Source organism: Miscanthus floridulus, chromosome 6 (assembly GCF_019320115.1).
Source record: "Miscanthus floridulus cultivar M001 chromosome 6, ASM1932011v1, whole genome shotgun sequence".
Taxonomy (NCBI): domain Eukaryota; kingdom Viridiplantae; phylum Streptophyta; class Magnoliopsida; order Poales; family Poaceae; genus Miscanthus; species Miscanthus floridulus.
In genome coordinates, this window is record NC_089585.1 from 87,544,212 (window position 1) to 87,616,300 (window position 72,089).

Genomic DNA, 72,089 nt, shown 5'->3' on the forward strand with positions numbered 1-72,089 from the left:
TCGATGTTCTCGTAATGAGAATGGACGATCGTGAACTATCAATGAACGCCAAAGCGAAGCTCGCCCCTTGCCATATCATGTGCCCAGTCCATGATCCAGGTGTCATGAACCGCGAGCGAGCTTGTCTCCTGCTCTAGGGCTAGCTCAAGCTCATCGCAAACTAGCTAGACAGTGATGCGTAGGTTGTCATGTTCATCACTCTCCTTCTAGAGGGTGTCCTTCACCTCGCTGAGCTCCTTCTCCAGGCCATGGCTCTTCACCACCTCTGCCCCGAGGTTGTCATCGAGACCTGCCCAAGTCATGTACCGACCATGTCAAAAGGCTTACCATGGATTCTAGGGAGAAAGACAAGGGAAACCAGAGACTTATAGTCCATGTCCACCCAAAGCTTGCGTACCTCATCGCGCTGCCGGGTCACCTTGGACTCCAGACGCCAGACCTATTCTTAGCACTAACCGACCTCCATGGCGAGCCCGGTGGACACACCCTCGGCTACAACCTTTAGGCCCCTCTCCCTCTAAAGCTCATCCTCGAGGTGGTCAATCCACTGCTGAGTGTTGGTGTGTTCCTGGCAAGCCAGGTCAACCCCCATGCGGAGCTCCTCTATGGCACGAAGCAAATCATCCCACTCCTTCCATAGCCACTCGACCTCCATGCCATCCATGTGTGCCCTCTTGATCAGGGCTGTGAGCTTCTCCTTGGCCTCATGGGCATCATTGTGAGTGTCCTTCTCCCTAACTCAGAGGTTAGCCACCTCCCGGGCATCAAGGGCAAGCTTAGCCACCTCCTAATGGGCGGCAGCAAGCTGTGCTGCCAGCCCCTCACTCTACCGTGTCTCCTCAGCAAGGAACTGGGACTTCTCTCGACTACAGGCCATAAGGATCTATGAAGAAGACAAGACTTAGAGACGCGAAAAGAGAACATGAGGGTTGGAAGCACGGTCATATCATACCTGGCCAACAGGGGCGACAATGTTATGCATAGAGCTTAGCATGGTGGTCAGGGCATGAACTACGTCCCTAACCTCCATGTGGATGCTCCCCCATTCCCTCTCCTCTGCTGCTTCATTGAGGGCAGCCACCCAAACCAGAGACCGAGACATCCTCGTGCCAACCTAAAGCAGCGTCGACCTCTCTTGCAGTGACAGCCCGTCTAGAGCGGCCCCTCTAGCGATAGAGGGAGCGGGTGATGCGGACATAGAGGCTTGCCCTATCACCACATCCATGAAGGATGCCTTGGGTGCACCCCCTTCTGTCTGCCCCGACGTGGACATGGCCACCTGTATGAACAATGGCTCTGGCCGTGCCACCTCTGCCTATGACGTCGAGGACACAACTGGCCACGCTGCGCCTGCCATGGGCTCCCCGAACGCGCCCTTCTCTACCTGCTCTCCCATGGACACAACCATCAGCTGCGCCTCTTCGATCGACGCCATGGCCGCCCCAACACCACTCGCATTAACCACTAGCGCGGTGCCAGCCAGCTCCTAGCGTGTTTGCCAGAGGAGGATCTTTTTTGGAGCGAGCCATAGGAGAGTTCCTCATCCTCTGACACTACAAGGGACATGACGGTCAGTTCACAACAAAAATCCATCAAGACAAAAGGATGAAAAAAATCTTTACTCACCCTGACGCCATCATGCGAGGACATTTTGGGGTCGGCTTGCCCGACCCCGGCTACTCCTTGTCAGCACGTTGCCGCTTTGAGCCCTCCCTCGGCTTGGAGGGCTTGGACGAGTCAAAACGGCCACCTCCCGCTGACTCTGGAGGCACCACCGAGGGCTCGAACGAAGTGGGGTGACCTGTTTTAGCTGGCTCTGGGGCCATCATCGAAGGCCTAGACAAGGCAAGGCAGCCTGATTCCACCAGATCCAAGGCCACCGTCAAAGGTCCAGATAGGGCAGGGTGTTTTGATTCCATTGGCTCTAGGGGCACTTCCTCCCCCTCCTGCCCCGTGGCATGCCGTAGGAAGGGCCCCTCCTATGGTGAGGGTGGGTCCTCATCCCCAACGGCTAGATCATCCCATGGGATGGGTAACATGGAGCCATCATCCTCCTCCTCCTCCTCCTCTTCTTCTTCCTCCTCTTCTTCCAACGAACCTTGACGCTGCTTCCCTCGCTATAGCTTCGCTCGCTGCTTCAACCGCTGTTTCTTCTCCATATCGTCCTTCTCCTTCTTTCTTTGTTCATCCATGGCATGATTCGCCGCCCTCACAGCTACATGCTCTGGCAGCGATGCGACGGAGTCCTGGAAGACTAACCCTGCTGGCAGCTCGATGAAGCCTATGTTCGGCCGTATCCTAGGATCGGGAACACAGCGTCGGCCTCCCCCGTGGCCTCCTTGATGCACTATGCGACCTCGCTATCATGGAGCAGCCCCTGGGCTAGCGTTGTCTCGACAAGCTATGCTCTAGGCATTATCCCATATAGTAGGAGGACGCGCGCCATCAGGGGCGCCACCCTCCTTGCATGATACCCCTGATGACGCTGGCCCCACGGAGGCCGTGGGTCTTCCAGAACACAATGGCCTCGAAGAGGTCACACATCCTCTTCTTCTCCTTGACGGGTGGCCCCCATAGCCATGACGGTGAAACCTCTTCGATCAGATGCCCGGAGAAGACAGGCAAGGGAGCGACAGGGTCATCCTTCAGGTAGAACCAATGCAAGTGCCTCCCATTGTTGGATCTAGAGAGCTGGTAGGGCATGTACTCGGCCGCCCACTGCCCCTAGAGGTGGATGCCCACGCATCCCATCGGCACCGGGGTCTCCTGCCCTCTCTCCTTCTTCTTGATCAAGGAGATGGAGAAGAAATATCTCCACAGCTCGAAGTGGGGCTCGATCCTAGGTACCCCTCGCACATCACGATAAAAGGCCACGATGTGCTAGATCCCATTGGGGTTCAAGTGCTGCAGCTCGATCTAATAGTGGTGCAGCAGACCTTGGAAGAATGGGTGGGGAGGAACCACAAGTCCACGCTCGTGGAAGGGCACGAAGGAGATGACGTAGCCATTGGGTGGCATCGGCGCATCCTCACAGCCAGGCACGAGCCACTCCGCCGCATCTATTCTCCCACAGAGAGGACCATGCTTCATGAGTCCCTCCATGCGTGCATCAGTAACATAGGAGTGGTACCACGAATCCATGAAGGATGGAGGCAGCTGCGGAAAAGCAAAGATGACGGCGGAGAAGCAGAATCCATAGATCTAGGGCTCCGGCGGCGGATTAGCAAGCATGGCAGATCCAAATGGCGGTGGCGGAGAAACGGAAAAGGTAAGCCTGTGGTTTTAGTGTGCAGAAACATGAAGGGGGAGACCACTATTTATAGGACGGAACAGGGCGAGAAGGCAAACCATCCGCCTAGATTCACGCACCCGCTACGCCGCATCACATCACCTCCCTCCAAAGATCATGCGCATGCTATCTCTGGCCACGCCCTCAAATAACACGCCAAATGACGGTTCGCCCGATCAATGGGCCAAGAACCATCATAGGTAAGAAGGGATACGAGCTAAAAACGCTCCTATGGCCCATTTAGGCCTAGGAGTTTGAAGGCTAGCCCTCCAATAGGTTCACAGCCGCTTTGGGGCTCCCTTAGAGTGAGGGGTGGAAAGAGATGGGCCCACTAACGGCCAGTACCCGAGTGCACAAGCACTGCGGGCATCCTGGCCCACATTCGAGTCTTGGTCGGTTCCCAGTCCACGGTTCAGCCGCTCTGTTTTATCAAAAAAAAAACGCTTGAGGGATGATGATCATAAAGATGAGCCGACCCTCGACTGGACCCCTGCAATGCGTGGGGGCTCGAGAGAAGTTGGACTCACAAGGAGACCGAATGCGCGATCATAGTACGGCGGCAGACCGATCAGATCCTAGGAGACTGGAATCAAGAACAACCTTTCCGACCTTCCGAATCCTACGGTTACATGCCCCAAGAACACCGATCGCGATAAAAGGGAATCACTATCCTACCGGGACACGCCGTGGGCTACAAAAAGAAGGCCAAGGCCCTCAGAGTCCTCCCGTCCAAAAAAGCCTCCAAAGGAGTACTCTACTCCTCCGTAGGCTCAGGGGCTACTGTCGGGTATCGTTATTAGGGATATCCAAAGCAAGGAGGTTAGCGCCCATGCTGACTCCCCCGGATGGCTTGAGAGGTATTAAAAGGTCTCGAGCGACCCCAAGGCCGTGGGCTCCGTCTCACCCAAGGTCGCGGGCTTCGTCTCCCCTAACCCCTCGGGTGCGGGCTCTGTCTCGCCCGACCCCAAGGCCGTGGGCTCCATCTCGTCCGACCCCGAGGACGTGGGCTCCATCTCGCCCAAGGTCGTGGGTCCTGTCTCACCTGACCCCTCGGGTGCAGGCTCCGTCTCGCCCGACCCCAAGGCCACGGGCTCCGTCTCGCCCGACCCCTTGGGTTCGTTCTCCGTCTCACCCAACCTCATGGACATGGGTTCCGTCTCGTCTGACGAGGACCCATACCGCCGCTAACCACTCTAGGTCCGAGCGTATGGCCCTGGGTCAAAACTCTGACACCAGGAAAGAGGCTGGCACGCCTCGATTTAACCCATGGCCATGACGGGCCATACCTGGTGATTCACATCAAGAACAGTGTAGGGCGTGTCGGTACTGTTCTACCTAATCCTCGTACGGACGCTGACAGGCACGTCAGTTCACCACGATGTCCGCCAGGACAGAGTGGAACGCCATGATCGGCAGATGACGCCTGCGCATGGCGCCAGTGACGAACAGGGCCACGATGTGGAGCCGTCCCAGTTGACATCTACAGGATCGGCAGGACCCGCATGAAGGAGAAAAAGGACCCGACAATCCTGGAAGCCTTCTTCTCTCTCTTCTCTCTTTCTCTCTCATTCTTCTCCCTTTCCTCCGCTGTAACCACGCTTTCCCTTCGCCTATAAAAGGGGAAGCAGGGCGCCCCATGAAAGGGGGCTGGACCATGAGATAAAAATACAAGAGCACGACATGAGCACACGGCTGAGCGGCAATCTAGCTCTTAGCACCCGTTCACTCCTTCCACCAGAGACTTGGGATCCTTTCCCTCTCTCGCCTGTTTGTAACCTCTTCTGCAAACCAAGTGCCGGTAACACGAGCAGCAATGAACTGGATGTAGGGACGTTCCACCCGAGCTAGTATAAACCCTTGTGTCCTCCGAGCACACCATCTGAGCCAGACGTGCAAATACAAATTTACTCGTCAGTGGTCCGAAAAGACCGACACGTAGTTTTTGGGAAGCGCCGTCGGGACTACTCGCTAAACGTCTTCTTCCCTCTACATCGGTGTTCACGGATCTCCATCGATGGTCCGCTTCGTCTACTTTTGCGCTATCTCTAGCGCCGATAACCCCACTGTAAGAATGCCTACACTTTCTCTGTTGTTCGTTCTTACGTTCCTTCTGTTACTAGCACTAGAGACTAGAGAGTTTGAGTTTGTCTCAGATCGTATTGCTAGTGTTAAATCGCACGGCTATGACATGCTGTTGTTCTTTTTCTCAATATAGTAATTAATTTATGCGTAACTAAATTGTTATTATTGCCAACACTAATAAGCGACAATTTTTGTGCGGGCTACCACTAGAATCTAAGATGGGCTCGAATTTGATATATGGACTGATTTGAAAATTAAACTACATGTGGATCCTAATAATTCGTCCAAGTTTATGCTTCTAGATCTGAATATAAATAGCATGTATGTGTTGTATGATAGATGGTAGAAACATTGTATGCAGCAAGCAGAGGGTAACCAATCAGCGGAAGCAGCAGCAAGCGACGCGAACGAATCAGAAACAGGGTAGGGTTTGCAATTGCAAGGCAGGGAAGGAGAGCAAATGGGGGCAAATTAAAGGCGAAGTGCTAGGGAGGACCGTGCTGCTGCCTCTGAAGGTCACGTGGACGCAGGAGCAGCCGACCTCGATGCCGGCGCCTAGCGGCGTGATGACCATCTGGACGCCATCCCTAAGTTCTTTTCCTCTTGCTGAATGAATTTGCGAGGGTATTAAGGTCCATTTTAGGTGAACCAGGCGTGCCCAGCTTCAAATTATCTCTTGCTCCGGGCGCCAGGCGTGCTTGCACCAACTTATTTTGATACATGCACACCCACAGTGCCATCCGTAGATGCAATTTATAGCAAAATTGATACGCAAACTTGTTTTTGTAGGAAATGCACGCCCACGGTACACGAATTTTTTATATGGATTTTTCTAGAGCGTCAGTTTGAATCTTAGCTTTTGCTACAAATATATACAGATGGATTATTTTAAAAAATTTAAAACCTTTATTATATATTTTTTTCTTCAAGAACTTGTGCTTTTGCCGAAGAGGTGATAGTTTGCACTGAATAACTCCATTCTCTACTTCACCGGTGAATTGGTGATCTGTTTGTTGACAAGCAATTCATCACTGGATTTGACACATCAGGTGCTCCTAAAAAACGCATATCCCGGGCCACTTTTCAGTGTGAAGTGTGAACTTTGTGCGACAAATGGAAAGCAAAAGGTACTCTGGTAAGTGCTAGGCCACGATACAAACGACCGTGATATCAAACATTATTTAAATATAAATACCATCCTTACAAGAGAATGCAATGTTTAAATAAATTCTTGATTAACGTGTCTAAAATTTGACTAAATAAAAATAAAAATATTAATATATATGGCATCAAATAAGTATAAAAATATATCTCATGACAAATTTTAATTATAGCTGTTGATATTATAAATATTGATATTTTTTATTGATACTTGGAGTACTTAATTTTAGGTCGTATAATTGCGTGCCCACTGCCCACCACGCCACCCCATGCGTGCTATATATATCCCTGCCATGTTGAGACATGGAAATGGAAATCTAGGCGTCGAGTTCTCATTGCATATACGGAGTGCATATCCCTGTCAGGCTATCACGTTTATCTCGAGCCTTTGCTTCCATCACATGAGGGACCCGGTGTGGGTTTGTTTTTTCATTCTAAAATTTCATCATATATGCGTTCTCTGTAGCATAGGTCTATGTACCAAAAGGTAAGTGCATCCCCTTCTAACTTGTTCTTGCTTTGCCACTGATCTCCATCAATTATTATCGGGTCTCATGTGCCACAAATTTTACGAGTGGAGATAATAAAACAAGCATCACGAGGCATGGTCATAATATATACATGATCGCTTTGTTCCAAAAGAAAAATCATATCAGTTCTAGCTTCATTCTAAATTTACCAAAAATATAAAAATATCGTTTATTACGAATCTAATGATACTTCTTTTGATATCACATATGTCGATAAACTTTTATATGAACTTGATCAACCTCAAGATTATTTCACTTAATTATACGTTGAAACAAATTGAGTGTTGGGTTTCTTGTGGTCAAACCTATCTACCAAAGTTTTAGTGCTCGTATTTTCTAAAATTCTTATATTAATGTAGCGGTGATATTTTTGTAGTGGTAGGGGTGAGTGTGCATGCTTGAGTGTCTTCATCTATGCTGAGTTTTGTAAGAAAAGGGCAAAGGGTATATCGACCATCGATCTTACTCATCATATTCGTGTTATCGGCAAAGTCGACAGTGCTAGTAGGTTCCTGCCATGCGTTGCATTGTTGGTTTCTTCCTGCTGGTAGCCGAGTTAGGGCACTCCCAACTTAGAAACCACATGGTTTCTATGTTCATTAATTAGAGTACCAACTAAGCAGAAAAGATGATGTGGCACTGCAATTAAAGAAGATAGAGAGGAAATGGTTTCTTAATAAGAAACCATATCTACATGGGAACCACCACATGAAAAGATGTGATTGGCAGATGAGTGAGAGAGAAGAAATATGATTGGACAAAACATCATTTTTAGAAACTATTAATTGGAAACGTAGTTTTTATATACAATGTCTACACAAATTAATAGAATTGCTATACAATGACCGTGTGTTTTGTTGTCCTTCGGCACACATTTTTCTGTTCCTCCAATAGGCATCGTGCATGTGTCGTTTGCACTGCCATTCGTGTCTCTGTCATGGAGGACCCACTTCTGAGCGTTACTGTCGGGGACCAATACTAGGGTACCCTAAGAGGAGGAGCTAATGATCATCAACATTGAGTCATTCGTGCGATCAAGAGCGCGACTACACCTCTTGCTGGGCTCCGCCTCGTCCAGCCACCGAGGCCGGGGACTCTGCCTCGTCTGACCCCCGAGAGTTGGCTCCGCCTCGGTGGACGGTGCGACCGCGGGCTCTACCTCGCCCGACCCCCAAGGGTTGGCTCCGCCTCGGCTGACTCCCGAGGGTTGGCTCCACCTCATCCGACCCCCGAGGGTTGGCCCCACCTTGCCCGACGTCTGAGGGCTAGGCTTCGCCTCGCCCAACGTCCGAGGGCTGGTTCTGGCTCACCCGACATCTAAGGGCTGGCTCCGTCGCGCCCAACATCTGAAGGCTGGCTCCGCCTCGCCCGATCCCTCAGGCATGGATCTTTACGGAAGCTCACGACAACCACTACGGTCCAGAAGGTTTGACCCAAGGTCAAACTTCTGGCATCGTGCAGGGAGCGGTCACATCTTAACACGACCCATCCTCACGACATGTCATTCAAGGGAACTTGCATCGCCCACAGTAACGGATGCGCGGTCACTGTGTTGCCTACTCCCTGTACGACCGCTGATTAGCATGCTGGTTCGCCGTGCCGCTGAAAGGTCCTTGTATAGTTTTGGTAATTGAGTGACAATCTAGGTGGATTAATTGTGTTTATGTGAGATACATAGGTGATTAGTCCATAGATACATATGTGTGAGCAACATATGCCATGGAGGTGGAAATGGCGCGGAGATGTTGCAAAGCTCACACATGTGATGATGAAGGAGCTTATTGCACATGAGACATGACATTAAGTCATGTGATCAAGGTGGAGAAGATCAAGACAAGACTTGGCTTGATGGACCGGTTGCAAGCATGAAGGGCAAGTTGGAGGCTTTGGAGCGATGGACCACATGGCGGTGAAGCTTAAGCAAGACTTGGCACTGATGGACGAAGGCAATGGTGAAAAGCAAGTAAAGTCAAGATCGATGAACCAATACGGTCACATGATGATATGAAGTGGATCATATCATTTGGTGATTGGTTGGTGCATGTGTTGCATCAACATTGGAGGAGATGGAATGGAATGCGCAAGGCAAAGGTATAACCTAGGGCATTTCATTTCATCGGTCATAGGTGTGTAGAGAAGTTTATGACCGGGTTTAGGATAGATGGTCGTACTATCAAGAGGGGCAAACTTGTTTGCATATCGGTCATCTAGTGCCACTTGTGTGATCTAACTTTGCATCGTCGCTAGGATCGAATGACGTGGCAAGTTGAGTGGCTAATCCTTTGGAAAATGATTGTGAAAATGCTAACACACATACACATGGTGGTGTACACTTGGTGGTGTTGGCACATTTACAAAGGAGATGAAGTTGGAGTTGATGTGGATCAACTCGGCGATGAAACGGAGGCGAGAAGGGTTTAAAACTTCACTGGCAGAGTGTTCGCCCGTAGAGTGAGGACAGTCCAACGGTGCCACCAGCGCCCTATACAGAAAAATAGGGTTTCGCAGAACCGATCGGACGCTGGCCTTGGCAGGACCGGTGTCGATAGAATATCGTTGGTAGTCCACCAAGGGGTATCCCACGATGGTAGATTTGTCGGTGGGGATGCGCGTAATCAGGAACCGGATGGTGACACAAGGCGCAGAGATAGCAATTTAGACAGGTTCGGACCATCTGATCGACATAATACCCTATGTCCTGTGTCTTTGGTGTATTGTATTGAATATGAGATGTATGGATCGTGTATGTCGATATTGTCTAAGGGACCCCTACCTCTCCTTATATACTCTAGAGGGGCAGGGTTATAAGGAAAGTAGCCTATTTGGTACTATACAATATCTTGTGGTGCACGCCGAGCAGCGCCGTTCACGCCTTGATCTTGTGGGTTGGGCCACCTTTGATGGTGCGGCCCATGTCTTGTCTTATGGATACCGGGGGCCATACCCCCACAACTGGCGTGTCCAGTCAGTGGCAGCAATGAGCGCGCGGTCTCGGTCTCATGACCGGACGCTCAGGGTCTGCGTCCGGTCAGTGCTGACGTATGGTGACATAGGCGGTGCTGGAGTTAGGCACGCGGGCACAAACCGATAGTTTTAATTCCGCACTTGTTTTGGTTAGCCGACATGATTAAATTTAGAAATGACTATTCACCCCTCCTCTAATCACCATCTCGACCTTACAAGTGGTATCAGAGCTAGGTCTATCATTTATGGTCTTCACCGACCTGAGAGGATGGTGACTTATGGGCTAGATGTTGATTGTCCACATATTTTTGATGGCACACACTTTGCACGGTGGAAAAATTGGATGATATATAATTTTAAGTTTATTTGCCCTCAAATGTGGTGGATGGTAGATGTAGGCTTTTCTCATGTGTTGGATGAAGATAATCTAACTCAAGCACAAGAGAAATGCCTAGATCTCGACATCCAAGCTACTAACATCATGTATAGATCTTTGCATGATTGCATATTTGGAGAGATCATTGACATGAAGACCGCCCATGAGATTTGGAGTTATCTCAATGAGAAATATAGGATGGTCTCTGATGATGATGATGAGCCCAAGAAGGAGGTGCATGAGTGTATTGAGCATGACCACAATTCGATGATTGTGGAAGATTGCTCCACCTCATGGTCAAGTGATGATGATAATGATCATATCACAAGATCACTTGACAAGATCAATGATGATGCTACTCCATGCACACTTGATGGTGATAATGATGGATCATGCTCAGGGTATGAGAGTGACGTTTCTTCAAGCTCTCCAACTACATCACATTGCTTCATGTCACAAGGTGACACTAAGGAATCTAATGCAAATGTGATTGATCTTGATTCATATGAGGAGCTTCTAGATAGATATGGTTGCATGATCAAAGCTTTAGAAAAAGAGATGGCTAAAACCGAGAAATTGAAAAATGAAAACTCTTTTTCTAAAAAACACATGTGAACAACAAAAGCATCTACTTTATGTTACTACTTGTTCACATAAGGAGCTAAAATTGGGTCATGAGGAACTTAGTGTTGCTCATGATAACTTGGTACAAGACCATGCTTTTCTCACTAAGGAGATTTCCAATGGAAAAACTAAAACTAGTGAGAGCTTATCATATGGGTCAATTGATCAATTACATATTGTTGCTAACCCTTGTGATATAGGCAAGAAGCATGTATCCACCTCTAGTGATGATTTATTAGAAATGTCATGTTCTTCACAATTAGATGCTTGTTCTACTTCTATGTCTTGTGAGACTAACCTTTTGAAGGAGAACAATGAGCTTAAAAATGAAGTGAAGAAATTGAGCAACAAGTTAGAGAGGTGCTACAACTCAAAAGTCAACTTTGAGCACATGTTGAAGACTCAAAGAAACTATGGTGACAAGTGTGGCCTTGGCTTCAAGAAGAAGATGACAAAGGGCGAAATAAAGAGAAAAAGAAAGATGAAGAAGCTACAACAAAGAAAGCTCTCTCATACCATGTGCTACCAGTGTCTTGAAGCGGGACACCTTGCAAATGGTTGCCCTAACATTGAGAAGCTCAAGAAGATAAAAGAAGAAGAGAGGCTTAAGCATGTGAAGTGCTTTAAGTGCCGCACTTGAGGTCACCTTACCTCAATGTGCCCAACCAAGTAATTGGTGAAGCAACTAGAAGAGCCTCAACCAAAGCCACAAGTTGAGCAAGAGAAGACACCTCAAGAGCAAATCAAGATCAACCATGAAGATGGTGGTAATTTGATGATAAAGAAGAAGAAAACTAGAAGAGGTGGAAAAGCAAGAGAAAGAGCAATATGTCCAAGAATGAATCAAGATGCAAAGCAAATGAGCAAGAATAAAGAAGAGAAAATGGAGAAGATTGCTTATATGAGATGCTATAGTTGTGACACATTGGGCCACCTAGCTTCGGGTTGTCCAAACAAGCTTGAGAAGAAGGCTTAAGCAAACAAGGAGAAGCAAGGCTATGAGAAGCACAACATAAGCAAGGAAGAAAAGGCTCAAACAAAGAGAAAGTGCTACTCATGCCGGGAAAGGGGACACATGGCACATTCATGTTCCCTAGGTAACACTCCTAAGCCTATTTCAATTGATGATGATTCTATGCTTAGGAAGGATGACAATGGTACCTCATTGGTTACAATTGCAAAACATCCTGCTATTTATACTAAGGCTATGCCTAAGTATGTTGCTCCTAACTTGAGAGGACCCAAAATTGTTTGGGTACCGTCAAAAAGTGGATGATTGACTGTAGGTACCATCAGCATTGGAGACTTGATTCAATTGATTTCATATTGATCATCATATGTTGAGTCAAGTGTAACACCCTAAAATTTGCATTCTTTCAAAATAGTTAAATTTGATTTACTTGTGCAAATATGTGAGCATTCAAAGGTAGGAAAATAATAAATTTTGTGAAATTAAAATCAAATATAAGGTTAGTAACCTCTTGATGCATACATGCTGCTGCACCTTTATTTTTGTAATGATTAGTTTTGACCAAATTTGAATTGAATTCAAATTCAACTTGAAAAGGGTTTGCTAAAACTCTAGAAAATAAAAAGAAAAAGGTTTTTTTTTCCTCCCATTCCCTTCTTCAATTCTGGCCTGCTGGCCCATTCTCCCGCCGGCCCGCTCGCTTTCCCCCTTCCCCCCTCCTCCCGTTCCTTCTTGGGCCGGCCCAACACGGTTGGGCAACCGCCGCCGCTCCCTCCCTCCTGCTCTGCCGCTGACAGCCCAGGCCCACATGTCAGCGCCGTCCCCAACCTCCCACATCGCGCGGTCATGGCCGCAACCGTCGCCCTCGCCCACTTCGAGTCATGGGAGCGTCTCCCTGTGCCTCGACCTCTACAAAAGGCAGTCCTGACCCCGTCGCCGCCTCCCTGCCGCCTCCCCCGCTCCATTTTCGCATTCACCGAGCACACAGAAGCCACAACCGCCGCACCAAAGGACGCCGAGGTCCGCTGTCTGCCCCTCCGCGTGGTCCGCCGTCCCCGAGCCGCTACCGCCTCTGTTTTTCCCCACGGTGAGACCCCCTTGCTCCCCTCATTCTCCCCATGCCTTCAATTTCGAGTTTCATGGACTCTAGAGCCCTAGCCGTGTGCGCCATGGAGCTCTCGTCGTCGGCCATGGCCACCACCGCTTTGGCTGTGACCTCTGGCCCCGTTCTCGGCCTGGGTGAGGTCGCGTGCACCCCCTCTCTTCCCCGGTGTCTTCGGTTCGTCGAACCATGGCCTATAGGCTGTGATCCGCGTGCGCTGGCGAGTCCTCGTCGCCGGCAATGGCTGTGCCGCCGCGGCCGCCACTATTCTCGGTCGACGTTTCCTTCTCTCTCCCCCTCTCTAATCTGAACCGTCCATCACTTGATCAACGGTCACCGAAGGCCGATACCCCTTCGCGGGTCTTTTTACTAAAGAGACCCCCAAGTTCTGTTTATTTGTACCCGCAGTCCTCGGCCGTTTCAATTATTCCGAATTTGATTTTATTTAAACTCGAAAATAGTTCCTTCTATTTACAGGAATGCCACTTCACTGTTTTGCTCATAAAATCGTTGTTTTAGCTCCGAATCGACCCGTTCAAATTGCGTTAGTTTCGTAATTGCATAATCTACGTGTTAGTACCACTATTAATCATGTTTGCAACTTTAAATTTCATGGTTAGGTTTAATTAAATAAATTACTATAGGAAACCCCGTTTAATTCATAACTTTCGCGTTTTAGCTCCGATTTTCGTGAACTTCGCGTTGATGTGATCGTAGCGAGACATAGATTCTTTTCACAAACATTTTATCTTGTTTACTATACTGCTAGTGTACTATTCTAACTATAGGATTGTTTGCTTTGTATGAATGCCTTTGGAATGTTGTATGTTGCCATGTTGGTCGTGTTCAGACAGTGAGGTGAACGTTAGAGACCAAGAGTTCTTTGACGACCAGCAGGACCAGTAGGAATTTGCTAACCAAGACAAGTATAGCATGGGATCTACCTTGATGCCTATTCACATTTATTAATTACTCATTTGCATGTGTCTAATTTTGATACCCGTAAGGACATCCTAGTGATTGATTATCCTGTTCCTTGTTCTCCTATGGGTTATATGCATATGGGTAGTTTGCTAGCGCTCAATGTAACTATACATGATCTACATTATGAAATAATGGTTCTATGGAATGAAAAGGTAAAATTGACTTTTAAACAACTGAATTATAGGGCAAAGGAGCAAATGACTTTCGATCATGATGCTCTCGGCCCTCCATAAGGACTTATCTGTCGGCAAAAGCTAGGACTGACAGTGCAACCATGAGGGTCACATGGCTCTGACTTTAGCTCAGTAATAGGACCTTTTCTAGCTTGTTAGAGGTTACCTTTATGGTGCAAAAGGGGCTTGCCACGTTGGGTATAGGGCTGCCTCTGTTCCTATGTGTATAGCCGCGATGGATATGTGCCATAGGAAAGGGGGGTTCCTATATCTGCCTGCCGAGGAAACCTAGCAGCCCTAACTTGTTAGAGAAACCTATGAAATGGCTTCATAGTGTATCCCGCCCGCTCACCTTGGCAGTGATATGGGAGTAATTAACTCGGGCATATGGGAATCACGACTCACGGTGAATGCGCACAACCTCTATAGAGGGTTACAAACTGTTATAACAGCCGTGCTCACGGTCACGAGTGGCCTAGAAAACTCACAAAATAATTGGATACTTATTGTTGTTCATTTATGATGTTATACGATGATAATATGATCCCAATGATTCTGATATCTGATTATGTGGGTTTAAACGGGAGCTTAAGCATAACTTGATAATAGTTGATGATAAAACCTTGACCTACTAAAAGTGCTAACTGCAGTAAACCAGTGTCATCCTTTTTGAGCTTTCATAACCTCATGTTAACTTGTTAAGTACGGAAAGTACTTATGCTTGTTTACTTTCAATATTTGGATAAAAATCCTGGATGGGTAACAAATGTCAACGAATATGAGGAGTTCCCAGAGGACTTTTAGGCTTGTGGTCAACCAGTTGACCGTCCCTGTGTTGGAGCTTCCACAAGAGAGCTATCTTTTTATTTTCTGCTGTGTTGTGAAAGACTAAGTTATGGTATTAATCGTGATGTAAGATACACCGTGATGATACTTATGTAATTTGTCGACTTATGTGTGTGACTGATTCCTGGGCACACATGAGCTTTATGCATTCAATTTTATCCTTAAAATTGGGTGTGACATCAAGATATTAAGTTTAGTGCACATCCAAACCCAATGCCATGATTATTGAGTAAAGTTCAAATATGTTACATCATACAAGTGCTATAATTCAAGTTGTTGGTGATTCATTGGATATATTTGATGGTTTGCAAATAATTGAGTTGAAGCTTGCAAGTTGGATGATCATGAGCTAACCAAGGTATATCTCTTGTTGATCATTTCATTTGGGTGCATATGAGTTGATTGAATTGGACAAATATGCAAAGTTGCTTGCTATAAGTTGATTGAATGGATAATTGATTAGTAATCAAGTTTGGATTGATTTGTATTGGATAAATTCATGAGATGACTTTTAGTAAGTGGTTTGAATAGATATATGTCTTATGGAAGTATTCAAACAAGTTAGTTTCAAGTTTAGTTCATATTTGATGAAGTATAGCTCAATTGTTGAAATCTGTCCTATATTGCAAAATCTGAGCTAGCTGTGATCTTAGCCATGTTTGAGTGATCAAAACTTATTGAATTGAGATAAAAATTGGTGTACATGCTATAGACTTTTGGTATAAGATTCTATACAAATTTCATAAGAATTGGATAAGAGATGCTTCGGTTTTGGAGTGGATCTTGTCAGCTATAGTGCAGCAGTTTTCAGCATATAGCAGTGGTGGAAGAATTGAAATCTGGTAGCAATCTAGAAATCAAGTGAAGCTCAAATTTTTAAAGTTGCTAGATAACTTAGTGATGCACACCTCCAATAAATTTCGTGGTATTTAGATTTATACTTTGGGAGATATGCATTTTTCTTTGAAGAGTACGAAATCTGCCAGAAAAGTGACAAATGTTGGATTAATCTAGAGTCACTTTGATTGAAAGGTTCTCAAGTTGGAAACATGTTTATAAGCAATTGAGGAACCTAAGTTTGGTTTTGAGATGATCTAGAAGTATGACAAGCAAAGAGTACAAGGCCATTTGATTGTGGAGTGTACTTTTTACACTTTTGGTACTCAAGATGAAGATCAAGATCAAACTCAAGTTGAAGATGAAGTTTAAGTTCTAGATATGATTGGAGATCATTTGGTAGAAAGAAAAGGACTTAAACAAGTAGAAAGAAAAGGACTTAAAGAAGGAATCAAGGTTACTCATCAAGTTAAGTCCATAACTTGGATCAATCAATCAAGTTATTTCAAGTGAGTGTCAAGAATGGTTCTTGGAGAAAGGTCACTTCTCCCTAGTGTAGCGGCTTGTCGCCTATGTGTAGGTGAACCAAGTGTGGTACTTGGAAGGCTAACATAGAAGCGGTGATCCGAGGAATATTTGAGATGCTTACTTGAAGCAAACAAAAGGGTTGATCAAGAAAAGCAAGCAACACCCAAAAGAGAGCTAGTCATGATATTTCAAGTGGTATTCTCAAATTGATGCTCTCATGCAAGTAAAGATGAAAAGAAGAAGCAAGCCAACCATAACAAGAAAGTGCACTTGATCATAAGTGGTATTTATTTCATATGGGTGAAGAATAGAATTCAAAATGGTATCTATTGGTCTTCACCAAGCTTATAATTGGACTTCACATTGCTACTGAAGTAATAAATTGGAATCTATGTGACTATCCTCTACTCCAACATAGCAAAGGTATCATTGTAATGTGCATGATCATTTCATCCCTTACTAGTATGCGGTTAGTGCATATAGTACATGCTTCATAGGATCATGCATAACAAATGAAATGTTTAATTTCATAGCCTACCACTATTGCTTGAATGATTAATTGATCTAGTGATTAGTATGTGAATTTGTTCATGAGCTAAGTAAACCCAAGTACTTGATTTAATTTGGATTGCCAACAAGTGATGAGTACAACATTGGCAAGATAACCCTTGTAAGAGGTGTGAAGAAGCTTGTCATTGGTTCAAACCAGACTTGGAAGCTTAGACAAATCAATTTAGTTCAAGTCAACATTAGAAGCTCATGATAATGATAAGAATACAAGCACAAGACAACAATGCAAATGGATATCTAGTTTGTTTGCTTCATGGAGTATCTAGACTCAAGTATTTCATCAAATTCACAAGTGATGTCTAGATCAACTCACAAGTGATATCCTATAAGTGGTACTCATGAAGATAGCAAATGTTCAAGAAATGGTTTTATTGATAAATCCAACAAGTGGTTCCATACTAGAAGATTCTTTCAAGTGGTATCACATCTACACATGGTATCAATCATGCAAGACGATGGTTCCATAAGTGATCCTCAACTTTAAGTGATCATCAAATGAAGAATGCATCCCTCACCTACAAGAGCTCAAGTGTATCAAATGGATGTCCCATGCTATCACATAGGGGGAGGTGCCACACAAATTAATATCAAGATCAAAGATTCTATGTGTGGTATCTCAAGAAGCCTTACACTAGATACAAGTGGTACAAGTTACAAGTGGTATCTACAAGTGGTGTCATTCCAATAATCAAGTGATGTCCATAAAAATGAAAGATTCAAGCCTCAACCATCTACCCCAAATGCATACCTTTGCATCATGAGAAGCACACCTTTTATGGAAATTGATGACAAAGGGGGAGAGATTGTACAAAGATATGAAAGCTTTGAGATTGAGATTGTACAAGGAGGAGAGATAAGATATGAAAGCTTTGGGAAAGATTGAGACAAGAAGTAGAGGTTGGGTACGGACATGGACAAAGAGGGAGCAACATCGAAGAAAAGAGATGGATCAAAATTCTTGGATAAGAGAAGCACACAAGTAGGGGGACCAAGCTCATGAACTTTGATTGATTGCATTTGACATGTGAATATTCATGTGCTTGCTTGTATTGCATAAGTTCTTAAATTCAATATGCATGCTTGTGTGATGTATGCTAGTTGTAGAATTTGATTGATGAAATGAAAACTAGCATGCATAGGATGATAGCTAGACACTTGGTATGCTTTTCAAGTAATGCTAGTACCTTGCTTTTAATGTTGATCTCACGAGGTATCTAGTGCTTTTATTTCCATGTGATTATTAGCTAACCATGGTGCTAAGGATGAACTTAAAGGTGCAACTCCGATTGGTATCACACTTTAAAGGTTTACTTTATACACCTTAGCATCATTTGGTAGTAATTACTCTCCCACAATTCCAATCTATGCATATGTGCGAGCTTCAAACCAAACACTCTAGCACATATGTAGGGGGAGCTAATACTACCATTTTGGGTGTGTTACTTGTCCAAAATCATTTACACATGGTAAATTGCTTAGGCAAGCAACATGAATCTAAAAGAACTTAATTTCTATATCTTTGTAGAGTTGTCATCAATTACCAAAAAGGAGGAGATTGAAAGGTCCTTGTATGGTTTTGGTAATTGAGTGACAACCTAGGTGGAATAATTGTGTTTATGTGAGATACATAGGTGATTAGTCCACAGGTACATATGTGTGAGCAACATATGCCATGGAGGTGGAAATGGCGTGGAGATGTTGCAAAGCTCACATATGTGATGATGAAGGAGCTTATTGCATATGAGATATGACATTAAGTCATGTGATCAAGGTGGAGAAGATCAAGACAAGACTTGGCTTGATGGACCGGTTGCAAGCATGAAGGGCAAGTCGGAGGCTTTGGAGCGATGGACCGCATGGCGGTGAAGCTTAAGCAAGACTTGGCACCGATGGACGAAGGCAATGGTGAAAAGCAAGTAAAGTCAAGATCGATGAACCAATACGGTCACATGATGATATGAAGTGGATCATATCATTTGGTGATTGGTTGGTGCATGTGTTGCATGAACATTGGAGGAGATGGAATGGAATGCGCAAGGCAAAGGTATAACCTAGGGCATTTCATTTCATCGGTCATAGGTGTGTAGAGAAGTTTATGACCAGGTTTAGGATAGATGGTCATACTATCAAGAGGGGAAAACTTGTTTGCATATCGGTCATCTAGTGCCACTTGTGTGATCTAACTTTGCATCATCGCTAGGATCGAGTGACGTGGCAAGTTGAGTGGCTAATCCTTTGGAAAATGATTGTGAAAATGCTAACACACATACACATGGTGGTGTACACTTGGTGGTGTTGGCACATTTACAAAGGAGATGAAGTTGGAGTTGATGTGGATCAACTCGGCGATGAAACGGAGGCGAGAAGGGTTTGAAACTTCACCGGTGCCCTATATAGAAAAGATAGGGTTTTACAAAACTGATCGGACGCTGGCCTTGGTAGGACCGGTGTGTCCGATCAGTGGCAGCAATGAGCGTGCGGTCTCGATCTCATGACCAGATGCTCAGGGTCTGCGTCTGGTCAGTGCTAACATATGGTGACATAGGCAGCGCTGGAGTTAGGCGCGCAGGCACAAAACTGCTCGGATGCTGGTCTGTGTCCGGTCATGGTGGACCGGACGCGTCCAGTCACAAAATAGAGGCTCGAGGAGCTCTCTAGAAACAACCAGACTCAGGCACAACAGTGTCCGGTCATTCATTGTGCAGCGTCCGGTCGCAACTTAACCGTTGAGATCGGGTGGCTCCGGTTGAACGCAAAACGACACGTGGATGGCGTAGAGCGACCGGACGCTGGCAGGGTGCGTCCGATCGTCTTGAAATTCACCCAATGAAGGGGTAACGGCTAGTTTAGCCCATGGGGCTATAAATAGAAGGTGGTCTCGGCCATGGCTCGGGTTGAGCACATTGGGTGACTTTGTGTCCATGCTTGAGAGTGCTTGAGAGCCCCCCATCTCACATATGCTTGATAGTGATCATCCGATTGTGTGAGAGAGCGATTCTAGTGCGATTGCATCATGAGGTTGCATCGAGTGGTACTAGGTGATCGAGTTGCAAGCCGGTGGTGCTTGTTACTCTTGGAGGTTGCCACCTCCTAGATGGCTTGGTGGTGGTCTCCGTCGAAGCCCGCAAGAAGCTTGTGCGGTGCTCTAGAGAAGAGTTTTGTGAGGGGCATTGTGCTCGTCCCGTGGGAACTACGAAGAGCAACTCTAGTAAAGCGTGTCATTGAGCTACCCTCACTTTCAGGGTAGGTTCTTGTGGTGCCCGACGTGTGGGCTTGGCGGATGATGCCAATTAGCCGCCGAACCACCAAGTGAGTGGTGGACACAATGGGGACTAGCGTGTTGGCAAGCACATGAACCTCGGGAGAAAAATCACCATGTCAACTTTATTCTTCCCGTTGGTTTGCATCCTCATTACACAAGCTTGTAATTACTTTCATATACATTGTGCTTGTGTAGTTGCTCTTGTAATTAGTTTGCTTGCATAGCTCACTAGTTACCTTCTTGCTTGTGTAGCATAGAAGTAGCTTTCTTGCATGACTAATTTGGTTTGTGTAACCTTGTTAGTCACTTTGCTTAGGTTGTGTAGCTAAGTATTTACGCTCTCTAATTTGGCATTGGTTACCTTGTTATTGAGCATTGCTAGTGAGCTTAGTTGGCTTTATGCTTTTGCTTACTAGCATGTGTAGGAGCTCCCTTGTAGCTTAAAGTACTAGTGGCATAGGTTTGTGTGACCTTGCTCCTAGAATTGATTAGGTGAGCTCTAGCTACCCCGACACCTTTGTTGCTTAATTAGAATCTTTGCAGGGTGCTAGAGAACATAGATAGAGGGGTGTAGTCTTGGCTAGACCAATAGTTTTAATTCCGCACTTGTTTTGGTTAGCCGACGCGATTAAATTTAGAAATGACTATTCACCCCCCTCTAGTCGCCATCTTGACCTTTCAGCCGTCCGTCGGGGCAGAATGGGACGTGACAACCTGCTGACAATGGCAGGACATGGCATCGTCAGCGGGTTGGTGCCTAGCGTGGCCCTATCATGGTCAGCGGACATGCGCCTAGCGTGGAGCTATCCCTGTCACCGCCTGCCATGTCAGCGAGGCCCTCATGGAGGAAAAGGAAGGCCCGGCGACCCTGAAGGACTTCCTTTGCCTCTCGTTTTCCTTTTTTTCTCCCATCTGTAACCCCTGCTCTCCCTTGGCCTATAAAAGGGAAAGCAGGGCACCCCTCTAAGGGCATCAGTTCACCACATTGCACATCACACCGCATCATAGCAGAACCACTAGCATCGAACCTCGAACACATAGCTGAGTAGCGACCAAGCTCTTGGCACCCATTAGATCTTTCCATCAGAGACTTGGGACCTATCCCTCTCTTGCCCATTTGTAAACCCTACTATGAACTTTTCAGTGCTAATAACATGAGCAGCAGCCACGAACTGGACGTATGGACATTCTGCCCGAACCAGTATAAACCTTGTGTTTTTTAGCACACCATCCGGGCTAGATGCGCAATATTACAAATTTACTCGTTGGTGTTTACTCGAAACACTGACAGTTACTATTTCAAATTGAGAGTCGCTCCTCTCCATTTCCTATCATTTCATTTCCCCAATCCACATTGTCTTCTTCTCCCCCCCTAATGCACCTGAGGCGATTTCATGGTGGTGCGTCCTTGCCACCGCCGTTCGTCTTCTTCCCCGACGCTCTCTTCCCCGCTACGGCAATGAAACAACGAACTCGTGCTTCACCATCGCGGACTCCTACTGAAGGTGTGTACTCGATCCCATTTCATGGTGGTGGTGTAGATTTCGTGGATCTATACTGTGTTGAGGGCAGAGGGATGGAGATTTGGGGTGCGGGATTTTGGAACGTAAGTGGGCGATGAGGATCGATGGGGTAGGATTTGGGTGGACCAGCACCGACGATGATGCCGCAGCACCCTCATCCGTGTTGGCGATGCCTGCATGGGCTGTCGGTGCTGTCTCTTCTTCACATCTGTGGGAGATGATTGTGCAAGCAGTGTTGAGACCGGTGGCGCTACTGCTGCATTCGAAGCTAGGGCAGTGGTTTATGTCTAGGGCAGGTGTAGATGGGGTCAGATTTGCTTAGGATTTGCTGCCTTGCTATTGATCTGTCTTTTATGGATTCATGTTGCCGTAAATCTGTCTTTGTTTGCTACCAGCGATAGCGCATCGGTGGCTAGCATGGCTTGCAGCCGCGCTAGCAGATAGGCAACTGGTTCATGTACTTGCTCTGCCACCGATAGGTCATGCTCCATTCGTTGCACCTTATGCTTCTGGATATCTGAAACAACGGCAGTGCTTAACATGGAATAGGAACCTGCTATCTATTTGCTGCATCCACTAATTACTGATTGGTTTGAACTCTTCTCCTTTTTGGCAACTCCAACCCAATTAGATGCAGCAGCAGCAGACTACATCTGCTTGCTGTTTTTGGTAGGATCTATTGGTTTGGTTGCCTATAAATCTCAATTGCTTGATTGCAAATCCCAATTGCTTTGCCTATTAATCCCTATTGTGAATATTTTCAGTGGCCAGCCTAACTAGAGGCTTCATCGCCAGACACCTAACTGAAGACTCATATACATCTTATGCATCCACTTAGCTGCAGACTACTCTGTTTTTCTCTAGCAGTTTCCATATTTTCCTGTGTTGGTCAACAACATTAGATGTTATTAGTTGTATTGTTTCTGTTGATTTAATTACAGTAACTTGTTGCCTTGAATTATCCTATGTATGTGTTGCTTCGGCAAATTCTTCTATGTAGGATTAGTTCTTATAACAGTAGCTAGCAGGATGTTGTTTTAGTGCATCAACTCAGTTTGACAGCCTCTTTGTTGTCCTCTTCACTCTGCTTGACTGAATATATATTGAGTTTCCTAGTGTAGCCTTTTAAGAGGGTGTGCTATTAGCTCTGATTTTTCTGTAGATAAGTGATTTGCTTGGAACAATTGTGTTCTTCTTTATTTTATATTCAGTAGAACAGTGTATTGGGAACATCTCATGTAGCAGTAGTGGTAGGATATAGAAGCTGCATCTTGACGATGAGGTATTTAGATCAGATACAAGGTTTAGACTTTAGGTTTTCAAGTATCACTTTGAATCTTTTCTCGCTACCATGTCTTTGAAGTGCCTGTTTGATTGGATACTCATTTTTGAGTGATATGCATTCATATTTTTTAGAAAACACTAGTTGATTAAACTTTAATATTTTTTATTGTAGCCATGGATATTGATGAGTTGAATTTTGATACTGAATCTGGAAATGGTGACTATGATGATGAGTTTGATATGAACTCTGAAGAAGACAATGACTCTGGTTCATTGAATATTGGTGAGGTAGTAAGTTTACTTGATTTTGTTTGTTTATGCACTTGTGTATTATAATATGATATATCTTGTTGTCTTTTTAGGATGTAAATTCCTCGGATGATGATATTGATCCTGCTGTAGCAGTCGCTTTCAAGCATCTAAAAGGAGCATTTTCTAGAGTATATTCTAAAACTTTTATGACTGAACTGTGCATATTTCTGTATCTCTTTGTACTATTACCTTCACTATGTCATAGTTATAGGAGTATGACATCAGTCTGTCTTTCATTTGCACATATCAACCTTTTCTGTTCTTATTCTCTAGTAGTTAAGTTACTAGAATCAGTCCATGCCACTATGTTTTTTATGAACTAACTATTGATGTTGTTTTTTCAGTTTGTTAAGTCTATTTAGAAGAAAGGGAAATCACGACGTTCTGAAGTCTAGAAGTGTGCTGGAAAGGTAAATTCAATAGCATGTGCTTTTTTGACACCATGTTTAGTGAACTGATGATTATTTTCATAACTAGAAACTTAGTTTTTCATCAATTTTTTAGAATCTTAGAGATGTTAAAGGCACCAGTAAAGGAAAATCAACTGCTGGTGAGAGTTCATCTGCTAAAGCAGGAAGTAGGTGCAATAACAAGTATTTTGGAGAGAAAATAAGAGAATTGGATGAGTGTAAGAAAAAGATCATCAGGGATCATGGATTTGGGATCTTGCTTCAGTATGATGAATGTTCAGTGCCTAGAAACTTTGTCCAATGGATTGCGGATCAAGTCGATGTCAACTGTTGTGATATACTTGTTGGAGGCAAAATAGTTCCTTTTTCTGCAAAATCAGTTCACCTATTCTTAGGGATTCCAATTGGTGGTGAAGACATCAGGCAGCAGAAAGATGAGTCTGCAAAGGCCAATTTTCTTAAAGAAATCAATGAGACTCCTTTTCCCCTCATCAAGACCTTTGGCAAGAAGTTGGTAAGCAACACTTTGTCTGATGATGACATCTTCCGATACTTCATGGTTGTTGCATTATCAACTTTCCTGTGCCCAAACTCAAGTACTCTTTCCAGCCTCAAGTATCTAGGTGCTTTGATTGATGTTTCGACTATGAAAGATTGGGACTGGTCCAAGTTTGTATTTGAATGGATATTTGCTTCAATATCATTATACGGAAAAAAGCAAAGGACAATCGGTGGATGCATATACTTCTTTGCGGTATGTCTTTTTTCCCTTGCTTATTTTCCTATCAATTACTTTTTGTCATCTATATGTAATGTATTTACTGACCACTTTGTAATTTCTTATAGGCTTACTATCTAGACTTCCTGAACTTCGGATCTCGTTACCAGCTTCTCCCAAATTTGCCAAAAATTCTGTGTTGGAGAGGTTCAATGATCAGAAAATATGCTTCATATGATTGTGTCTCTGCTGATAAGTTTAGAAAGCGTCTGGTAAGTCTTGGTTTGAGGTTTTATGAGTGTTGTCATATTTGTTTTGTTCTTGTTTAGATTACGGACTGACTAACTATAATATATTTTGTGTAGGTCAAATCTATTAAGGAAAATTGTTATGCTGAATCTTTGTTACCAGTTGATGCTTGTGCTTCTTTTAGGGTTTCTCTGTATACTGATTGTAGATTATTTGATGAACAAGTAGGTGCCTTGTTCAGTATGTTCATGAGTATTTCATTTAGTTTAATATTTGTGAATAAATTACTGGTTTAGTTCATTGCTATTTTAATATGCAGAATCTGCAATATTTTGTTACCCAGCCTCCATATTGAACTTTGCATGATTCATATGGTACTATTAATTTGACATGATAGGACAATGAAGCTTTGTGTGGCATTTTCCAAGAACATCACACAACACATGGTTTCAGGAGCCCTGACAAACTTGTCATCTTAATGTTCTAGTACATGAAAAAGCGTCATGATCATGTAGTTGATGATGAGTCGCTGCCTGAGAATTCTGCTGCCAAAATCCCTTCTCTAGCCAATGTTAGTGACAAAGATAATGATGCAATGGCTCATGACTATGAAGCCCCAATGCCTACTAGTTCAACTCATACCATTGTGGAAGATATTTTTGATACCACATTGGCTGGTGCTACTACAGTTAATGTGGAAGATGTGGATCCCACAATGGCTATTGCTACTAAAATTAATGATGAAGAAGAATCTGTGACTGAAAAAGTTGATTCAGATAGTGCATACAATATTTTTGGTAGTGACAATTGTTTTGTTTCTCAGCCAACTAAAATTATTCCTTCTAATAATTCATCAGTTCAAGGTACATGAAGTGATCTGTACCTTTGTTTCAGCATTGAGTTAACTTTGTTTGTCTTGTTCATACTCTTATGAATATTTTTAGGTGCAGATTCAGTTGTAGATTCATGTAGAAGGAAGAGGAAGAGGAAAAACTATGCATCACAAACTTTCAGTCCTGATAGTGTAGCTTCTAGGACTCGACATGGACTATCTCAATGTCTTGGAAAATTCCCTCTCAGTTGTAGAAAAGATGATGTTGAGGTCAATGTTCCTACGTCTTATTAATTTTCCTTTAGTTTTGAATTTTCTAAATTGATGGATCATCTCTATTCAAAAAAAATTTGTTGATTATGTTATTGTGTTTAGAATAGTGATTTTAGTTTAAAATTATTTCCCTAAATAATGTATTTTTGAATTTTAGGCAAGTGTGCTGGATGATACTAGAACTAGAGGTACAAATGATAATCCTGTAGTTGTTGAAGAAGCCCCAGTCATAATTTCTAATGCTGCAAGTAAACGTCAGAAGCTTGAACTAAAAGTGAGTTTCTGTGTTTCCCTGTTCCTATTTTTCGTGTGTGTGCACCTTACTGCTATTTATAGATAGTGCTGCAAAATACTTTATAGGCATAGGTTGCAGCATTTTTCTGCTATTTGGTATTGGCTTTTTTTGGGTTTGTGTTGTTTGCTATCTTTAAATGTCTATTCTTCAATGATTAGTATGGTAAAAGTCTCCAATCTAGTGACTTATTTTGATGCTTGTTCTGAGGTTTTCAAGGGAGTAATGATGCTTAAACATGGAATTTGATGCTTGGGTTCGAGGGTGTGCGGTTGGCAGCCGTGGATTTGTGGGGTTATGTTAAGGACCTACTCATTGTATGCATGTGTGAAAACTTATTTTATGGGGGAATTTACACATAGTGCTGTTGGCATCAATATTTCAAAAGATACAATATGCTAATGGCACAAGGGAATTGAGGGCTGACTGCATTTTTTTTGTGGTGAGTTATTAATGGCACAAGGGAATTGAGGGCTGTTTGTAGCATTAGGTCTTTGTCAAAGTTCTTTCTCCTCGGGAAATTGGCATGTGGCTGCTTGTGCTCTTGCATCATGAGTTTGCGACTCTATTGGCCCTTGATGTGCTCCACCTAATACTTACAATACTATCAATTCAGAGCTTTAGGGCCATAGTTTTTTGTTATCTTTTAGCAAATACAAACCAAGCTTCCAGCTGGTTCTAATCTTCCACCTGTTTTCTTTAACTATTATTTGACCAATCTTCCTATTGTTATCTATTCTACAAGAAGAAAGTGTACTTGCTGCTTCTAATTCTTGGATGCCACCTCTTCCTCATGAACCAGTTGGCTTCTATAATGATCGTGGTGCGACAGTGGACATACCTCTTGATTCAACTAAGGTAACAGACTTGCATTGTTTTTGTTATTACCATGATCTTTCATTCCAGTCTACGTTTTGGAGCAGACTCACATTGTTTTTATGTTGTGCTTTTTGCCCGTGCACTTATGAACAGTTGACCCCCTTTTTATTTTGTCCATGCAACTTATTCCATCTGTTTGTCATTGTTCAGGTAGGTGAAAGAACTAGTGGAGTTGCTGGACACTCAACAGATACGGTTGAGAAGGCTCTAGGTTTGTCCTGCTCATGAAAAAATGTTTAACAAATCTATGATACAAACAAGACACATGTTTGAGCATGGTCTCTGTGCAGGAGAAGCGTCTAGTAGAAGGAAACCTATTGGTTCTCTGAACCAGAGTGATCATAGTCTTTGTGCACTGAAGAATGTCCAAACTGCTTCTAGTTCTAATTTGCATGTTTTAGAGCAAAAAACTATTCCCTGCCATTCAAAAGAAACTCAATTGGTTGAAAATGCAGCTCCTACTTTGGATCATATTGGTTAGTACCTATTTTCAGATTTTACATTTATTAGTAGTAAATTGCACATTTTAAATACTGCAATTATGGTTTTGACATGTGCAATATCTATTCTTGTCACATGTAAGTTTCAACTTTCTTTACCAATTTAATATTTAATTAAGTAGGGAAAGCACCTGTTGAGAAACCTTGTATGAAGAGGGCTCCTTACTTTAATAGTCCTAGCATACCATCTTTTAGAATGTTTGATTTTGAGGATGATTTAGGAAATTATGTTGAAGACCCTAAATTGAGGCGTCTTGTCGGTCCAGTATCTGGTACAACTTGTCCTATTAATCGAGTGATATCTATGATCGACGTGCTGTATCTAATGACATGCATCAAAAAGTCAATTCTGTGGTACATGTTTTTGCCATTTCCTATTCTTCCCTTACAAAATCATCATATTGTATGTCTATACATTTTTGTACTTATTTAGTATGTGTTGCTGCAGCAGAAAACAACTTCTACTTCAGATCAGAATCGTGGTGCTAATATATGCCTTGGAGGTGTCCCTGTAAATGTATGTTTGACCTTACGTGCACCTAATTTACTTTTTTTTATATGTTTGCACCTGATTTACTTGCTAATATATGTTTGAAACTTGTTCTGTGCAAAATCGTGGTTCTAATATGTTTGTCTTATTCGTTGTACTAGCACCTGATTTACTTTCACTTTTTGATAGGTTTAATATGAGAGCAGCTTCCACTTCCAATTTTGCCCTACATCAGAGGGTTGGATGTTTGTTGACCGGATGAGGTCTAATCCATTTGGTGGAGGCGGTAATATGGGCAATCAAGAAACTGTTGAGACCGAAAGAAATGACAATGTTGAAACTGTAAGCTTGTTTATTAGATTGGATTAATTTTGTATTGTGACATATCTTGTGTTCTCTTTTCTCTCTTTTCTGTAACTAATATGGTAGTATTTTTTATTAGGACCTTCACCATATGGAGTCTTTACCTTTTATTGATTATTCTGTGACTGCTGAAGATCCAACTGCTCCGGTGTCCTGTAGCTGCAATCAGCCCTTCTGGAGAACACTATGACATTGTGAATTGGCATTTCTAGTTTAATCATTTTGGAACAATTGTCTTGTGAGATAATCTATTGATCTACTTTTGTTGCAGCCATGGTAGTGGAAGGACAATTGTTAGTAGTCGGGGGCTGCTCTCAGCCATGTAATAGCTAGTACAAGTAGTTGTAGTACTGTCCATACTCTAGTCTACCTTAGCGGTACTAGTGTTGTATATATTGAGAATAAAGGCAATAGAAGTATTTATGTGGTCCCCTTCTTTATACCTCTCAGCCATGTGTTGTTTGTGTGCTTGTTTGTTAGGTATTTGGAGAATAGAATGAAATAGTATGAACCCTTTTATGTCAATTTTTACTTTATGATTTTCGAACAACTTTATGTTTTTTTCCTGATTTTGCAGGCACCTACACCTCTTCCATCCCATCGAGGTGGGACTTCTGTTTCTACAAAAAGTATGGGAAGCAATGGTTTATCAGATGACTCTGAGTCCTTTTCAAACCAAGGTCCTTGGTACTCTTCTAGTGCAAAGTTGGTTGTTCATCGTCCTAGGAGGGCAGTGATCCCAAGCAAATATGAGTTGAGCCCTTATATGATGCCTCATTCGAAGATAACAGTGTCCAGACTTGAAACTGACGTATATGAGGTTGTTTTGAAGATGGCAGCAACTGAACATTCCAAGTAAGTTTTAAATGTTTACAACCTCGTTAGCATTTTCACCACTCTTGAGTACACTTGAATCAAGTAATTATGAAATGTTTTCATTTGTTTCAGTCTTGCAGTAATCGATTATGGGCAAGTGGATGTGAAATTAAGTGCACTTGCAAGTTCTCTTAAGCCTCAAGGAAAGGTCCATTACTTTGTTGTGAATGCTTTGTGCAGATTGTTATTCCATAGGAAACACCCTAAGAATTCTTACAAGCATTATTTCTTCTCTAAAGTTGGTGTAAGTGTCATTTATTTCTTTTTTTCTCAATTACATGTGGTAACTATATCAAATAAAATAATATTGACCAATTTGTTTTTGTAGGACTATTTTATTGGAAATCATGGTCCTAATGATAGCAAGGACAAGGGGCTATATGATAATGCAGTGAAATGCTTTAAGGGTGCTGGTCGTGCAAGGTCATTAGCATATAGCCAATATGTGAGTAACACATCCTTTTAATTTTTTTAAGCTTTAGCACATATGTTGTGTGCATTTCAGTTGTGCTAATAATCCCTTCTTTTTCATTTTGTGTTATTTTGTCAACTTTATTTTCCAATTCTCTTCCATGATCGGTGGTATGTGGTTGTTGTGTATATCACTCAAAGATTGATTGTAATCTTGGATTCCTGTACTCTACATTTTGGAGCAGACTCACATTTCCATAAAGCTGTCCGTGATGAATTTGTAAGTAGCAGCAGCACATGGATTCACATCATTTTGTTTGAATGCAATGTGAAATTTTGTTCAAATAAGAAAAAATATATATCTGCACTCTAATTATTTCCTCTACCTGCTTTTAGATACCAAACTTGACCACAATCTGGAGTGAAGTTGTTCAAATTGACTTTGGGTTCCATGGACATGAAGTTATCTATGTAGATGTACCTCAGCAGACTGAGAAGTAGGTAATGTACAGTCTTTCTTTAATTTTTTAAGATCATATTGAAAGGGGACCGTGACGCCTAAGAGGGGGGGGGTGAATTAGGCAACTTAAAAGTCTAACTCTAAACTATGGCCTCTTTTTCTAACCTTAGCAAAACATATACAAAAGATAAACTATCTAAATATGCAACGATGGTTTTGCTAGTGTGTTGCTATCTCTATCACAAAAAAGGAGTTATGCAAACAATGTAAATGCAGAAGCTAAAGAGTGAGGTAGAGATATGCAAACTCCCATCGACGACTCTGGTATTTTTACTGAGGTATCGAGAAGCGCACAAGCTTCCCCTAGTCCTCGTTGGAGCCCCTCGCAAGGAATCCCTCGCAAGGGCCAAGCTTCCGGTTGGGTACATCCGTGGATAGCCCTGGGCCTTCCCCACATGCAAGTAGGTCTCCGGTGCGCCTTTCGGCAAGCCTCTCCTGGAACGCTACCCACCGTCTTCACTAACAAGCTTTCAGCCAAACTGTCGCGGGCCTTGTTCCCTTCAGTACACGGTGGCATCCACACAACAAACACGGTTGGTGTGATCTCGCAAGATTACAAGCCCCTCCGATGTACAACAATAGTGTGGGCAAGCACCGAGTGATAAGAGGTATGCAAACCTCACTAAACACTAGGCCTAAACCTAAAGCAAGCGCATAAATGATGGTCTAATCAACCTAAGCACTTCACAAAGCACCTACGCTAATCACCTAATGAATCACTAAGCATTATGCAAGTGGAGATCACTAAAATGGTGAATCAACACCCTAGGTACGCTTCCTCAGCTCCACTCACCTCAAATGACCGGTTGGGGTCTATTTATAAGCCCCACTAAGAAAGTAGCCATTGGGGGCGAAACCCACTTTTCTGCTACTGACTGAACGCTGATCACGTCCTGACCGGACGCGTCTGGTCACTCACAACGGTCATTTGGTCTTCGGCGTGATCAACTGATCGGACGCTGATGGCGTCCGATCGCAAATGCGCTACCCTAGAACCTTTCTAGACTCGATCGGATGCTGTACTTCAAGCGTTCGGTCGTCCAGTCTGCTGTGTCTGGTCATGCTAAAAGTATTTCCGTGATGATGAACAGTGTCACTGGTGCGTCCGGTCACTGCTTCGCTCAGCGTCCGGTCACTGCTGCCGATGCCTGGTGTTGCCGAGCACTGGTGCGTCCGGTCACTCATAGAGCCACGTCCGGTCACCTCTGTTGGGCTCGTTTCTTCGTGATCTTGCGTCCGGCTTGGTTCCAATCTTTGTGCTTGGACTTTACTTGACCTTGTATGTCTTCTATGCATCTTTACTTGTCTTTCTTGAATTGTTGATCATTGGATCATCACATCGCCTCCGTCCAAGTCACATTTTGCATCCTATTGAACTACAAAACAAACATTTGCAAATTCATTAGTCCAATTTGGTTGTGTTGGTCATCAAACACCAAAATCCAAAGTAAATGGGCCTAGGGTCCATTTTCCTTACACATATCATTTTGTGTGGTGCATATAATATTCTGTCTTGTCTTTCTCATATCTTGTTTCAGCTTTAGCAATGATAGTGGTATCTTTGCGATGAAGAATCTAGAGCTTTGGGAGCTAAATGTCTATTTGATGGACAAGTTTTCTGAAGTTGATATTGGGCATCTTCGAATCAAGTACGTCAATGACATGATTTTTAATGAATACAATAGTTCTGATGATGGTCGATCTAAAGTGATGAAATATGATGCTAAGGTAATACTAGTTGCAATGTCACTTTGTGTACTATTCCATCATGTACTCAATTGATAGTTGTTTCTAATATTTGTTTCTCAGGTCTACGAATAGTACTATAAGAGAGCATGACCTACGTGTTGTGTTTAGATCTTGTGTTTAGGTTCCTGTCATGTAGTGTGTAGGTTCATGCTATGAGTGCATGGTACTTTGTAAAGAAGCAGCTACGTTGATGAGAATAGTTGGTGCTCAAATGGTTGTAAATATTAATCTACAGTCAAGAGGCTAAACTAAAGTGGATGATAATATTTGGTTGGATGGTTTGTTTGGATGCTTGATGCTAACTGTTTTTTTACCATTATTCTAAGTTTATGTCCTTCTGTGTTAGTGTGTCTTTTTTGTCCACTATGTGTCAGTGTAGTAACCTTTGATAATGAAGACAAGGACAAGCTTGAGGGTTGTGGAGGTCCCTCTTGTTCTTGTAAAGATGACGGTCTGATCCGGTTAGTGATCTAACATGCATTACATTTTTTTAGTTTGAGCATGATATACTTTACTGAATGTGCTGTATGTTGTATTGACACATGCTTTGTCCCATTACTTGTTGTAAATATTTGGTTGTTTTCAGTTACCAATGGAGGAAGTTCACCCTCAGAGGTGGAACTCTTATCAGGAGCAGCAACCTGTTTGAGGAAGTTGCTTTTTCCTGAAGTTATATAGTTTGGCATGTGTTCTTCCATTTACTTGTTCTGTGTGACTGTATATTATTTGCAGTGAACTATATATATAGGTCAATATTAGTCTTTCTGACAAGTGATTACAAGTCAATATCATTTGTGATTTGTGCTAGCACATTTTCATATCTGTTTATTTTGATTTGTGCCAACACACAACTCTTTTTTGTCCTTATCCTTTCATAGAAAAAATGTCTCTTGTGATCTATGCTAAAACATGTTGAAATCTATTTTTTTGTGATTGTGCCAACATACACCAAGTTTTTGTCCTTGTCCTTTCATAGAAAAAAATTGTCTCTTGTGATTTGTGCTAACACTTTATGAACTTTGATAATTCTGATTTGTGCCAATGCACATCTCAATTTTGTCCTTGTCCTTACATAGAAAAAAAATTGTTTAATGTGATTTGGGCTAACACATATTGAAGTTTGTTTTTTGTGATTTGTGCTAGCACACACCAATTTTTAGTCCTCTGAGACAAATAAAACATTCGATTACACAATTACAATCACCAACAATGTAATTTGCAGCTACTGGGCACTGCAATTTTAGTTCTCAGCATATGCAATTGTAGTTCTGGGCATAATTTAATTTAAGAATGTAACATCATGTTCATTAAACAAAATACATAAATTAATTGGCCATTGAATTTCGCTATCCTACTGTTGATCATCTTTGATTACCATGTCCTATGTGTTCTGTTGCTTGGTGATCAATGCTACCATTTGATATTTCCTTCCTCTTCTTTCTTTTTGGCTTCATCGGGGTGCCTACAAAACATTATTAGTTCACATAAATAAGAATTTTTGTATTTGGATTTAAATTCTATTTGTATGTACTAAAATTCTATTTGTATGTACTCAAATTTTTTACCTGCACTGTCTATGTCATTTGTTTTCTTCTTTTTCTTTTTTTCTGCTACCACCAGTTTCTTCTTTATTTCTTCTATATGTGTCTTCATTCTGACAGGTTTAGGTGGACTTCTCTTTCTCTGAATTCTTTCTGGATCATCTATTTTAGTCTGTGGATCTCCAGCTTGTGCTGCTATAGTTTCTCCTTCTTCATTTCCTTGCAGATCATTTTGTGTTTCACCTGTTTGCTGAGCAGATAACATTCTATCTAAATTGATTTCCATCTTGTCGAATTCTGCCATAAGGTATTCCATGGCTTCCTCATTTTTTGATCCTTTTGAATTCAATATTGTTGACTTCCTAGATCATTTTGTGCTTCCTCATTTTTTGAGCTTGTTGCAACTGTTTCTTCTTCTTGTCTTTCAATATGTACCTTCATATCCTTTTTTCTCCACCTGTCTAAGAAGTATTTGTCTGAAATTGTGTTGATTTCCTTTTCAATGACTATTTTCAAGATATGAGAGTAGAGTATCCCATCTTTGCTGAATTTTGCACATATGCAGGTGAAAGTGCATTTGCCCCCTATGTGGGTTTTGGTGTATTGATGACATCTAAATTAGGGACTAATGTGATCTAAATGAGATATGTTGCAGCTATTAGTCCTGTGAAAGAATCAAAGAGTTGATAAAGATGAAATGGTATCCCTCAATTCTTGAAGTTGTAAGGGCAGAAGAACTCAAAACGATCTCCAAAGGTTTTAATTTTGATTTTGAGTTTAGGATCTGCCGCACTATAAAGAGGGATGCAAATTTAGTTAGTCTGAGGAAGATAGAGTGCTCAAGCATTTAAATAAAATCAAAAGGAAGACACTCTAGCACTTCACGAACACATAGAATAATTTTTCTGTGTCTGTGGACGTCGGAAGTCCCGACGTATGTTGGAACTCCCGATGGTCGGGAGTCCCGACCTAAGCTGGGAGTCTCGGCACCCTTGCTTCTGACTAGCTGGCTGTCTGTGCTCGTCGGGAGTCCCGACGATCGTCGGGAGTTCCGACCATCGGAAGTCCTGATGTTTGCCGGGAGTTCCGACCGTCGGAAGTACCGATGTTTGCCGGAAGTTCTGACACTGACTTGACCCAAGCCGGGAGTCCCGACATCAGTGGTGCTGACTGTTTGTTCAACTGTGCACATCGGAAGTCCCGACGAACGTCGGGAGTTCTGACCGTCGGAAGTCCCGACGTTTGTCGGGAGTTCCGACACTAACTTGCACCCACGGACTTCTGACCCGTTGTGAATAGTGTTTTCTATTATCGTCAGAAGTCCCAGGATCTGCGTCGGGACTCCTGACGTAGATCTGAATGGTTGAATTTTCACTTAGAGTATAAATACTCCTCTCTTCGCTTCTAACCGTTATGGACTCATTTCATAGTTGACTCACTTCATACTGAACAGCTCCCAAGCAACTAAAGCACCCCTCTCCTTCCTCCTTTGCTCTAATCTTTGATTCCCTTAGGGTTTGAGTAAAAGGAGAGTGGATTAAGTGAGAGCATCACCTTGGAAAGCTTGAGCACTTGATTTCTTCGTCAAGCCGGTTGATTTTGCGTCTATTACTCTTGGGGCTTTGCCCCTAGCCAGCTAGGTGTTGCCCAAGAGCTTCCATCTTGTGGAAGAGCCTTGGGAAGTTTGTATCACCCTTCGATTTCTTAGTGGAAAGCTCAAGTGACCTTTGTGGTCGCTTTGAGAGAGGCAAGGAGGTGGAAAAGACTCCGACCTTGGTGGTCACCTCAACAACGAGGACGTAGGAGCTCCTTTGTGGGGTTGCCGAACCTCGGGATAAATCCTTGTGTCCTGTGTGCCTGTTGTTGTTGTGATTGCTTGAGATTACTTGTATGTGTTAGTCTCTTTGTCTCCAAAATCTCTATTTTAGGGTTTGGACTCGATCTATGGTTTGGAGGCATTACAGCATCAAGGGAGTGACCCAACATCTTCACCAAACTACTAGGAAGTGAGGTTGTAAGATTATTTATCTGCAAAGTTAAATTTGGCACTGCTTTTGTAGTTCACTTAGGCATCGGGACTGCTGACGTTTGCGTTGGAACTTCTGACAACGTCGGGAGTTCTGACCAAAATGTCGGGACTTCCGACAGTGGCTGATAGATTTCAACTTAGCACTTGCAGTAAATTTTTAGATACGCCTATTCACCCCCTCTAGGCATTGTTCGATCCTTTCAGCAGGTAAATTCTTCTTTGCCTTCTGTTAGGTCAGTGTTTACTGTATATCTCCTAAACCTATGAACCTCCTGAATCTAGTTACTTTTTTCCACACCTCAAATGTTTTCCCATCTTCGGTTTCCCTATAGTTCAGCCTTGATGTTGCCTTCAGTTGTAGCTGGAACTTTTTGAATATGTTTCTATTGTATAGCTGTTGTGCCTGTTGCTCTATTCTGTAGCCAAATATAAATTCCTTTAGCCTTTTCTACTTACTATAGCTATCCTCCAGCCTTTCTGCTTGATTTATGGTATCAATAATCTGATTGTACTCTTTCGGAAAGCTAATGATACTATAGGTTGGCCCTACATTGTCTTTGAACCTAGCATTTGTTGCCTCACACCTGGATGTGGTTTGTATGAAAGGGAAGAAGTCATTTTTATAGTAGATTAGGATAAACCTTTTCCTCATTTCCCATATTTTGGAAAAGTAGTTATTCCCTTGAATGTTTCTTTCCTCAATCATTCTCTTCCAAAGTCGTTCAAATTCTTCCACTGTTAGACTATTGTTCACTGTATCTTCGAAGTCTTCATATAGTCCTTCATTTACTACAAACACCTTGACATTCTTATTGTAGCATTTGGTCTTTATGTGGAACAAGCAATTTTTGTGCTTTGTGTTTATGAAGAATTGCTCTATTGCTAATTTCATCGCCATGTCTTGGTCTGTGATGATCGTTTGAGGGTGTTTCTCTCCCATTGCTTCAAGGAAAGTTTGAAATACCCACTTAAAAGTGTCCACTGTCTCATCATGCAGGAAAGCACATCTGAAAAGGCAACTTTGCCCATGTTCTATGAATGCAACAAATGGTGCAAAAGGTAAGTTGTATCGGTTGGTCATATATGTCGTGTCAAAATTTACACATTCTCCAGAATCTGCATAATATTTCATAGAAGAACAGTCTGTCTAGAATAAGTTTCTCACTCTCTTGTCCTCATTTAAATCAAACTTGTAAAAGAAAGACGGATCCTCAGTTTGTTTCTTTCTAAAATAATCTAGTACTTGTGTCATATCTAATAATTTAATTTCTCTGCTCAGCTTTGTCCTATAGTTGCTGATATCTTTCTTTTTCATCGGTAGAGCTGTAAGCCCTCCTCTTAGATACGATAGAATAGAAACCATCTTCCTAGTTGGGATAGTGTTATCGTTTAGAGCCTTGATAAGTCCTTTTTCTATTTCTGTCATATACTTGTGACTAGAAAATAGCTGATCCCTGTCTCTAGGGCATAGCTCGTGATTATGATCCAAATCAAGAGTTTTAATCTTCCATACAACTCCTTCTTTCACAACCATAACACAAGGATAATCTGACTTTTGCTGAACATTTGTTTTCCTTTTCCTTACCAGTTTCTTTCCAACATCCTTGTCTACTTCAGCTTCTTCTTACTCTAAAGACTTTTGTTTCTTTTCTTTTCCTTGACGATTGCATCTCATTATCACTTTGACTACCTCATTATTTCTCTTCTTACTTTGAGTTCTTGTCATATGTGTCATGGCAACTTGAAATCCATCTAGGAACGCATAGAAGTTGAAGAAATGGTGAGCATCATGCCTAGTCTTAAATTCCATCGATAGTTGTGGGGTGTACTTACTGTTGATTGGTGTATTGTTGCCTTCAGATGCTGCAACCTGCTCATTTTTTATGAATTGTCCAATCTCTTCCTCCGTCAGTTCCTGGCTGCCATTTACATGCTCATTATCATCTGTTATAGCTGATATAATATCTGAACTTGTTGGTTCTATTGCTATGATCCTCAAGTCATTTTCTCCTATTGTTGGTTGATCATCTTGATTTTCATGCTGCACCTGTAAATATATTAGCAGCAGTCTTTGTTTCTGAGTAATATCATTTATAATACAAATATTTTTTCCAGTGTGGACTAAAATAGTTGAAGAGATCATTTTTTATATACCTCATCAATATCCATGTTATTGAATACATTAGTTTGCCAATGGTATTGTTGAATTTCAAATCTATCATCATTAGCTATGCTTGTCGTTGCTCCATCATCATCAGCAATGATTGCCATTTCTCCATCCTATTTTTGCAAAGATAAGTTTTACTTTGATGCTAGTACATATTTGTATTGCTTATAAATGTAATCAAATTAGCTTAGCTGTTTGTATCTACCTCATATGACAACCTTGACTCTGATATTGACCAGTCAGTTTGTGGTTCAAAGATTCCATCCAGATCTTCAAGGCTCATATTCTGTTTTATTTGTTTGATAACAAGAATGGTTAACATTTATAATATAACACAACTAGTTTGACAAGCATATATAATATAGTTTTACCTCTTTCCTGTTATTTCCAAGTATCATATTTGTTAATAATCCTTGCATCTCTTCATGTTGCTGCACAATTTATAATGAAGCATTGAAATTACAGTCCTGTTATTTGCATGTCTAAATTGTAATTTTTGCATACTGGTATTATAAATTTTACCTGCGTATTCCTGTCAGTCTGATTATCCTCCTGAGAGTTCATGATTTGTTCTAGCAAAAATTCAGCGTAGCCTCCCTGCATTGAAATATATTTTAGTCAAAAACAATCTTCTTATCTTGGCATTTTTGAATCTAAGCAATGATTTTGCTCACCTTTTTGTTTGTGAAGGTATTTAAAAGGTTACTAGAACAATTTGTGCCTACAAATATTTGATAAGGAGCTGACTGCACTTTCTTAATTGCTTCTTGTGAGTTCATTGATGTTGGATAATCATCACATCTGCTTGTTGTGACATACATATTATTCTACTTCATAAAAAAGCAAGCAGCTGAGTACTTATATAGCTTTTAATCAGATTCTTCTTTTTTTCATTGCATCATTGAATTGTGTTTCTTACCTCAAGTAGTTGATCAAACTCGACTGGTGCTTGTATTAGTTGCATAAGGGAAGCAATTGAAACCTACAAAAAAAATGAAGCCATTAGTTCTCATTTATTTATTGGTTGTGTCAACTGTTTTGAATTAGGAGTAATTTTACATCATTGTTGCTTTCTTCTTGGCGAATAATTTCCTCATAATTTTGAATCTGATATTGTGCCTCTGACATTTCCTGCTGCCTTGTTCTTCTTTCTAGATTCATGTTCTGTTATAACATCCAAATTTCATATTTTGACAGTTAGAAGGTTTCTCATCATTACATATTTCATGCATCTAACACACACAAGGAGGTTGGATTCAAATGATCGGTGTACTAATCTTGGCTATTGAGGCTTGTGATTCGTCTTCGATCTGATTTCTGCCCCTTTGCCTTACTTTGCATGAGCAGAGCACGACCTTTTCTCCATGCATTGAACCTAATATTGTGCAAAAGCTAGCATTAGGTGTTTAAATTTGGTCTGATTACAAAAGCCATGTAGCAGTATTTCTGGTTGTATTTGTGAAATCTTGCCAAAACTACTAATTGAATTGATAGTCCTAGTGGTATGAATACTTGCATGAGCTGGTTTTTTAAATTATATACATGTACAGAATAATTGCATTAATAAGAAATACTAGTTGCACTATTTTGAAATCTGCAATTTTATCTTTCAAATTTTGTAATTCTTTTACAAGAGGAATATAGGAAATGCAGAACATTTATGTGTGTTGTGGCTACAAAAGTACTTATGCCCCATTTGGATGTAGATATTGGAGCCTGGAATTGGGAATTGGAATCATGTTTCCCGAATTCTGGTGTTTGGATGTCCATGGCATTGAGATTTAGAATTGCAACCCCAATGCCTTGGTATTGGACCAGAACTAGGAGTGACCTCTCCCAATATAAAAGGGTAAGGCTTTGTATTGGGTGGAATTGGGCTGAGCGGTTCCCTGCAGAGTCCCCGACGCTGCCCCGACGCTTCCCTCTCGTGGCTCTGACATTTCCCTCTCACGCCCCCTGCCGGTCAACCTTGCCGGCCCGATGTTCCCTCGTCGGGAGCCCTCGTTGCCCCGACCTCTCCCCTGCTGGCTCACCGGCCCGACGCCTCCCCCATCGAGCGCTCTCGCCGCCCCGACCCCTCCCCCACCGGTCAAGCTCGCCGTCCTCTCCTTCTTCCCCATGTCTGGTGAGGTGTGGGATCCTCTCCTTCTTCCCAAACTTGACAATGGATCTAGGAGGCCGAGCGGTTCTTCCTCGAGTCCAGCCACATCACATATGGGGGACTCTGTCGAGGATGAGCGCTTCTTCCTCGAGGGCACCACTGAGGTGCTCAGATCCCCACCGCCGGCGGTCTACAGCTGGGGATCTAGGATCCCCTTCTTCCTCAAGTCCATTCTTCCTCTCTGTCACCAGCAAGCCAGGTCTTGCATCTCCGAGGTAGTGTGCCGCTTCCGAGGACATCATCGGTGGGGAAGAAGGCGAGTCGATTCAATTCGATGAGATATGTACATCCAAACATTTATTTGGTATTTGCCATGTCCTTGATTCCAAATAGCAATTTCATCTACATCCAAACATCTTATTTGGTATTGTAGCTCATTTCCAATACTAGGCTAATTTGGTATTGGTACCCAATTCAATGCCAGCCATCCAATATCTACATCCAAACAAACCCTTATAGAAATTGGCCAAGAAAAATATGTTTTTCTGTCTGTGTGTGTGATTCTGCTAGCTACATGATCCTCTTATCTCACGTAATATATGCTGGATCTACTCCTTGTTCACAGTGAGGCACCATGGAACCAGGGCCCAGCCCTGTTGCTGGATGAAGTACAAGGTGTAGGCTATCCTTTTGCTCTCTGATGACCACAGATTCCATGGATGTAACAATTACAAGCAGATTGGATTGATAAGATTTGTGTGCTAACCGTGGTTGTTGAGGTTTGTACTTTCTCTTCGATCTGATTTGTGCTCCTTTCCTCTGTTCTGCATGATTTCTCTAGCTTTCTCCTGCCCTACGTGAGTAGAGCAGCGCCTTTTCTCACGCAGAGCAGATCTGATCTCCACACAGATCCTTTCCTCTGTTTTCTTTGCTTCTTTCCCAAGTATACCTGTTATATTCCTATGAAATCCCTGTTTGTTGGGCTTATGGGCTGCTACATGTTTAGTGGGCCTCTCTCTTTCATCTTAGTTATTGGGCTTTTCAATTGCACATAACTTATATCTAACAACAGCAACAGATCTGGTCTGCGTGGGTCTTTTTTGTTTGATGAAATTTGTGTGCTAGCTTCTCCTAAAACACATGTTTATTTTCCTGTTGTAATTTGTATGTTTTTTAGGCAGCCAACGACCATGTGTTAGCTTCTCCTAAAACATACGGTTTTTTCTCTGTTTCAAATCGTGTGTTTTACAGCCAGCAAACAATCATGTGCTAGCTTTTGCTAAAACACACGGTTGTACAATAGACAGACTCCAAATTAAATAGACATAAAAATAAAAGTTACTTGTATTTTTAGAATTGAGACCGCCCTTAATTACTTACGTTGATCTTCCAAATTCTTTCGAATATATAAATAGAGCCCACTGTGGTGTGTCACTTGTTCTTAATCTAGTAGCCTACGGATTTTTTATTTATTTTTAACACTTTTTGTAAACTAATTTTAAATCTAATACTATTTATTTTTTATTTCCAAAACTAATATTTTTGGCCGCGCCTATTGCCATGGCATGGCGAAACGCCTGTGCCGTGCCATGCATGGTGGCACGGCGGGAGGATGACGTGGTGAAGACCGGTGACGTGGCAGGGCCTACCGTGCCATCGATCTATGCATGGTGACGCGGCGGGAGGATGACGTGGCGAAGACCGAGGGCGCTGACCGGTGACGTGGCAGGGCCTACCGCGCCATAGATCAGGGCGCGGCAGAGCCACACCAAGATCGGTGGCGCGGCAGAGCCAGGTACGCCCGCCCGCTTTTGTCGGCTACCGTGCCTGCATGTACGGCGAGCTGACATGAAATGCGACCAGTGCCAGTTAAGTCCCAAAACAGTGGGTGCACGGTGCGCCAGACCTGTCCACTGCCAGTAGTAGCACCCACACTTTCTGTCTCTGACTCTAGCTCACGTGCTCTCTCCTCTCGCTGTCGTTATGGATGGATGGATGATGTGACGTTAAATAATGAAAACAACACGGATGTCACCTCCAAACTGCCTAGCTAATCTAATCCCCTAGCAAAAGCATCACATGATGACAGGAGTAGCTAGCATCACACTAGCTCAGCACTACATCTACACTAGTACGTCTACCACTAGTAACATAACCTATTTTTTATTTGGTAATACACCAATTTATCTCAACATCGCACTAGCTAGTACTAGCTCAGCACTACATCTACATCTACACTAGTACGTCTACTACTAGCATCGCACTAGCTCAGTACGTACTAGTGTAGACGTACTAGTGTAGATATAGACGTAGTGCTGAGCTAGTACTACCTAGTGCGATGTTGAGATAAATTGGTGTATTACCAAATAAAAAATAGGTTAGGTTACTGGTGGTAGACGTACTAGTGTAGATATAGTGCTGAGCTAGTGCGATGCTAGCTACTCCTGTCATTACATGATGCTTTTGCTAGGGGATTAGATTAGCTAGGCCTTTGGAGGTGACATCCGTGCTGTTTCCATTATTTAACGTCACATCATCCATCCATAACGACAGCGAGAGGAGAGAGCACGCGAGCTAGAGTCAGAGACAGAAAGTGTGGGTACTACTATTGGCATTGGACAGGTCTGGCGCACCGTGCACCCACTGTTTGGCACTTAACTGGCACCGGTCGCTTTTCATGTCAGATCCTGAGCTCGCCGTACATGCAGGCGCGGCAGTCGGCAGAAGCGGGCGGGCGTACCTGGCTCTGCCGCGCCCTGATTTGTGGCGCGGCAGGCCCTACCACGTCACCGGTCAGCGCCCCCGGTCTTCACCACGTCATCCTCCCGCCGCGCCACCATGTATAGCGTGGCACAGGCGTTTCGCCACGCCATGGCAATAGACACGGCCAAAAGTGATAGTTTTAGAAATAAAAAACAAACAATGTTAAATTTAAAATTAGTTTACAAAAGTGTTAAAAATAATAAAAAAATCTAGCCTGCCGGTGTAGGAACGAAAACACTCTACCTGCGGGTGTGTTCGACTTCGATCTGGTACTAACTCACTATGACTTACTGTGTACCCCAAGTGTTCAGCTTCTGGTAGTGTAAGATCTCTATTACATATACATATCTTCTCTAATTCAGTCCTGATCGACTTCAGTTCGAATAAGCCATGCATCATGACTCCTGGATGCTTGCATATATACCTATACCGATGATACCAGATCCACACTAATTCCTCTTTATTATTTTGTTGGAGAAGCAGTACGTGCAGCAGCTGATTGAATCGGATCCAGCGACAGCACTACTCTAGCTACATACTGATATACTCCATGGAAGATCATAAGACAGCAACAATTTCGCACACGTGGTTGGCGGCGATGGCGATCGCCGTTGTTGTCCCTATCGTCTCCGTCCTGATTCTGACCGCCACCAAGATCGGAAGAACCGTCGTCGGCCCTCCCAAGCGCCGAGGGCCGCCGGTGGCGGAGGGCGCTCCTCTCCTCGGGGTTCTGCCTGCCATCCTCACCAGGAGCTTGCAAGACGTGATGTGCGACCAGTACTCAAAGCTCGGCAGCGTGTTCACGCTGAGCTCCTTGGGAGTGAAGGTGACGTTCCTGGTGGGCCCCGAGGTCTCTGCCCATTTCTTCCATGCCGCCGAGTCGGATGTCAGCATCGGCGACGTCTACAAGGTCACCGTCCCGATCTTCGGCAAAGGGGTCGGCTACGACGTCGACCACGACACGCGGAACGAGCAGCACAGGTTCTTCGCCGACACTCTGAGGCCGGCCAAGCTCAGGAGCCATGCCCGTCTCATGGCTGGCGAGGTGGAGGAATACTTCGCCGCCAAGTGGGGGGCAGTCCGGGGCACGGTCGACCTGAAGCAAGAGGTCGAGAACGTTCTCCTGCTGATCGCGAGCCGGTGCCTGCTGGGGAAGAAGGTCCGGGATCACATGCACGACGAGGTGTCCTCTCTCCTCCGCGAGCTCATCGGCGGCCTGCACCTAGTCAGCCTTTTCTTCCCGTACCTCCCGACCCCGGCGCACCGCCGCCGCGACCGAGCACGCGCCAGGCTCGAGGAGATATTCTCCGGGATCGCCAGGCTGCGCAGGAGCTCATCGGCCGGCCGCGGCGCCGGGGACGACGACCACGACATGCTGCAGAGCCTGCTGGACTCCAGGTACAGAGACGGCGGCGGCACGACCGAGGCGGAGGTCACCGGCCTGCTCGTGGCGCTGCTCTTCACCGGCCATCACACCAGCACCACGGTCACCACCTGGACGGCGGCGCGCCTGCTCCGCCACGCGGAGTGGCTGCACGCGGCCACGGAGGAGCAGAGGCGGCTGCTGCTGCTGCAGAGGAACGATCCGAACGACGACGCTGCAGCAGTCATCGACTACGACGTCCTGCTCCTGATGGACGTCCTCCACCGCAGCGTCAAGGAGGCGCTGCGGCTCCACCCGGTGACCCCAATGATCCTCCGCCGCGCGCGCAGGGCGTTCACCGTGCGCACTGAGGACGGCGCCGAGTACGAGGTCCCCGAGGGGCGCATGCTGGCGAGCCCGCTTGTGGTGAATAATCTGCTACAGGGACCCTGATGTGTTCGACCCGGATCGCTTCGCCGCCGGGAGGGAGGAGGACAGGGTCGGCGACGACCTCGCCTACACCTCCTTTGGCGCCGGGAAGCATGCCTGCATGGCGCGAGGGCTACGCCTACCTGCAGATCAAAGTGATACTGAGCCATCTCCTCAGGAACTTCGAGCTCCAGCTGGTTTCTCCCTTCCCGGAGACGGAGAACATGATCTCCATGAGGCCCAAAGGGGAAGTCATGGTAAGCTACAGGAGACGCCCTCTGCTGCAGTAGTGCACTAGCTTGACAAGTCAATAAGCAATGCAGTGAACGGAATTTTATTTGTTGAGCCACAAATTAATCAGGGAATTGCACTGATTTGCAATAGTTTGGTAAAGCAACTCCCAATCTCAACTTTTTTAGTAGAAAATAAAGAAAAATCTCTCTTCAACGACTCCTTATTCTAGCTCCCGATCTGTCCACGCACATGGAAAAAGCGATCACTCTGTCCACAAACATACATGGACGCCGAGCGCTCGCTATCGCTGTTTTCATCCCTGTCATGTAGTCATGTTTTTCTCTCTCGCGCTCCAGTGGTGTCGTCAGGGAGGTGCTCGAGCAAGGCACGGGCTGAGTCCGTGAGGTATAGTCAGACTGCACGGCGAAGAGGGAGTCTGTCGTGCCTGCTGCTCTTATAGATACTTGGTACATTCTAAATTATAAGTTATTCTAATTTTTTTTAAAGTGTCAAAGCATTTCAAGTTTGGTCAAACTCCTCTGTTGCTTCGCTGCGTGGACTAAGTCGGGAGGTCGAGTCACGCTAGGGACAAGATGCCATATGAATTTTGGTTAAACCTGAGATGTTTTGACTCGAAAAAAAATAGAATGACTTATAATTTGTGACGGAGATGGGTTTAGATGTACTCCACATAGACGTACACGACTTAGGTGCATATTTGAGTCTCAATAAGGACAGAACGCTGGGCTCGCAGTCGCAGATATTAGTCCGGCTGGAAGCCTGTAATACTTACACAGATCCACTGAAAACTTCTTTCAGAGGGGTTCGTTACAAAGCAGAAGGACGAAACAAATCGCGGGCGTCTGCAACTCGCAGGGAATTGTGTGGTCGCCGCTTCAGCACTTGGGCAAATCCTTGGGCGGCGGCAAAGCCGACTGATCAGGGCCATTGCCATCCTCCACCAGGAAGGCCATCTTGAGGCCCCAGCTCGTGTGCACCTCGAGATGGCAGTGCAGGAACCAAACACCTGGATTGTCTGCCCTGAACCGGATGGCGGTCCAGCCGCCGGCGGGCACGCCGACGGTGTTCCTCTCGGGCGGGTCGACAAGGTTGTACTTGGCGGGGTCCTTGGCCGGGTCGAAGTTGCCGAGGCCCCTGCCGACGACGAAGAAGTTGTAACCGTGGAGGTGGAACGGGTGCGACTCCACGGACAGCAGGTTGGTGTCCTGCAGCACCAGCTCCACGGAGGAGTTGTACGCGAGCTTGCTCAGCCTCGTGCCCAGAGACGTGGCGAGCCCCGCCGTGAGCGGCACGCCCGTGTAGTTGAACCGCGCGGGCGGGCGGTCGGGGAAGTCGGCGGCGAAGACGCCTCTCAGCCCGCCGTAGTGCGCTTGCAGCAGCGCCACCCGGGGCATCACGAACGTGATGTTGTTGAGCGACGCCGCGAGGCGGGAGCCGTTCACGCACGACGCGCACGGGTCGACGTTGAGCCCGATGGTGTACAGCAGGTGGCGGTCCACGGCGCGCGGCACGTCGGCCGGGTACCGCGCCGAGTTGAGGCTGCGGAGCCTGTCGTGGAACGCGGCCACGGAGCGCGTGCTGTTGGTGTCGGGCATCAGCCGGGGCGCGGCGGGGAGGACGGAGGTCGGGACGCCGGCGTACTGGAGGATGGCAGTGGCCGCCTTGTTGTCTGCCGGGACGGGCACGTCGTTGAAGGGCTTGGCGGCCATGAAGTACCGCCCGGGCCGCTGGTCCGCGCGCACGAGCACGTTGGTGGTCTGGCCCGGCGAGAGCTGGATGGTGGACGCCGCCAAGGGCTTGGTGTAGGTGGCGTCGATCTCCACCACCGTCATGGTGTGCCCGGCGATCGAGAAGAAGAGCTCGTCGTTCACTGCAGCGTTGATGACCCGGAGGAGGTACGTCTTCCCCCACTGCACCTGCAGTGCGTACGTATCTGATCGACATGACATATGCACGGAGCATGGTTAGTAACACCAATACCTTGCCTCGTATCATTAGCAATGCAAAAGTACCAACAAGAACCCCACGCACGTTTCTCGGAGCACGGGAAGAGCGGGCCGGGTTTGCCGTTGATGGTGTGCGCGTCGGACGTGTTGGGCGCCATGCCAAGCATGCGTCCCTGCTTCTCCACGGCGTCCACGTCGGCGTGCCACCACTCGCCTGCATGCGACACCAACAACCAACCAGTACGATCGAGCGTCGTTCGTCAGAGCGTAACGCAATCTAGACAGTGGGTGGACCGGCCGACCGATCGGTCACGTACTCACGTACCCAGGATGATCTCGGCCTCGGCGTCGGGCTTGGGGAACGGGTAGGGGACGCCGCGCTCGGGGAGGACGACGATGGCGCCGTGGACGGTGGCGCGCAGCCAGGCGATGTGCGCGTGCCACCACAGCGTCCCGCGCTGCCCCGTGACGTTGAAGTCGTAGGTGTAGCTCCCGCCGCCGCCCTGGATCGGGCACTGCGTGACGTATGCCGGCCCGTCCGCCCACCCGTTCCGGCGCTGCTTCAGCCCGTGCCAGTGTATCGTCACGTTGTGCTCGACGCGGTTGGTGACGCGGACGACGACGCGGTCCCCTTCGCGGGCGTAGACGGTCGGCCCGGGGTAGCTGCCGTTCACCGTCACCATGGATTTCGCATGGCACAGCCGGCTCACGTTGCTCATCACGATCTGCATGCGTACGATCAAAGCGGCGAATTGTACGTATCCACAACCACAAAACCGCGAACAACAGCATATGTATACTCACGTCGAACTGGTATCTCTTGACGTCAGCTTGTGCAGAGAGAATGAGGACTGCAAGGAGGAGAGCCGAGAGCACCAGGGGAAGCCCGTGCCGAGAGGAGGCCATCGACATTGCAGCTGCAGAGGGCGATGAGAGCGTGACGGCACTCCGTGGCCGTGCGCGTTGCGTCTCCTTATATCTTCACAGACGCCGAGGCTCTGGCGAAGTGGGAAATCACTTAGCTTGGTTGAATAACAAGGAGCAGGAGCTGGAGTGGTGTGTGGTGAGATGCCCGGCTGGAACGGTCGGGAGAGTAACGCAGGGTCGAGGCAATGCGTGAAGGAAACTGTGATGGTGACATGAGTAGTGCGAGCGGGAGGAGTGGCAGCTGCAGAGCTGCTGGACATCAGTCGTCGGCGTCGAAGCGAACCGTATCGTTCCTCATGTATTCTTTTTTATCGTCAAAGCAGGGTTTGTTCTTGGGCCTCACTGATCGATCCTAGGTTGAACACCTATGTGTCCTTTGGCTTAAAGGAAACACTGACGTACGTGGACACACCATTTGCATAGTTGCTGCTCATCAGAAACAAAGGTTCTCATTGCTTGCTCGCCTTTATTGGGGCAAGCTATGGAAGGAGAGAAATGCGAGATGTCTCCGGGGCGCCGCCACCCAGCTACCGCAGCTACTTGCCATAATCAAGCATGAGGCGGGGCAATGGGTGCAAGCCGGCGCAAGACATATGGATTGTTTACTTTCTAGTATAGTAGCCTAAAAATTTTTGGGCACTTGGGAGGGCATGAGCTTCACTCTAATTTGTTGAGCCCCCTAGAGCATTACCACAACATTTGTAATCCAAAACTTATTCCTACTTAATGCAAATACGCGCAAGCCTTTTGCGTGTTCGAGAAAAAAACGTATTCTTGGCACCAACCAGCCATAACGGGCTGAGAGGGATGGCTGCTGGTATCTGAAAATCTTAACTCATGCCAAAATCTTTATCTGAACGGAAACGCTTAGACACGGGCATCCATCCTGTCGGACGCGGCATCCCACTCCGCTTCGCCCGCCTCCCTTATATAAAAACAAAATTTCTGATTTCGCCTCGCGCCGTGCGGCCGTCTGCCCACCCACTCCGCCGCGCCACCGCCACCATCTCCTGCGGCCCACTCCGGCACGCCGCCGCCGCGCATCCCCCACGATGCCCGGCCTCGTAGCGGCGCCTCCATCCCCAGCAAAGAGGAGGAATCCTCCACCAAGGTACGCTGCTAGCCGCCCCACCGACTACAGCTGCTGCTGGACTCGGTCGCCGGCGCCTCGCCTTCCGCCTCCAAGCTCCATGCGCGTGTTCGGAGACTGCAGCGGCACCTTCGTCCCCGTCGCGCCATGCCATGCTCCGTCGTCCATCGCGACCAGGCCAGACGCCAGGAGAGAGGGGCCATCGCTCGTCAGGCCCAGGTCAGGCGCAGGCGCAACTGGCCGCTGCCAGGCCGCTCCACCATCCTCTGCCGCTAGTGGCCGGAACCAGCCATTCCCCGCTTTGCTCTGCGTCGCACGAAAGAAGGGTGAAAAACACATGTTGCAAGTGTATATTTCAAGTGTTTCAAATGTTTCAGAGGTATGTTGCAATTGTTTCAGATGGATGTTGCAAAAGTAGATCGGGATGTTGCAATATGTTGCAATGGTTGTACACGTATGTTGCAATCTTCTGTTCTCAATGTTTCATTTTTTCCGACGTATGTTTTAAGTGTGTTTATCTAAATGTTGTATATGTTTTCACACATATGTTGCAAGTGTTTTATCTGAATGTTGCATATGTTGCAAGTGTATAATTCAAACGTAGGGTTGCAAATGTTTTTATCTGGATTTGCATATGTTGCAGTGTCCATACACATATGTTGCAGGCGTATGTTGTAAATGTTTCATCTGTTTCGGACGTATATTGCAGCAAATGGTTTATGTTGCAAGTGTTTCATGAGCAGGCGCGACAAGGTGGCATAGGTGGAGGTGGTCCCCTCGGGCGCAGCGGTCCCTGTGTGCACTGAAGCAGGCACGGCAGCAGGCGCGGAGCCCAAAGCTATATCCATGGGCATGGTAGCAGACGCGGTACACGAAGCTACATCTATGGACGCCTTGAAGGTATCATTATTCAAAACGGGCATACAGCAGGCGCGGGCATCGGGACGTTCGGGCGCTAGTCTCTCCCTTATCTGAAAGAAACTAATAGAATCGCCATTCTGCTACGTCGATTGCACTCGTTTTGGTAACTGCAAATGCACTTTACCCTGGAAAACAACCAGATAACGGGTATATATACATCTTTTTCCTGTTTTGGGGCGTGCGGGTACGGCGAGTGCTTCCTCGATCCTGAAATATACTGTATTTTCAGTTGTCTCAAGTCAAACTAGCATACCTTTGATTAAGTTCTTCGATGTATTTATAATGTCACGCAAGAGTATTATTAGGTACCTTATGAAATGTATTTTTATAGTTTATCTATTTGAGATCATGAATGTTAATACTTTGTTATATAAATTTAGTCAAACTTAGAGCAGATAGTACCATGCTTCGTGTGAACAGCGGTATCACACAAAGTGACAACATGCTATGGTCTTGTCTTCGAGTTGAAGAGACGATTATAAGTGGCATTCATCCTTGAGTCACGTAGAAGAGGAGACGGTTCGTCGGAAATATTTTGTTTCTTCGGAAGAGCAGGCTACCGATCAGAGTGGAAAGGTTGTTTCGCAGTTGGTGGGGCATCACCGCGCCGAGGTAAAAATGCTTTGACAGCTAGTGAAAGTGTAGAATACAACTGAGGTCTCACCGTTGCCAATGGATTGGCTTCAAAGCGAGACAGAGTCCTATATGAAACTAAGTGATGAAAATGGTCGGAAAACCTCTCAAGTGTTTTCTACTTCTACATTCGAATACGAAAACGAAAGCGAAAACGATAAAGCCGGATACGAAAACGAACACGAACTTACGGAATATCAAGAATTTCAAAAATAAACTAATTCGAGCGAAATTATGTCAAACACGGTCGTTATACGAAAAATCAATACAGAATATTGACCCGCAGGACCAAGTACATAACAATTAATAAGTGCATGACTAAGTAAATAACAATTAACAAGTCCAACAACTTTCCAAAAAAGTATCTCCATTTGACACCATGATTTTTCTAAGACAACAAGCGCTCGTACGCGATTAATATACTGTTGAAACTTCGTTTAATTTTTATGAACATCTTAAAGACTTCAAATGAAAAAAAAACTAGAAACTAGAAAGTTGTAGATCTCGTCGAGAGCTATAATTTTCATATAAAATCATCTTTATCCGAAATTGTATGAAAAAGATACAATTTTCTAAGCTGGACTTCTTGTGGGCCAAATTCGGTTTAAACCGAATTTTGAATTCGGGATATTCCGAATTAAAAGTAGAAAAGTAGAAAACGGTCGGAAAACGTCTAAACCGTTTTCATTCCGATTTTGAATTTGATGTTCCGTATTTTGAACCGAATTTAAATTTGTCCGAAAATACGAATTCGATCTGAACATAGAAAATGATGCAGTTTGGTACGGAGAGAGACTGAGTCCTGTATGAAACAAGTTTGTTCGCCGGCGCCCACGGACTCACCAACTGACCATGGTTCCCATACCGCAACAGATAGAAATGATGGAGACGTCCTGAGAGGACTGAATCACACGCACAGTTGCCACACAGCATACGATCAATTATATGGTGATATATGTAGCGTTTTCTACCGAAGCCACTCTTGTCCACCAACCCAAACTTTGGTGATGAACGGTGCAGCTTCAGCCTGCGACAGTTGGTGAGACCACGCAACTCTTCCGTCAGTTTTGGAGCCTTCCCCGTAGCACTGGTACTGCCCGTAGAACGCTGTCCTGCACACGGCCAAAACATACCACATGATTATTGAACCAGAACACGTCAGGATCGGAGCACGTATGCGAGATACAGTTTCAGCAGCTGTAATGTAATGTGCACCTCTGTCTCTGTTTGTCGGCGTCGCTCCAGTCGTCCCAGCCCTGGGGCCTCACCGTGCTGGACATGTAGCTGAGCGCAAAGACGACGCGGGAGTAGGGGCCCCAGGGGCGGCCCAGAATGGACGTGCCGACCCCGAGCCCCGTCAGCTTGCACCCGACGAAACTGAACCCGGTGTCCTCCGACTCCGACGACCTTTTATGCGCCGTGAACGCGCCGCCGGCCGGCGAGACGGAGTGGAGGTGGCACTTCTGCGCACGGCATACAGAAACGTCCAGTCTGAGGATGAAATTAAGGGCAATATGGATTTGATTTTGATGATCGATCGATGGATGGATCCACAAAGTACAGTACGTACATCGAACAGAGCCTTGCCATTGCCGAAGATGAAGTCGGTGGCCCCTTGGACGTAGCAGCCACGGTAGTAATGGCGGCCCGTATCGTCCAGGAGCGTGTCCTGGAACGACACCAACCTGCACCCGTAGAACGCCGCCCTGTCTCCGGCGACCCTCATGGCGACTGCCGGCCCGCTAGTCCCGAATGTGTTCTGCATTGCAAATGAACAATGGAACCAATCAAGATTCAAGACCGTGCTATATGTATGCATGCTAATAGTACAGGAACCAATTAATCAAGACTGCATATATGTGCACACCTGGAACGCTAAGCGCTTGGCGATGAAGTCGGAGGCTAGCACGGATACTGTCGGGCTCTCAGAGCCCACCCAGGACTCGTTCCAGGTGATGACGGTCGAGCTGGCGCTCGTGCCCACAAGAGTTATGCAAGGCTTGTCCACCACCACTTTCTCTCTGCAAATTTGAGGAGAGTGCAAACACAAGCAGCACTAGAAGATTATATTAGCTTGATCAACATGTGGATCCAGAAATGAACACGCACGCGTGTCATGTTGATCAACATGTAGCATCGTCGTTCACTACTACACTTGCCTGTACACTCCGGGCCTGATCCGGATGACGACGCTGCCGCCGGCGGAGCCGCCGTTGTTGTTGCTCGCGGCCGGTGCCGCATCGATCGCGTCCTGGATCCTCCTATGGTCGCCTTTGCCGGACTGGTCGACCAGGAGGACGAGCTGCCGCGACCACGAGCCCGTCATACCGCCGCCCACGCCGTCGTCTTCAGTAGCAGCGCAGAAGCTGCAGTCGGCGAGAGCCAGCAGCGCTGCTGTTGCCGCGGCCCTGCTGCTGCCCCGCGGCGCCTTGGCACGATTTAACAACATGCTCCCGAGTCCCGGACGATGATGATGAGTCGACCGTAAGGCATGCAGTTCGCTTTCGCGCGAATCGGTGCAAGATGAAACCAGACCGGTTTACATGTATACATACATATATATATATACTATGTGTAGCCAGGTCAACCGCTGGCTACATACTCCTACTTGTACTTGTACGTGCAAACGAGTTCTCATGCCTGCGCGGATGCGCGTGCGCTGTTCCGTTACGCGAGTTGGTGCCAAACTAGATACGCGCCAAACTAGGCACTGATCAAGTTGGTGCCTGCGCGGAGCCGCGGACTAGCTCTAGTACGTCGGAAAATCCACGCACATTTCACGGGATCGCAATTAGCAACTACTGATATTTATGCAAACGATCTAATAACCAGGCGTGCAATGACGGACTGCGCGCGAAAAGTGTTCGTGGTAGCTTCACTTGGAGCAAAGGAATTGAATTTCCTGATGATTGATCGATAATACTTGGCTTGTGGCGTCGGTCCTATCCACATGCATGCATGTAAAAAGCTGCATAGATATGTACACTTGCGGTCATCGTAACTAGAAGCACGTCTCGCGGCTGTTCTGGAATTTTTATTTGCTTTTTGTCTGCGACTGCGCCGGTCGAAATGTTTTGCGGTGTTCAGTGTGTTGCTTAAGGGCCAGCGTCTACTAGACTTTCGAGTTTAGGTTTTAGTCCCGATCATTTATAGGTCTAAGAATAAGACATAATTAGTTTTAATTGGAGCTACCAATCAGGACTAAAGTCCCTTGCCCGATGGCTAGAGGCATAGCTTTTGCAGAAGATGAGCAGGAATGGACCTTTAGTTCCGGTTGGTGGCTCAAACCGGGACAAAAGGTCATCCTCCAGTCCCGGCTGGAGCTACCAGCCGTGACTAAATCTCTCGGTTGATGGCTCCAACCGGGACTAGAATTCTACCTGTAGTCCGGGTTTATACCACAAACCGGGACTACATATCTCGGGCTATATACTTTCTCCTTCTTTCTCCCCTAGCCCGAGCCATTTCAAGATCTCTGTCTGCTCTTTGTTCTTACTCGTGGAAGGAATTCATGCTTGCGGGATTGGTGAAGACTTCATTCCTTCATCAATTCTTCGGTTCTAACGGTGACCAACTTCATCATCCCATGTTTCATCACTAACATGGCTCATTTCATGGTCCAGAAATAGAGAAATTTATGGTTTTTTAGATTAGGAATGATGGTGGATTTTTTTATTTATATACCATTGGAGCTCGAAATCACTTGATAGTTTGAATATAAAGATAAAGGAAGCTTATAGTAGCTCATCAAGACTAGTATGCACCTTTCATTGCCTCATTTCATGATGGTTTAGAAATAGTAAAATATAAGCTTTTTTAGTATATAGCTCATTTAATTTCATGGTTCACAAAATAAGAAATTTATAGTAGTTGATGAAAATGAGTATAGAAAGTCACAAATGGCGACTACTTCCGGGTCCTCAGCCTCGCATGGGGTCCCTAAGCGACTGAGGCCGGACCTCCCTCTCATTGCGTGCGGCAAGTGTGGGCAGAAGACTGTGAGGGAGTACAGGGAAAAGAAGAAGGGTCCCAACCAAAGGCGCATCTTCTACACGTGTCTGGATCGCGAAGTGAGTTATTTTTTTGTCATATTTTGTTATGGTTTGTAGCCATTTTTCGTGATAATTTTGATTAAAGTTCTTGATTTGTTGTTGTAATTTCAGTAGGATGACACTATATCATGTGACGGTTGGTACTAAGAGGAAGAGTATGTTGAGAACGTCCAAAAATCTCTTGCAAAGGCGACTAAGGTGACTGATGAGAGTGCACCTTTATATGATAAGGCAATGAACCAGCAGAAGAATGATCTGTCTATTTTAGTTGGAATTGGTCGTGAAATCCTTATTCTGCTGAAGTGCATTGTAGGTTTAGTTTGTCTCGTGCTATTTGGGATTGTCTACGTTGTATCAAGGCTTTAATTACTAAATTAATATTCGAGAGTACATGAAATAGCTGTGTGGTATAGGATATTAATTAGTCATGTTGATTGATGGATATTTTGGATCTTTTAATTAACTACTAATAGGCCTGGACAAAAAACTCGTAACTCGCTAGCTCGCTCGACTCGCTCGTTTTAAATTTTTAATTAACAAGCTAGCTTGATCCTGCTCGTTAATTAATGAGCTAGCTCGAGCCAGCTCGTGAGCCGTAATGAGCAAGTTAAATTTCACATCAGAGCAACTGAAATCGGCCCATATAGCAATATATCTCTCGGAGTCTCGGCCCAACCCAATATGGATGAAACCCTAACAAATATACACCACAGTTGACTCCACTTCCACCTCCCGAGCCACCATTTCCCTTTCCCCTCTGGCCCTCCCGAGCCACGGAGGCGCAGTCGGCAGTCTGCAGTTCCGCACTCCACACCGCAGTCAACGACTCAGCGCTCATTTCCCTTTCCCTTCCCGAGCCGCCGCACGCTCCTCTCTGGTTTCCCATCTGCACACGCAGCTCACCGGCTTGCCGGCATCTCCTTCGCCGCATCCCATCTCAAGCTAGTCATGGATGATGAGGAAGAAGTGCCAGGGATGCTTTCTTTGGTGGCGGCAAGTCTTTAATCGAGGAGCGAATTGAACGCAAGAAGATGATGTTGTAAGCTGTGTATGGATGAATGGAATTGTTCGTTAGTGGATCAGTTAATGGATTATATTCTCCATCGTTAAATTTATCTGTATCTTGTTTATTTCATTCATGCAAGTGATGTGTTTGCTCTGTACTGCATTTTTTGTGCTTTGGCTCGCAAGCCAAACAAGCTAGCTCGAGCTTACTAATGAGCCGAGCCGAGCTAGTCTTCTAGCTTGTTAGTGTAATGAGCCATAACGAGCTGAGCTATAATGAGCCGAGCTATGATGAGCCGAGCCATAACGAGCCGAGCTGGCTCGGTATCTAGCCCTAACTACTAATCATGCATATTGTATAATATGGGTTATTACAAGTTTTTAATGTGGTGTATGTCATGTAATGCAGATGAACCGACAATGGATGTACAACACGGACTGCTGCCCCTAGAGTTCATTAGGGGCATGCATGAATTCATAAATGTGGCCAAGGCAAAGACACTGAATTATTTCATGTGCTGCCCATGTGTTCTATGTAAGAATGAGAAGGATTATTCTTGCTCAAGGATCCTTCATGAACACCTGTTTACGTCGGATTTCATGCCAAACTATATTTGTTGGACTAAGCATGGAGAAAGAGGTGTTATAATGGAAGAAGATGAAGAAGAAGAAGGGGATCATGACAACATTATTATTCGTGGGTTTGCTGAATACGATGCCTTTGATGATACTGCAATGGGGAAGCTGAAGAAGAGGTAGCGGCAGAAGATGAGCCCACTGATGATCTTAGTCAGGCCATCCATGATGCACAGAGAGAATGCAAAAGTGAAAAAGAGAAGATCAAGTTTGAGCGCATGCTAGAGGATCACAAGAAATTGCTATACCCGACTTGCGAAGAGGGGCAAAAAAAAGTTGGGTACCACACTTGAATTGCTGCAATGGAAGGCAAAGAATGGTGTATCCGACAAGAGTTTGGGGAGTTACTGACTATCGCAAAGAAGATGCTTCCGAAGGCAAACGAATTGCCCACCACTACATACACAACAAAATAGGTCATCTACCATCTAGGATTAGAAATCCAGAAGATACATGCATGTCCTAATGACTTCATCCTCTACCACAGCAAGTACGAGAATTTGGATGCATGCCCGGTATGCCATGCATCGCGGTATAAGATTAGGCAAGATGACCCTGGTGATGTTGAGGGCGACGGTGAACGTCCCAGGAAGAGAATCTCTGCCAAGGTGACGTGGTATGCTCCTATAATACCATGCTTGAAACGTTTGTTCAGAAACAAAGAGCATGCAAAGTTTTTGCGATGGCACAAACAAGACCATTAAGGTAGACGATATGTTGAGACACCCCGCTGATGGGTCCCAGTGGAGAGCAATCGAGATAGAATTCCTGAAGATTGCAGATGATGCAAGAAATTTAAGGTTTGCCTTAAGCACGGATGTCATGAATCCTTTTGGGGCGTAGAGCAGTAGTCATAGCACTTGGCCCATTACTCTATGTATCTGTTGGTATTTTATAACGCACATAGAAAATTCTGCAAGCGCACGGATACCGTTATAGCTTTTGCCTGGGAGTATTCCAGAGTATCGTATTTATCCACAGGGAAGCAATGGTTAAAGAAGTTGATAGTTCACCATCATGTATCTACTAACTAGTATACCAACTATACTAAAGTGAGGGTAGGCGATAAATGATAAGAGTTATGAATAATGACATGCACACATAGGAGAATTCCATGGTAAAAGAGTAGCTTAGCTAGATTGAGAGGACAACGGGCGAGTTCAAGGTTCCTAAATATTTCTCTATTACTTTGGTTCTAGAAGGTGTGTAACTGAAGCATGGGTAGATATAACGAAAACACAATAACACTTTAGGACATCGGAACACTAGCCACAGAAAGGGATGAGAAATGGACTAGGAAGCTCCGACTATGGTCCTACAAACACCAACCCGAACGTGGTGGACTACGTCGGCTGTTAGGCTATCACCACTTGGGGCAATCTCAGGTAACCTATAGTCTAGACACCACGTCTACACTATTAATTATTACTCTAATCACATATAATAACTAGAACACTCGATGTGAGCGGAGATCCCAAGCCATGGTGCGATAACTATACTAACCATACACATGAAAAGCATAAAAGTAAATAGAGAAGATAACTATATTAAAGCATAAGTCTTGCAAAGGTAAGATACAAAGATATACCCGACCTTTGAAGATTTCTCCAGAACTTGAGCATAGCTCGACTCTCCCTAACTCTCAACTTAACTAATCTAATTCTACATCTTGAAAGTGTTGTGGAGGACTTTACTTGGTCGCCAAGGAGGCTTGTCGGGGACCTAATACCGGGATACCCCAGAAGGTGGAACCAATAACCACCAAACGTTAAAAACTTCTAGACGCATGAGAGCGCCGTTTCATCTCTTGTTCGAATGATAGGAGTTTGGTTCCGCCTTGCCCGACGCCTTTTGAGATAGCCCTGCCTCGCCCGAGGGCTCAGGGTTAGTCTCTGTCTTGCCCGATGCCTTTGGGGCAGGCTCGGTCTCTCTCGAGGGCCGAGGGATAGACTCTGTCTCGCCCAAAGCCTTTAAGGTGGCTCTGCCTCACCCGAGGGCTCAGGGCTAATCTCCGTCTCGCCCAACGCCTTTAGGGTGGGCTCGGTCTCGCCCGAGGGTTGAGGGGTAGATTCCGCCTCGCCCAACCCTAGAGGGACAGGGTCGATCTCGCCCAAGAGATAGGGATTGGTCTCTATTTCACCCGACGGCAAGGAACGAGCCTCACCCTGCTCCATATCTAAAGACTGGATTCATCTTACCTGACAACTTCTCCCTGTTCCCTCAAGATGATAGGTACAGGGCGAGACAAGATGTTCAGGTCAACCGTGGCTCCAAGGACCATACCCAGTGCCCTGACAGGAAAAGTACTGCCAGGGGATGACGGGACAGGTGCTTTAGACCCTTCCGGGCGCCGCAGAGCCCGAAAGGTTGTACAGGTGCATGCTCCTCGCCCTGTAGAGTTGTAGGCGCCGCCTTCAGCCCTGGGACATGGAACACGACGAAGATATACGACAATCACTATGCTCTAGAGAAGGATTTGCTATCTCTGCGAACGACGGATATTCCGTCACCACGCTATGGACCTGAGGGAGCGGTGCCCGCTTCCTGACCCCTCAGGTCCGCCAAGTCAGAAGGCCTTGACCACGGCATTACGCCGGACCCTGACCCCTTGTCCCTCCGACGAAGACTCATAGGAACCAGAAGGCGTGCGGAGCAAGGCCGGGAGAGGCTAATAAGTCAAAACCACTGTACTACAGCCCATACCCTATGCAGGGCAGCGTTCTGTAATCAACCTAACATTCTACAGAGACATCGACAGTATTGTAGGAACTTATCTTCCTTCGCACTCATCAGGATGAAAAACAAGGCCAGGTAGACATGAGCCACAAGATTAGGTAAAGCCCTCATCCTTGTAAAGCCAGCTCCTTCATCTATAAAAGGGGAGGCGCTTCTCCCATCAAAAGGAAGAACTTTTGACCGAACAATACAAGAACACACACATACATGCAGTCAAGCGGCTACGAAGCTCTTGACCACCTTTCGACCCTTCCATCAGAGACTTGGGACCAGTCCCTCTCCCAATCGTTTGTACCCCTTACTACAGACCACTTACGGTGCTAATAACACAAGCAGCAACAAACTGGACGTAGGGACATTTGGCCTGAACCAGTGTAAATCTTGTGTCCTTTAGCGCACCATCCGAGCCCAACGCGCATTACTATAAATTTACTTGCCGGTGCTCATACGAAACACCGACAGTTGGCGTGCCAGGTAGGGGCTTTGCGCAATCTAGAAAAGGCCTCAGATGGCCACCCACGCAATCAGCTGGGCCCCGGGCGCACACGTGCGTTTCGGCGACCTAGATTTCATCATCACACTAGAAGGAGAGCTGGCGCTGACTCACACAGTGGCCCGGTCTCTCTCTTCCATCGACCTCAGCCGTCTTAGGCTTGAGGCCCCGCCGGGCAACTCCCTAGGACCCCAGTCATCAAGGGAGGCCTCGCACAACGTCACCCTATGTCCAGAAGGTCCCATACGGAGCACCCCGACAGCATTTCCGTTTGGTCTCCGCAACACTGCGACAACCGATGGCCACCTTCTGGCACTACATGTAGTTCAGTCACCCACGGACATCGAGTTCATGGGGGTGATTGAGCCTGATATGGAGACCCTCTACGAGCTCCTCAAAAAGAGCCATGATCGTTCTCTAGCTTGGATTCCAGTAGGGGGAGCCACCACCCTTCCCAGGAATGCTTCATGATGCAGACCCCCAAGTCACGTCGAAAGTGTCTGTAGGGAAGAGGTCACCCCTATGAACAACCCTGACGGTAGATCTGGGGAAGAGACGACAGCCCCATCTCACCTCAGGATGGAGCAGCTGAGGGCCCATCAGTAAGGGATCGATGAGGCCGGGCAAGGGCTCGTCTGGGAGTACACGGACATCAATCGCGAGATTGAACACCGCAAAGACAGGGGGCGCGCGCGTGCCACGGCCCGCACCGTACACCAAAGGATCCTCACCGACGATGGGACCCTTCCTCACTTTGCCCGAGCCAGCCAGAACATCACCGCAGCAACCGCCTTGCTGCATGGCCTTCTAGAGGCCACGACAGCTGAAGATCGCCGGGCCCACAGGGAGATTCACACATTGCTTGAGCGTGCGGTGGCGCAGCAGGTGGAAAGTTCGTTGTCTCAGTGATGCGAACCTGATACCAGCCAGCGCACGCCCTCAGTGCGTCCCAATAGGGACACATCCGTTCACCAAACACCGCTAGCCGGCAGGCAGCCCTCTGTCGTCCTAGTACATCAACGCCTCGGCCATGGCCACGACATACGCAACATCATTGATGCTCGAAAATGCACCCATGACGATGATGGAGAAGCAGCACGCCGCGGCTACCATCCCCGATGTGGCGGACGCTACGATAGCAACGAAGACCGAAGCCCGAGCCCCGACTTGCCAGGTCCTCAGGCCTTTGGTCGGCACATCCTTAACGCCGCGTTCCCCCTAAGGTATCGACCACCTACCAACATCCCTAAATATTTTGGCAAAACAAATCTTGGGCTTTGGCTCGAAGACTACTAGCTTGCATGTTAGGCCGGTGGTGCGAGTGATGACAATTTCATTATTCGCAATCTCCCGCTGTTCTTGGCCGATTTGGCGCGAGCATGGCTGGAGCACCTACCGTCCAATGCTATTTAGAGTTGGGCGGATCTGACGGAGATCTTCGTGGGCAACTTCCAGGGCACATACAAACACCCTGGAAACCCATGGGACCTCAAGAACTGCCGTCAGAAGGCCGATGAAACCCTTCGTGGGTACATTCGGTGCTTCTCTCGGCAGTGCAACGAGCTCCCTAATGTTGCCAACGCCGACGTGATAGGAGCCTTTCTGTCCGGAACAACTTATGAATCCCTGGTCCACAAGCTAGGACATAGGGGCCCATAGACTACCAAGGAACTCCTAGACATCGCCACTAGTCACGCCTCTAGAGAGGAGGCGGTCGGAGCCATCTTTGATCGCTCCGACGGAAAGATGAGGCGGGACGAGGACGCCGGCGAAGGCGCCTCCAACCGTCCTGCCAAAAGGAAAAATAAGAAGCAACGGCGCGACAACTTGCTCATGGCCGCTGCCGACCGCAAAGGTGGCCGAAAGCCCATGGAGGGCACTTCAAACCACTTCGAGAAAATGCTTGAGGGGCCATGCCCAAACCACGCCTTCCCGGCCAAGCATCTATACAAGGATTGCAGCCTCATGCGCAAATACTTGGCCAGGGGCCTTAACAAAGGGGAGCAGGGGAAGGAGCCCGTTCCCACCACAGACGACGTAGAGGAGAAGGATGACGCCTTCCCAATGCCAACCGACGCCCTCATGATCTTTGGAGGATCGATGGTCTACGACTCCAAGCATCGCCAGAAGCTTGCGCGCCGCGAAGTCTATACAGCCGGACCGGCCACGCCAGCCTTCCTCTGGTGGTTGGAATCCACCATAACCTTCGACCGGACCGACCATCCGGATGCCATCCCACATCTGGGAAGGTACCCGCTTGTCGTCGATCCGATCGTCGGACCAAAGCGGCTCACAAAAGTACTGATGGATGGAGGCAGCGGCCTCAACATCATGTACGCCAAGACTCTTGATGAGATGGGCGTCGATCGAATGAACCTCCGCCCCATCCAAGCGCCTTTCCATGGCGTCATGCCTGGTAGGCAAGCCGTGCCACTGGGGCAGATCGACCTGCCCGTCACTTTCGGGGATTGGTCCAATTACCGAACTGAGACCCTCACCTTCGACGTAGTGGGGTTCCTGGGGACTTTCCACGCCATTCTGGGATGACCATGCTACGCGAAGTTCATGGCCGTCCCCAATTATACGTACCTTAAGCTGAAGATGCCGGGCCCCCATGGGGTCATCACCATCGGCACCTCCTTCCAGCGTGCTTATGAGTGCGAGGTCGAATGCTATGGACATGCATCCGCAGTCATCGCCTCCAAAGAACTCACCACCCTCAGGGAAGAGGTCATTGAAGAGGCACCCGACGTGAAGAAATCAACCGGGTCGTTTGAATCAGCAGAAGGCGCTAGGGAGGTCCTCTTGGACCCTAGCAGCTTCGAGGGCAAAAAAGTCTGTATCGGGACCGTGCTCTCCTCCGAATAGGAAAGCGCGCTCGTTGACTTCCTCCGCGACAACAAAGACATCTTTGCGTGGAAACCCTCGGATATGCCGGGCATCCCGAGGGAGGTCACCAAGCATACTCTCTAGATCCTCCTGGGCTCCAAGCCGGTAAAGCAACGCCTATGCCGCTTCGACGAGGAGAAACGCAGGGACATCGGTGAGGAGATAGCCAAACTGCTGGCCGCAGGATTCATTAAGGAAGTATACCACCCAGAGTGGTTGGCGAATCCCGTTCTTGTGCGAAAAAGAGCGGGAAATGGAGAATGTGTGTCGATTATACCGGCTTCAACAAAGCGTGTCCAAAGGATCTGTTTCCTTTGCCACGAATAGACCAAATAGTCGATTCCACCTCAGGGTGCGAAACCCTCTGCTTCCTTGACGCATACTCTGGTTACCACCAAATCACGATGAAAGAGTCCGACCAGCTCGCGACATCTTTTATCACCCCCATCGGATCGTTATGCTACATTTCGATGCCTTTCGGTCTGAAGAATGCTGGGGCAACGTACCAGCGCTGTATGCTCAGTTGCTTCGGAGACTTCATCTGGCGAACTGTTGAGGCCTATGTTGATGACATCGTAGTCAAATCCAAACGAGCTGACCACCTTGTCGCTGACCTTGAGCAAACCTTTGCGAAACTCCGAGCAAACGGCATCAAACTCAATCCCGAAAAATGTGTTTTTGAGGTCCCGAGGGGCATGCTGCTTGGCTTCATCATCTCCGAGCGTGGCATCAAAGCTAACCCGAAGAAAATATCAGCCATCGCAAGGATGGGCCTGATTCAAAACATAAAGGGGGTTCAGCGGATCACAGGGTGCCTTGCCGCCCTTAGCTGATTCATTTCATGCCTCAACGAACGAGGACTCCCCCTTTATTGACTCCTGAAGAAATCTGACCGCTTCGAGTGGACAGCCGAGGCTCAAGAGGCGCTTGACATGGTTAAGCGATTTTTAACTAAACCTCCAGTCCTAGTTCCTCCATGCAACGGAGAATCCCTCCTACTGTATATATCGGCCACCACCCAAGTGGTCAGCTCTGCCTTAGTGGTAGAACGAGAGGAAGAGGGACATGCCTTCAAGGTGCAGCGCCCTGTATATTTTGTCAGCGAGGTGTTATCCAACTCCAAAACCCGCTACTCCCAAATCCAGAAACTCCTCTACACCGTCCTCGTCACCAAAAGGAAGCTATGCCACTACTTCGAGTCACACCCTATGACAGTGGTGATGTCGTTCCCCCTCGGCGAGGTCATCCGTAGCCATGACGCTACAGGAAGAACTGCAAAGTGGGCACTCGAGCTGATGGATCAGGGCATCTCTTATACCCCCTGAACAGTGATCAAATCCCAGGTACTGGCTGCCTTCATCACGGAGTGGATCAAGGTTCAGATGCCACCGGCGGCCGTCGATCAAGAGTACTGGACAATGTACTTTAATGGATCGCTGATGAAGAAGGGCGCCAGGGCAGGACTAGTTTTTGTATCTCCCCTTAGGGTCCACATGAGGTACATGGTTCGGCTCCATTTCCCCTCATCAAACAATACTGCAGAATACGAAGCGCTCGTCAACGGCCTATGAATCGCCATCGAGTTGGGCATCCAACACCTCAATGTCAAGGGCGACTCTTAGCTGGTCGTCAACCAGGTCATGAAAGAGTCATGCTGCCACAATGCCAAGATGGAGGCATACTGTTAAGAAGTCCGATGGCTGGAGGACAAGTTCGATGGCCTCAAACTCAATCACATCCCAAGGTGCCTCAACGAAGTAGCCGACACGCTTGCGAAAGCAACATCCGGCTGAGAGCCAGTCCTAGCAGGCGTCTTTGCCAGCGACCAACAAAAACCCTCGGTACGCTACATGGGGTCGGAACAAGCCAACGATGGCCCATCTAGTCCGACCCCAGGGGCCAATCCTCCAACTGCTCCACCCGACCCCGAGGTCATGGAGCTTGAAGAGGACCCAATAGCGGAGTCTGACCCTCCCGACGACTGGAGAACGCTTTACCTCGACTACCTCCTCCACGACATACTATCGGCAGACAAGATGGAAGCCCGACGGCTCGCACGACATGCCAAGTCCTTTGTTCTTGTAGAGGGCGAACTCTACAAATGGAGTCACATCAGGATTCTGCAACTCTGTATCCCTGGCGAACAGAGAAAACTCCTGCTGGGCGACATCCACGGTGGAGTCTGCGGTCATCATGCCACACCAAGAACTTTGGTTGGGAATGCATTCCGATAAGGTTTCTACTGGCCCACCGCAGTAGCCAATGATGAGCAAATTGTACGCACCTACGAAGGGTGCCAGTACTATGCTCGGCAAACACACCTCCTGGCCTAGGCTCTCTAGATGATCCCCATCACATGGCCCTTCATGGTCTGGGGGCTCGACCTAGTTGGGCCACTCAAAAAGGCGCCCAGGGGCTTCACCCACCTGCTTGTCACCATAGACAAGTTTACAAAATGAATTGAATCTCGACCAATATCCACGATCAAATCCGAGCAAGCGGTGCTGTTCTTCCTCGACATCACCCATCGCTTTGGAGTACCGAACTCCATCATCACAAACAATGGCACACAATTCATCGGCAAGAAATTCATTCGATTCTGTGATGAACAACACATCCAAATCGACTAGGCAGCCGTCGCACACCCCCGAACAAATGGGCAGGTCGAGCGCACAAACGGCATGCTCCTTCAAGGCCTCAAAACCAGAATTTTCAACCGGTTGAACAAGTTCGGCGCACGCTGGCTCGCTGAGCTCCCGGCTGTGCTCTGGAGCCTAAGGACAACTCCTAGCCGGGCCACCGGCTACACACCCTTCTTCATGGTCTATGGTTCCGAGGCCATTCTTCCAACGGACCTTGACTATGGAGCGCCAAGAATCAGAGCATATGATGAACAGGGAGCCAAGGCATCCCACCAAGATGCCATGGACCAGCTAGAAGAAGCCCGCGACATTGCCCTCCTCTGTTCGGCCAAGTACCAGCAGGCATTGCGACGGTACCACAGCCGACGGGTGCGGGGTCGAGCCTTCAATGTCGGAGACCTCATCCTCCGTCTTGTGCAGAGCAACAAGGACCGCCACAAACTCTCCCCGCCCTGGGAAGGGCCCTATGTCGTCGCGGAAGTACTTTGCCCAGGCGCCTACCGGTTGAAAACCATCAACGGCGAGGTCTTCACCAATGCCTGGAACATTGAGCAGCTACGTCGTTTCTATCCTTAAAATAAGCATACACTCTTCCTTATCAGATTTTGTCATAACAAAACCCTGATCCTTAGTGACTTCCGACCCCTGCAAGTCGCGAGGGGTCAGACCTCACCTGGGGGCTAGCATGTGATCATAACATGTGACATATGTAATACAAGTATTGCGCTTGCAAAAACCTCCTGTGTTATATTTATAAACATTCTCTAAGTTTTCCATTTCTCTCATAAACGAGTCCTAAGGGCTAAGATTTTGGGAACCAATTTTGAATACGACTGGTAGGACTGCGGGACACCCACGCCCCAGCAGCTACAACCTCTTTGCTCACCAGCTCAATCAGAATTAGTTCGCCCACGTTCCTAGTTTATTATGACTCAGACCATGAGAGGGGTCGGAAAGCACTAAAATCTTTTCTACAAAAAGGACAAAGATAAAAAATTGCTTGCCATAAGCAAAAGATGTAAATTTGTTCATTTTTTGTACAAATTCGTCACTTACAAAGCGATTTAATTACAAAAAGGAACAATATACTTGTAAATTCAGAGGACTGTTTACTCGGGGGCTTCCCCACAAAGTTATTCAATTACAGTCTCTGCTTAGCTCTACTACAAGTACTACTGTGGTCGCCGTGCCATGCTCTCCATCGGCGACGCCCAGGGCGTGTACACAGGCCAGCTCATCTACTGCGGTCGCCGTGCCATGCTCTCCATCGGCGACGCCCAGGGCGTGTACATGGGCCAGCTCGTCTACTGCGGTCGCCACGCCACGCTCTCCATCGGCGACGCCCGGGGCGTGTACACGGGCCATCTTGTTTACTGTGGTCGCCGCGCCACGCTCTCCATCGGTGACATCCCGATATCCCGCCGCTTCACAGGATCCTCGAAGGTGCCACCATCTGTAATGCCTCCGCTGGGGCGTCCGGGGACTACACCATCGTCGTCAGCCGCAACCCCAACAGTGACGCCTCCGCCGGGGCATCCGGGGACTACGTCATCATTGTTAGCCACAACCCCGACAGCGACGCCTCCGCTAGGGTGTCCGGGGACTATGCCATCATCACTAGCCACAACCCTGACAACAGCGTAAGGGCAGGAAATGCCTCTCACCAAAGGAGGAGCACAGCGGACGATGGCGCAGTCGACGACGTACGACGCCCACCGGTGCCTCTTCTCCTTTGGCAACAGCGACTCCTCAGCAAGGGCGACACGCACCATCTCATCTATGCTAGATAACCTTTAGCTTGACATCATGCTCTAGATTCACGAGCGAATCTATGAGTTTTCTCTCTCTCTGGCATTACTCTTCCTCACTCAGGAACCACCGCGACGCACGGACGCATTCGGCGAAAAGGAAGGAGAAATAGTGGATCAGAGGCAGAAGAGGAGGTGGGATGAGAACTCCCCTCCCCCTCCCTATATAAAGAGGAGGCGCTATAGCTAAGGAAAGGCAAAAGGTTGGACGAAAAACCCTCTCCCTTCCCCTCTTTAAATATGTAATCAATGCTGATTGATACCTGAGGGGATGCGCCGGAACTGACGGGACACGCCCCAATCGATGAGGCATCCCCCCTTGGTCAAACTAAACACTGCCTGGGTATGGCCTGCCACTGACCTGCTCCGGACACGGCAATTAAGGCGCCCACATAGGCAGACAACCCTTCGCCTCCCCATGCAGGACCACGGGACGATCTGACGATAGGACCTTTTGAATCTCCTGGGCCGGCCATTTGGCCTAGAAGATATGGCGAATGAACATCCAAAGAAAGATAAGCATCTCAGCCTTCTTACTTTACGCGTTAAAATTCATTCTTGAGCTTCCGACCCCGTCAAACAGCGGGAACACGAACATCACTCGGGGGCTGCCGAGGATGTCTACCAATCTAGACATCCTCCTCACCTGACCCCCTCCGTACGCTTGAAACTAAGGACGCGAAATACGAGCATAAAACTTTGAGTAAAACTGGACAAACTAGCAGACCCTACGCCTTGGTAGCTATGGTGTTTCTGTTTGCCAAAAAAATCATGCTCAACGCCCCTCGCGTCTCCAGCTTCGATGTCTGCCTTCTCAAGAAGGGTTTGGAGGGGTCCGCCTGTAGAATCTCCCTCAAAGGAGAAGCTGTCAGGTTGCCCAAGTTAATTAAACGGCTCGGACCACCACCGAGATACGAAAAACAAAGAATAGCGATTCTTATGCTGGTTACTCCAACCTCATCGCAAACATCAGGGTCCGAACCCCGCACGGACACATCTGGTAGGAGCTTTTTGTCACTCATACCGCCAAGGTAACGTTACCGACCCCACTTTCATTTCGATTATATTATACATATGCAAAACATCCCAATGCTTCGTGTCACATCATGAAACGGCCGTCGCCTCATTCAATATAGGCGACCACAGGCCGAGGTTCGAAGGTCGGCCCGCGAAGGGCTTGAGGCCGCCTCATGCTGAACAGAGCCAGGGAGAAATAACCGAGACAAGCCCCAGCGGCCCTACCCGACCCCGCTCAGAAGCGGACAGGGACGTCTCGACCTTTTCTCGTTTGATTCTAACCCCAAGCCAAACCCATAGAATCTCAATTGAGGAGAGGCCATCAGGCCACCTGAGCCTATCGAACGGCTTGGGCATCTGCCGGGAGCCGGGTTAAGAAGTTGTGGAGTGCCACCAGAGGCCTCTGCCGACCCCATCAGCAAATGATGGACCCGGATTCCACATGAACGTACCCATTAGTGAGCTCGTTGAGCGCAATACTCGAGCCATCGAGGCAAGTGTCGTTTACTCAGCCCCTCCGATTGCGAAAATCGAGGATGGGGTAACACGCAAATTACGGTCGACCCCTATCCAATCAATCTAGGGACATAGGTTCCAAGGCCCCACCTTGCCGAGCCCATAGAGTCCCCAGTTGGGGATTTCTGTTGGAAGACAGGGCGAGGAATATTGCAATATCATCCAAGGACTTCGTCGACCCTATCACCAAAACCACAGTTCTGATCTCCAGTAACCCCCGACCCCAGCAAATGCAGGGGGTCGAACCTTACTCGGGGGCTGGTTAAGGTATGGCTACCTCCTTTCTTTCTTTCGAAACAATCTCCTCGCATCAAAGACCAGCGGCAAGATTCGGGGGAACAGATTGGTAAGATTGCAAAAAATCAAACAAAACAAAATTATGATGCAAAATCACGAAACTGCGTCCAGACTCGAAAAATACCGACACTTGTCCACATATTACATATAAGTTGTTCTCAAAATTATTCGACTAACTACTCCCATGAAGGGAGAACCATCTCTTTCAGATTATCCACCAGGTTTTTCACAAGGGGAGCAACCATCTTCTCCATTTCCTCCAGCTCATCATCCTCATAGGTGGAGGGGAAACCTTCGCTCATCACCTTTAGGTTGATTTCCTTCTCGTAATGGGCATGGGCGATGGTGAAGGCCTGGGTAATCCTGGCGTGAAAAGCACTCTCCTCAAGCTGGCCCTCCCGAGCCGTGATACCTGCGGCATGAGCCACGAGTGGGCTGGTCTCCACCGGCTCCACCACCTTCAGGGCATTAAGGACCACCCCGACCATAGCTTGTAGAAGATCATGCTCATCGCTCTCAACCTGAAGGGTCCTTCGTGCATAGGCAGCCTCTTTTTCTAGCTTGACGAAGACGTTTTCGGCGCTCAACCTTCGGCTCACCGCATCACTAAGCTCCGCCCGGAGAGAGCGGACCACCTCGACGTCCTCGTCCACCTTCTGCTGAAGGGTTGTGGCCCTACTCTTGGCCTTCCGTCGGAGGTCCCGCTCCATCTCTAGCTCCTTTAGGACTTCGCCGGCCTTCTCATTAGCCACGGCATTCCTCTGCAGCAGCTCGTCTCGCTCCTTTTGGAGCCTGGCGATCTCCTCCCCATCCAGCTTGGACCTCGCCAACAAATCCTCGAACATCCCGTGGGCCTCCTCCACATCTTGATGCGCCTGGGCCTCCCGCTCCTAGGTGGTAGCAAGCTGTGCGGCCATGTCTGCTCATAGCTAGGCCTCCTTAGAGAGGCGATCCCACTCCGCCTTCTGCTCGCGGAGGAATCAGGATTTATTTCGGCTATGAGCAACAAGAACCTAAAGAGGAAGAAGACTGGAATCAGAAATGCGAAAACACAAAAACATGCGGAGAAAGAAGAAAATCAAGCGAATACCTGGGTAGTAGGAACGACGATTTCATGTAGGGCTCCTCTGGCCTGGTCTAGGGCCTCCAGCATGGTCAAAATTCTGATGTCAAGACCCTCCCGCTCCATGCTCTCGGAATGATCATCGAGCGAGAAAAGAGCCGACGTCGGGTCCCAAGCGGCCATCCACTAAAGTGGCGGCTCCCCCCACGTGGGAGAGCGGCTTCCTCCCAACAAAGGGGCCAGGGGCGGCTCCCTCCTGACCCTATGCGGCACCACCGCTGCACTCAAGGACCCTCTGACTAGACCCTCCTCCGTCTGGGCTGCTTCGAGCACCACAGGCGGATCCACCTGGACCCCCGGTGGCGCGGATTGCACTACGCCCTCGAGCGCCACCACGACCATGCCCGGCTGGTCCTGGCTTGGCGCGGTCATGACCACCTCCACCGATGGTATGCGGCCCTCGGCCGGCTATACCACGTCCGCCATGGAGGAGGCCGCCTGCTGAGTAACCTCCACAGGCGTGGGTGCCACCATAGACGTCGTCGGGTTGGCCAACGTAGATCCAACGTCGGCACTACTCCTGCCCAAAATAGGGGTGATGCCAGGCGACGCCATCTATCCCACTTGAATGGCAAGACTCTTCTTGGGCGCCAGCCCCAGGGGGTGACCCGTCTACAAGAACCTACACAAAGGTATTAATCATTAGACCAAAATAGAAATGGAAAAAGGATGAAAACAGGAGAATCAGTAGCTCACGTTGATGTCCTCGGCCGGCGGAAGCGTTTTGGGGATGGATCCCCAGATCCCTGCCCTAACTCATCTAGGCGGGATCGTTTTGAGCCTACCCCCAGCTTCGGGGCAAGGGGACTCACCTCGTGGGGCGTGGCACCAGAGCCGCTCCCCTCCATCGTCTCATGGGGCATGGCACCAGAGCCACTCCCCTCCCCCATCACTTTAGGGTCGGTAGCGGCAGGCCCGCTTTCCTCCATCCACCGGTCCTCAGCCGGCATGCCGTTAGAAGCGGCGGACTCACCAGCCTCCACCGACCTCACCGATTCACTTCCCTCCACGTGGAACGGGAAGGGTCCTTGCATGGATGGGTGGCCAGTTGTCAGCGTGTCCTTGTCCTCTAGGACATCCCAATCCACGCCGATAGCTACCTCATCATCATCGTCATCGTCATCGTTGTCATCCTCACTGCTCACGTCCTCCCCCCGATCCCGTGCCTCCTGCTTCAGTCGTTTCACCTTCTTCATCTCCTCCCTTGCTTTCTTGTCCTGCTTGGCTACGAGTCGATTCGCCGCCGCCATGGCCTTGTCCTTCGGCAGCGAAACCGGACTATCCTTGAAGACTAGCCCCCTCAGCTGGTCCCAACGTCACAAAAGCAAGTATTAAAAAATGGAGATTCAGGAGAAAGAAAAGAGCATGGGAGAAGAGGGCTTACGAATTCAAAGAACCTAGGTTCTGGCCGCATTGGGGGATGTCCGGGCACCGGATACACAATGTTGAGGACGCTGCCATTGGAATCCTTCATCGGCTCCGTTGCCTCCTTAATGCGCTGCGCCACTTCTAAAAAAGGGAGTGCCTCATCAACAAGCACCGTCCCCTCGAACGACATTCCGGGCATCATCCGATGCAGGGGGACCACGCGCGCCATCAGCGGTGCCACCCTCCTCGCATGATAGGCACCGATAATCCCCATCCCCTTTATGCCCTGATCCTTTAGGGATTGAAGGGCGGAAAGAAGGTCGGAGAGGTGTTTCTTGTCTTTGGACTGGACACCCCAGCTCCACAACTCTAGAGCATCTTGAATAAGGCGTTCAGTGTACCTCGAAAGGGTGGCACTCGCATCGTCCCTAACATAAAACCATTGCGAGTGCCATCCCTTGTTGGATGTCGCCAGACACATGTATGGATAACCCCTCGACCGGGTATGGCGCAGATGAATGCTAGCACATCCCATTGGCACGTTCACATCTTTCCCCCCAATCTTCCTCTTCGACAAACTAATGTTAAAGAAATACCGTCACAAATCAAAATGGGGATCGATCCCCAGGAAACCCTCGCACAGGGCAACAAATGCCGCCATGTGTTGAACCCCGTTGGGAGTTAGATGCTGTAGCTCCACCTCATAATAATCTAGCAGCCCCCAAAGAAATCTATGCACGGGTACCGTGAATCCCCGCTCATGGAAGATGGTGAAAGAAACGACATACCCTTCGGGCAGCACTGGCTCACCCTCGTCGCCAGGTAGCAGCCACTCCTAGACGGCGGACAGCGGGCAGAGAAGGCCGTGGCAGACAAGGCCCTCCAAACATCATGGGGTGATGCTAGATCTGCCCCACAACTCCATCAAAGCAATTAGGGAGAAAGGTGGGCGCGAGCTCGACGACGACTACAGGGTAGGCGTAAGCTTGACGGCGGCTACGACATAGATGCAAGCCGACTAACGGTGGTGGCGTGGGCGCAGGAGGCTGAGGCGATTAGCGGTGGGTGTTTCGAGACGCAGAGACAAGGGAGCGAAATATGGAACCATGGGGACGAACCCCGTGGTTTTATAGGGGCGACGGACACAAGAAGGGCAACCATCCGCCTCGATCTTCGGGCCTGCCATGCACCCCGCCGCGTCTTGTCACGGGACACGCACGCGTAGTCCCTATCCTCTCACCCCAAAAATCATGATGGACGGTTCGCCTTCCCCAGGTGAATCCGGACTCTCTATCCGCCTGGGAAACGCAAGCCACGAAGACCTTTTTTCTCTTTGGCCCACCTAAGGCCCAAAAGCTCGGCG

General features: G+C 46.9%; 1 protein-coding gene and 2 pseudogenes across 1 annotated transcript; 1 reads left to right on the top strand and 2 right to left on the bottom strand.

Moving 5' to 3' along the window:
• Nucleotides 1–43,130: 43,130 nt before the first annotated feature.
• LOC136458544 (obtusifoliol 14-alpha demethylase-like) lies at nucleotides 43,131–44,722 on the top strand (annotated as a pseudogene).
• A 621-nt stretch (nucleotides 44,723–45,343) lies between these two features.
• On the bottom strand, nucleotides 45,344–47,505 carry LOC136458545 (laccase-2). Its single transcript, XM_066458492.1, has 4 exons — nucleotides 47,378–47,505; nucleotides 46,899–47,298; nucleotides 46,659–46,787; nucleotides 45,344–46,560 (listed from the first exon to the last, which is right to left on the bottom strand). Exons 1-4 carry the CDS (start codon nucleotides 47,483–47,485, stop codon nucleotides 45,503–45,505), a joined length of 1,695 nt encoding a protein of 564 aa, XP_066314589.1. The 5' UTR covers nucleotides 47,486–47,505; the 3' UTR covers nucleotides 45,344–45,502.
• A 2,757-nt stretch (nucleotides 47,506–50,262) lies between these two features.
• Nucleotides 50,263–52,593, bottom strand: LOC136460790 (putative pectinesterase 11; annotated as a pseudogene).
• Between the last annotated feature and the right edge of the window lie 19,496 nt (nucleotides 52,594–72,089).

Coding starts and splice junctions, on each gene's coding strand:
- LOC136458545 (XM_066458492.1), bottom strand. CDS start 47,485: ATGTCGATGGCCTCCTCTCGGCACGGGCTTCCCCTGGTGCTCTCGGCT. Junction 47,299..47,377: donor TCAAGAGATACCAGTTCGAC/GTGAGTATACAT, acceptor GTACGCATGCAG/ATCGTGATGAGCAACGTGAG. Junction 46,788..46,898: donor CGAGGCCGAGATCATCCTGG/GTACGTGAGTAC, acceptor TGTCGCATGCAG/GCGAGTGGTGGCACGCCGAC.